A 72,089-nucleotide genomic window follows, 5' to 3' on the forward strand; every position below is an offset into this window, starting at 1 on the left:
CTATCTTTAAATTTACGTATGTATGTATATATTCACTCTATGTTATACGGTTATCTTTCCAAAAAATATAGATTAGTTAATTTCTATCCCAATAATTCTCATAGTATCAACACTATTTAATATAATACTTAAAAATCATATAAAGTTGCTTAGAATTTTTCCATTAACTCTCCACCCCCTCGGTATAGTCACTTCTCTCCTCCTGTGTACCTCAATAGTTTTCAAACTGCCACAGTTCTCCTCCCACCTCCCATTTTTTCACCAGATATTGTTTCAGCTTCCCCCAGTCCGTGTTAAACTGCCCTGGATCAAGGTCTCTCAGTTTTCTTGTCATTTTGTCCATCTCCGCCATGTACAGCAATTTGTAAATCCAGTCCTCAATAGTTGGCACTTCTTGTACTTTCCACTTCTGCGCATACAAAAGTCTGGCTACTGCCGTCATATAAAATATCAATGTCCTATGTTGTGCTGCATTGTCTTCCATTCCCAAGTTCAGTAGCAGGAGTTCTGGGTTCTTATTAACTTGAAATTGTAAAATCTCACTCATTACTCTTATTATTTCCCCCCAGTACTGCCTAGCTACCTCGCAAGTCCACCACATGTGATACATTGATCCCTCATGTTTTTTACATTTCCAGCATTTATTAGACATATTCGAGTTCCCTAGCGCAATCTTCTTTGGCGTCAGATACCAACGGTAGATCATTTTGTAAATATTCTCTTTAATCACCACCAATCACCACCCCCGACAGAAAAGAGGCATAATGAAAACATTAGTGGATCGTGCAAGACGGATATGTGAGCCGCGCTTTCTCAATGAGGAAATTAATCATCTAAACCACGCACTTCAGGCAAATGGCTACTCCAGAAATGAAATCCGAAGAGCAATCAAACCCAGGATGAATCAAACAACCAAGGAAAAACAGTCACCTACAGGAAAAGTGTTTTTGCCATATATCAAAGGAATTACTGATCAGATGGGAAAGCTTATGAAAAAGCATAACCTTCAAGCAGTATTCAGACCCACCCGAAAAATACAACAGATGCTACGATCAGCAAAAGACAGCAGAGACCCCCTCACCTCTGCAGGAGTATACCGTATACCCTGCAGCTGTGGACAAGTTTACATCGGGACCACAAAGCGTAGCATCCAGACAAGAATAAAAGAACATGAATGTCCGGGGATGAGCCTCCCCTCCCTCCTCGCCGCCGCCCCCCCGGCTCCAGGGGCCCCACAACTCACCTAGCCGGGGCAGGCGCGGCGGTGGACGGGCGCGGCCGCGGCAGCCGGCCCGGCGGCCGGGCGAAGCGCTGTCGCGGCGCCGCGGAGGAGGCGGCGGTGGCAGCAACCTGGGCGGGAGGAAGCGCCCCAGGGGAAGCAAACCGGCAGGCTTGGCGGCCGCCGGAGCGGACGCCGCCAGGGCAGACGGCCCCAATGCGGTGGCGGTGACGACGGGAGAGGCGAGGCGGCGCAGCCGCGAGGCCCGCGCTTGCGAGGCCGAGCCTCGCCCGGGGCCGCGAGGCAGCGAGGGGGTGGGAACCGGCCCCGGCGTCGGCCGGCGATAGGCCGGCCCGCCCGCCCACCAGGGAGACGGGGGAAGGGCGCCCAATGGCAGCTGGGAGGCGGGAGGAAGGAGCACCAGGCTTCCCACCCCGGAAAGGCTGGAGGCAGGTGTTGCTGCCGGCATTGGGACAGATAATGAGCCTCACCTGGGGCGCTGGCAATTGGGGAGCGGGGCGGGGCTGCCCCTAGTGAGGGAGGGGATAAAAGGGGTCAGAGGCTCCCTGGCCAGGGAGGAGAAACAGGGAGGCTGTCCTGAGGGAAGGACCATCCCTGGGCCCAGAGGCTGTGCTTACCTGTTGCCAGACACGGTTTAACAGCCCTGGGGCCATCTGAGGCCAATCAAAAGGGAAGCTGAGACCCCTGGAGCCAGCAGACAGGCCGCCTGCCCGGCCTAGGTAGCAGCGGGGCAACCCCCCCCCCCGGACCCGCCGGCTGCGCTGACCGCACCCCCGCCACAACGGACCCGACGGACGCGGCGCCCCCTGCTGACGGAGAAACTCACAACGTGGTGGAGAATGCAGGCCTTCGACCGCTAGTGAAGCGCCTCCCCTACCTACCCACGCCTGCGGGGTGAGCCAGCAGCCGGTCTTTCCTCCGTCCGCCAACGTTTCCGGGACCCACCACCACACCGCCTACACCCACGACCGCTATGGACCAGGGAAGAGGAGGCGGAGGGGCAGCGCCTGCCAACCCCAGTGGCTCGTTTGACTTTTCCCAGTTCGGGCAGTGGATGGCCGAGCAACAGGGGCGCCTGTTGCGCGACATAACCTCGCAGCAGACGGAGCAGCAGGGGCGGATTCTGCAAGACATCGTGGCCCAACAGCGCGACGCCCAGGCAGCCCTCCTCCGGGATGTCTGCCGCACCTTAAGGGATGCCCAAGGCGGCGCCGGAGCCCCGGCTGGCCCGGGGGGCCCGCACAGGGCCGCCCCGTTCCAACTCACCAAGCTGGGGCCAGAGGATGATGTGGACGCATTCCTGAAAACCTTTGAGCGCACCACGGAGTCTGCCCAGTGGCCCCCCGCCCAGTGGGCCTTCATTCTCGGACCCTACCTGACCGGGGCGCGACGGCCGACCCCCAGGGAGGGCCCGGGTAGGGCCCCGTGGACCCCTGGGGGCTGATTCCGCTGCCCTTCCCCCCACCGGGGCCAAACCTAGCAGCAGCGGAATCCCGCCCCGCTGGCCGCGACCACCACCACCCAACGTGAAGGCCCCCGGCAGCCCGGCCCCTGCCAGCACTGCCGACCGAGGGCTCTGCTTTCGCTGCGGACAGCGGGGCCACCTGATGAGGGACTGCCCCCTAATGGAGTGTGATGCAGGGTGGGAGGAAGCCCTACCACTGGCCACCCACGCGGTCCGGCCCCCGCCCCTACTGGTCATCGTTGAAATTGCCGGCCGGCGGCTGTCGGCACTCCTAGATAGCGGCAGTTCCGTCTCAATGATACGGACCAGGCTCTTGCCCGAGGGCCTGCCCGTCGTGCGGCGCACGTCCGTCGCGTGCCTCCACGGACACGCAGAAGAGTACCCGGTGGTGAGAGTTCCGGTGCGATACCAAGGACAGGAGTGGGAGTTGGAGCTCGCCCGAGTGCCCGCGCTCCCCTACCCGGTACTGCTGGGCCGAGATGCGCCAGGCCTGGAGGTACGGTTGCAGACCTCGCCAGCGGAGGCCCTCCCCGCCACCACTGACCCCGAGCCCCGTGCCGGGACCTCGGCATTGCCTGATGATCCCTCGCCACCCTCCTGGGGTGCCGATCCCGCCTTCCGGGAGGCCCAGGCGACTGATGTTACCCTCGAGTCCCTCTGGGACGCCGTGGCGGTAAGTGAGGGGTGCATCCGGGACGGGCGGAGGGCTGGCCGCTACCCCCGAATTGTCAAGGAAATGGGCCTCTGGTACAGGCTGACTGCCAGTTGGGGGGTTGAGACCCGGCAGTTGCTGGTCCCGCAGGCCTTCCGGGCCTCCGTCCTCTCCTACGCCCACGACCACGCCTGGGCCGGCCATCAGGGGGCCAATAATACGTTGGCCCGGGTCCTGGCCCACTTCTTCTGGCCGTCCGTGGCTGCTAACGTCAAGGCCTTCTGCCGCTCCTGCCCAGTGTGCCAGCGAGCCTCCACCCAACCGGCCCCCAAAGCCCCACTGATGCCCCTGCCGCTCGTACAGACCCCCTTCGACCGCCTGGCCATGGACTTCGTGGGACCACTGCCACGTACGGCCCACGGCTGCCGGTTCCTACTGGTCTTGGTTGACTACGCCACCCGCTATCCTGAGGCGATTCCCCTGTGGTCCATGCAGGCGGCCGGCGTCGCTAGAGCACTGATGCGGTTCTTCGCCCACGTGGGGTTGCCCCGGGAAATCCTCACCGACTGTGGGACACCCTTCACGGCCTCCTTGACACGACAGCTCTGCTCAACCCTAGGCATCCGCCAGATCTTTACGTCCATCTATCACCCGCAGACCGACGGCCTGGTGGAGCGCCTCAACCAGACCATCAAAGCCATGTTGCGGAAGCTGGCACGGGACAAGCCAAACCAATGGGACCTTCTGGTCGATCCCCTCCTCTTCGCCCTGCGGGAAACCCCTCAGGCATCCACCGGCTACGCCCCCTTCAAGCTGTTGTACGGCCGGCGGCCACGAGGCATCTTGGGGGTGGTCGAAGAGCAATGGGCGACCCCCCGAGATGACCCCGCAACAGCGGCTCCGGACTACGTGCGGGAGTTGAAGGAACGCCTCCAGCTTGCCCAGGAGACGGCTCAACGCAATCTGGCTGAGGCCCAGGAGGCCCAAAAAGAGCGCTATGACAAGGGAGCCCGGCTACGCACCTTCCAGGAAGGCGACAAGGTCCTGGTCAACCGGCGAGTCTTTGGCCCGCAACAAGTCGGGGACCCCTGGAGGGGCCCCTTTACAATCACTCGGGTGCTGGGCCCTCTGACGTATCTGGTCCAGTGGGGCCCCTCGCGGCGACAAGCCAAGAGGCTGCACGTCAATGACATCAAGGCGTGGCGGGAGCGGGAGCCGCAGGCATGTCAACTCGCCGCCGACCCCCTGGAGCCCGCCGATGGAAACCTGCCCTGGACCCCCCGGGGGGGCCCCCGGAGGCCCCCACGCTAGACCCGGCGCTCCTCCCGGAACAGCGTGAGCAGGTGGAACAGTTGCTGAGGGACTTCCCCCACAGCTTCTCGCGGATCCCGGGATGCACCACGACGGTGACCCACGCCATACCTACCCCGCCGGGGCGGGTGGTCCGGGCACCCTGGCGGCCCTTGCCCCAGAAGCAGTGGGATGAAGTAGACCGCGAGGTAGCTGACATGCTCCAGCTCGGGGTTATCGAGCCCTCCCGCAGCCCATGGAGGAGCCCTGTGGTGCTAGTGCCGAAGCCCGACGGATCCGTCCGCTTCTGCATTGACTTCCGGGAGGTCAACCGCATCGCGCAGTTTGATGCCTACCCCATGCCGCGGGCGGAAACCCTCATCGACCAACTGGGCACCGCCCGATATCTGACAGCCCTGGATCTGACGAAGGGCTATTGGCAAGTGCCCATGGCGGAAGGTGACAAGGAGAAGACAGCCTTCGCCACGCCCCAGGGGCTGTTCCAATTTCGCATGATGCCCTTCGGGCTACACGGGGCGGCCGCCACCTTCCAGCGGCTGGTGGACACGGCATTAGCCCAGTGCCAGGGGTTTACCGCCGCCTACATCGACGATATTCTCGTCTTCAGCCCTGACTGGCCCTCCCACATGCAACACCTTCGCCGGGTTCTGCAAGCCCTGGACGCTGCCGGCCTACGGGCAAACCCGCAGAAGAGCCGGGTGGGCTTCCAGGAGGTCAAATACCTGGGATTCATAGTTGGCCGCGGCGTGCTGAGACCGGTCCCCGAGAAGGTGGCCATGCTGGAGGACTGTCCCCGTCCGACCACCAAGAAGCAGCTCCGACGCTTCCTGGGATTGGTCGGATATTACAGCAAGTTCATCCCGAACTTCGCATCCCGGGCCAGCCCCCTGACAGATCTCCTCCGGAAAGGACTGCCTACCAAGCTCCCCTGGATGGCAACGGCCGATGAGGCCTTCCGGGCGCTCCGGGGGGCCCTGTCCAACGCCCCGGTCCTCCACAATCCCAACTTCAATGAGCCTTTCGTCGTCCACACTGATGCCTCGGACACGGGGCTCGGAGCCGTGCTCTCTCAGGAAATCGACGGGGTGGAGCGGCCAGTCCTCTTCCTAAGTCGCAAGTTGCAGAAGGCCGAGCGGCAGTATGCCACGGTGGAGAAGGAGGCCTTGGCCGTCAAGTGGGCGGTGGGGGCCCTCCAGTATTACCTCACCAATAACCCCTTCACCCTGGTTACGGACCATGCCCCCCTCTTGTGGATGGCGCGGATGAAGGACCACAATGCCCGCATACTTAGATGGTATATGTCGCTCTTACCTTTCAGTTTTGTGACGAGACACCGACCAGGGCACCTGCACCGGAACGCCGACTTCCTGTCAAGAATGCACGAGGAAGACCCACCTGCATCTGGGAGCGAAAGGGGGAGGGCGTGTCCGGGGATGAGCCTCCCCTCCCTCCTCGCCGCCGCCCCCCCGGCTCCAGGGGCCCCACAACTCACCTAGCCGGGGCAGGCGCGGCGGTGGACGGGTGCGGCCGCGGCAGCCGGCCCGGCGGCCGGGCGAAGCGCTGTCGCGGCGCCGCGGAGGAGGCGGCGGTGGCAGCAACCTGGGCGGGAGGAAGCGCCCCGGGGAAAGCAAACCGGCAGGCTGGGCGGCCGCCGGAGCGGACGCCGCCAGGGCAGACGGCCCCAATGCGGTGGCGGCAACGACGGCAGAGGCGAGGCGGCGCAGCCGCGAGGCCCGCGCTTGCGAGGCCGAGTCTCGCCCGGGGCCGCGAGGCAGCGAGGGGGTGGGAACCGGCCCCGGCGTCGGCAGGCGATAGGCCGGCCCGCCCGCCCACCAGGGAGACGGGGGAAGGGCGCCCAATGGCAGCTGGGAGGCGGGAGGAAGGAGCACCAGGCTTCCCACCCCGGAAAGGCTGGAGGCAGGTGTTGCTGCCGGCATTGGGACAGATAATGAGCCTCACCTGGGGCGCTGGCAATTGGGGAGCGGGGCGGGGCTGCCCCTAGCGAGGGAGGGGATAAAAGGGGTCAGAGGCTCCCTGGCCAGGGAGGAGAAACAGGGAGGCTGTCCTGAGGGAAGGACCATCCCTGGGCCCAGAGGCTGTGCTTACCTGTTGCCAGACACGGTTTAACAGCCCTGGGGCCATCTGAGGCCAATCAAAAGGGAAGCTGAGACCCCTGGAGCCAGCAGACAGGCCGCCTGCCCGGCCTAGGTAGCAGCGGGGCAACCCCCCCCGGACCCGCCGGCTGCGCTGACCGCACCCCCGCCACAACGGACCTGACGGACGCGGCGCCCCCTGCTGACGGAGAAACTCACAATGAAAGACACTGCAGACTTGGACAGCCTGAAAAATCAGCAGTGGCTGAACATAGCCTAACTCAAACAGGGCACAGTATCTTATTCCAGGACACCAAAATACTGGACAACACTTCCAACTACTTTGTCAGACTGCACAGGGAAGCCATTGAAATTCACAAGCATAAGCAAAACTTCAACAGGAAAGAAGAAACCTTAAGAATGAACAGAGTATGGGCTCCAGTTCTGAAAAACACCAGGCCAAGAAAACACTCCACACCCGACAATAGCCCTGCAGAGAAGATTAGCACATCAAACACCAATCCATATGCAAAAGAACCTCCTCAGGATACAGTGAAGCCTCCCGCCATTAGCATTCCACACCCTGGGAAACTCTTACAGAATGACTCAGCTCAACCCCACCCCTCCTGAGTCGATACAAATGACCTACATCTTTTCCACACTGTGACACTGAGAGATCTCTGTCTTTTGGTGCTACACCTCTGAAGATGCCAGCCACAGCTGCTGGCGAAACGTCAGGAACTACAATGCCAAGACCACAGCAATACAGCCCGGAAAACCCCCAACAACCATCATTCTCTTTAATATTGGTACATGTCGTGATTTTCAATGTATGTTTCCACAAGTATTCCCACGCCTCCATTGTTATTTCTTTGTTAAAGTTTATAGCCCACTTCACCATTTGCACTTTAACTATCTCATCTTCAGTATACCATTTTAGCAACACTTTGTAAACCTTGGAAATTTCCTTTTGGTCTTCTTGTAAAATTACTTTCTCTAATTCTGAGTCCTCCATCCTTATCCCTCCCTTCGCACAGTCTGAGTAATAAAGATCTCTAACTTGTCTATATTGAAACCAGTCGTAATTTGGAGACAACTCTTGTTGCGTTCTTATTCTTATTTTAGAAGATTCTATTTGAGTTATCTCCTTGTACGTTAAACACTGTTGTTCATTGTCGACCGTTCTTGGATCTATTACTTCATATGGAACCACCCAGGAGGGAATTCCTTCTTGTAGGTATTCTTTATACTTCTTCCAAATTGTAAAGAGGCTTCTCCGAATGTAGTGATGCAGAAACATAGAATCTGCTTTTACTTTGTCATACCATAGGTATGCATGCCATCCAAATAATTTTTTGTATCCCTCTAAGGCCAGCAGTTTGCGATTTTTCAACATGATCCAATCCTTCAACCATACCAAACAGATTGCATCATAATAAAGTCTCAAGTTGGGCAGTTGCATTCCCCCTCTTTCTTTTGCATCCTGTAACACTTTCATTTTCACTCGAGGCTTCCTGCCTGCCCACACAAACTCTGATATTTTCCTCTGCCATTTATCAAATTGCTTGGAGTCCCTAATGATTGGTATCGTCTGTAACAGAAACATAACTCTTGGTAACACGTTCATCTTAATTACTGCAATTCTTCCCAGCCATGACAAGTTCAGTCTATTCCATTTAATCAAATCATGCTCTATTTGAGTCCATAATTTCTCATAATTATTCTTGAATAGATCTATATTTTTTGCAGTCAATTCAATTCCCAAGTACTTCACCTTACTTGTTACCTCACAATCTGTTATTTCCGTTAATAACTGTTGTTTTTGTTTGATCATATTCTTACATAAAATCTTTGATTTCTTTTTGTTTACATAGAAACCTGCCAAGTCTCCAAACTCTTTTATTTTTTCTATTACCTTAGGCATGTTTTCAATTGGATCTTCCACAATTAACATTATATCATCTGCAAACGCTCTGACCTTATAGGAAAAGTCTTTTATCTTTATACCACGGATTGCGTTGTCTTCTCGAATCTGCATCATCAAAATTTCAAGAACCAAAATAAACAACAATGGGGATAGCGGGCAACCTTGTCTTGTACCCTTTCCAATAATCAGTTTTTTAGTCAGCTCGTCATTCACCACAATTGCTGCACTGTGGTCTCTATAAATTTCTCTCACTGCTCTTATGAACCTTTCCCCCATTTGTAGCTGTTCCATGGTGGCAAACATAAAGTCCCAGTTCAAATTGTCAAATGCTTTTTCAGCGTCTACAAAGAAGAAACCAACCTCCTTATCACATCGCCTGTCATAATATTCTATAGCATTTATAACTGTCCTTAGGTTGTCTCTAATTTGTCTATTTGGTAAAAAGCCTGCTTGTTCTTCTCCAATAACTTCGGCTAGCCATCCCTTTATTCTCTCCGCCAATATCTTTGCAAAAATCTTATAGTCATTATTGAGTAAAGAGATAGGTCTGTAGTTTTTGACATTGGTCAAGTCCTGTCCTTCTTTGGGGATCAATGATATATTTGCTTCACTCTTTTTTAGACTTCCAACAGTTTTCCAACCCTTTGTCCCTTTTCCCTTACTCATTTTAAATTCATCTATCTAACAAACATATACTTTCCCTTTGATCTAAGCAATAATTCTTTAACTATTTTTAATACTCTATACCTTATCTTTGAGTCCCTTCTTCCATATTAGACAAACAATTTGTCCCTTTTTAACATAATTTCATAGTTTCCTGGTTTCAAATATTTCTATAAACCATATACCATATAAACCATATAACCCATGCATTTACATAAGTCAACCAATTTAACTTATATTCCGTATATTACTTTATATAACTATCCTCAAAAGTTATCAATCAATTTGATCCATATATTTCTTCAGGTAGGCTTATTCAGTTTAACATATTACACGTTTATACCAGAAACAATATTAATTAGTCGGTCCTTATAGTTAATTATTTTCTATCCATTTTCTATATATTTTTCTATATATAACAATCTAACAAAATAGCTGCTTAGACATTTTCATTTCTCTCTCTACCCTCCGGTAAAGTCACCCCCCTCTACATTTTGTCATATTTCAGTAGTTCTCGAACTGCCACAGTTCTCTTCCCACCTCCCATTTCTTCAGCACATATTGCTTCAGCTTCTCCCAGTCTGTGTTGAACTGTCCTGGGTCCAGATTTCTCAGTTTTCTTGTCATTTTGTCCATTTCGGCCATATACAGCAATTTGTAAGTCCAGTCCTCAATAGTTGGCACTTCTTGTACTTTCCATTTTTGCGCATACAAAAGTCTGGCCGCTGCTGTCATGTAAAATAACAATGTTCTATATTGGGCTGGAATGTTCTCCATTCCCAAGTTCAGTAGCAGGAGTTCTGGGTTCTTATTAATTTGAAATTGTAGAATCTCACTTATCACTTTTATTATTTCTCCCCAGTACTGCCTAGCTACCTCACACGTCCACCACATATGATACAGAGAGCCCTCATGTTTTTTACATTTCCAGCATTTATTAGAAGTGTTCAGATCATGATTGTCCACGGCAAACGAACCAGCGTTCGGAAGAAGGCTGGTTCGGTGCGTTTGGCCGCGGTTTGGGAAGCCAAACAGTCAGGCATCATCAATCAATTCCCCTGGAAACGGAGCCGGGGGAATGGCTGAACTCTTTCTGTGCTCCTTCTGTCACACTGGAAACCCGAATCGAAGCCCAGCTTACCTTGATTGGCAGGTCTTCCTTCCAACCATAGAGCTGCAAAGTGGTTACAAGATGGGAGAAGACACCCGGGGGAGGGAGGGGGGAGGGAGGGGGGAGGGGTTGTTCTGTAGCCATGGGCACTCCAATCTCATCCCCGCAAACCCTGATAGGCAGCTCTGATGGCCAAACACAGACCTCCTGTGTTGCTGTATGGGACCTCAGCTTATAAAAAGCACTGGGCTTCCAGGCTGGGTTTCACTTTCTGCTAGCAGTGGAGTGGGACAGAGCTCTTGCTTGCCACTTGCTAGCCTTTGGGGAAAGAGACAGAGAGTGTTTAATTGAGCTTGGATTTTGGGGATAGGCATCTATCTCCTCTGGATCCAGGGCTGATGTCTGGCTCTGGGGCCAAGCTCAGTGGGCACCTCGGCTGAGGGCTCACAGTAGTATTACTAGTGCCTGATCATAGAATCATAGAATCATAGAGTTTGAAGGGGCCATACAGACCATCTAGTCCAACCCTCTGCCCAGTGCAGGATCAGCCTAAAGCATCTCTGACAAGTATTCATCCATACTCTTCTTGAAAACTGCCAGTGAGGGGGAGCTCACCACCTCCCTAGGCAGCTGATTCCACTTTTGAACTACTCTGACTGTGAAAAAGTTTTTCCTAATATCCAGCCGGTACCTTTGTGCATGTAATTTAAGCCCATTACTTTGGGTCCTACCCTCTGCTGCCAGCTGGAACAGCTCCTTGCCCTCCTCCAAATGACAGCCTTTCAAATATTTAAAGAGAGCAATCATGTCCCCCCTCAACCTCCTCTTCTCCAAACTAAACATTCCCAAGGCCCTCAGCCTTGCCTCGTAGGGCTCAGTCTCCAGACCCCTGATCATTCTCGTCACTCTCCTCTGCACCCTCTCAATTTTTCCACATCCTTTTTGCAGTGAGGCCTCCAGAACTGCACACAATACTCCAGGTGTGGCCTGACCAAGGCAGTATAGAGAGGGGCTATGACCTCCTGCGATTTTGACAATCATGTCAGGCCTCTGGGAGTGGTGGGCTAGGGCTCTAGTCCCTCCCTCCCTCTGGTGCCAGGGCTGCTGCAAGGCCCTGGGGCCAAGCTCAGTGGGCACCTCGGCTGAGGGCTCACAGTATTATTACCAGTGCCTCATCTGGTGGTCAGGCATCTTGGTGTGCTGGACTAGGGCTCTAGCCTCAGCCTCTGGTTCCAGGGCTGCTGCCAGGCCCTGGGGCTAAGCTCAGTAGGCACTACTGTGGAGGGCACACAGAGTCATCTCCTTTCCTGTCCTCCTTAATTCTAGTTTGGTGGCACAATGAGTCTTCCTGTTGTGTAGGCTGCCAAGGGTGGTTGTGGGGTGAAGTGCGATGGCAGTCCTCCTGGTTTAATTGTGGAAAGCAGTATTGGGCGTGGCTTGGGGGCAGCAGAGAGTCCTCTCGCTCCCTCCAATTCACCTGTAGGGGCTGTGGTGGAGGCCAAATAGGTCTTTCTGCAGGGGGGAGAGAATCTCCCTCAACATTTTGAGGAGGGTTTGGCGATGGATCCCTGGAGAAATGGTTTGTGTGTTATGAAATATCCCTCTTGTCCCCATCCCAAACTCTCAGTGGTGTCCCCGCCTGCATTCCACCCCTCACCCCGTCGTCCGCGGCCAGCTCCGCAGTGCAGCCTGTAACCATTCATCCTCCTTCCCGTGGGACAGTTAGTGGTCCATGTTTCAACGCCTCCGTATGGAGGCACTTTCGGGCCCTTCCTAATGACCCCCTGTTAGCTGGGGGGAATGGTTCCCTCAACTCATGTCCTTCCCGCAAAGGCAGAGTGGCCAATGTCAGCTGCTGCTGCTGCTGCTGCTGTCCCATTTCTGTCTCCCCCTCTCAGGAACCACTCTGACCCGTCCAAGCAATGTCTCCTGTCCTGCTCATCCCCTACTTTCCACGAAGGAAGGACGGCGGGTCATGTCAGCCGCTGCTTCACGAGGGACTATCCTGTTACTGCTCTCTCCTTGGTTACACAGCTTGGTTGCGATCGCGCAGCCTATTGTACCGTATAGGGATACAATCGGTCGCACAGCGTGGCAGCTACCCTGTCAACAGGACTGACGGGACCCCTTTCAGCTGGGTGGGAATATGTCCCACAACACCCGTCCTTTCCGTCAAGGCAGGATGGTGGGTCATGTCAGCCCATCACCCACCTACTTTCCGTGAAGGCAGGACAGCGGGTCATGTCAGCCCCTGCTTCAGGGAGGGGCTGCTCCCTTCTTGGTCACGAGGGACAGCTCGGCTGCAATCATGCAGCTGATTGTTTCATATATGGATACAATTGGTTGCACAGCGTGGCGGCTCCCCTGTCCACAGGACTGATGGTGTGGTGCGATGCCATGCCTGTAATGTCCTGGTGTGCAGGGGCAAACCCCCAAAGCACCTGTCTTTGACTGCCCTGACTTGGCACCTGAAGAAGCACCACCCGAGCCTGTCTCCCTCCTCACCCAGTGAAACATCCGTTGGGGGTAGAAAGGGGGTGACCAACTCTTCTGAACGGGGGTCAGTGGGAGGGTAACTTTGCCCTGAGGGTGACGCAGGTGGGAGCAGAGCGCTCCGGCAGGCCGTGCTCACGGAGGTTGTCCCCTTAGGGTCTGAGACAGTGCCGCTTAGAACCTCAAGGCTGATGGCTCAGGAGGTGGGCTTTCACAACTTTGCCGAGACGATTGCCCTGCATGGCTTGCCCCTATCCAGCATGGAATGTGTGTGTTTCCGCAGGCTACTAAAACATTTCACCCCTTGATTCTCCATACCATCACCACGCACCCTTGCCCGTTGAGTCCTGTGGGTATCTCAAATGAGGGCTGGCACATTTGGGTCAGGTTTAGCCAGGTCCAGTCCCACTGCTAACAGGCTTCTGAGATCTTGATAGGCCTTCCTGGCATAGCCAGATCATCATGACACCTCCTTTTTGCAAAGGCAGGAAAATGGGTGATGCTGGACGCAGCCTCCTTTGGGCACTTACGCAACAGCTCAGGAGCTGTTGCACATGTAGTTGAGCCGCATGGTGCCCTTATCCATAGCAAATGCTGAGCCCTCTGAGCAGGGGGGAATGGGTCCCTTGACTCATGTCCTTCCCGCAAAGGCAGGAAGGTGGCATGTCAGCTGCTGCTGCGGCTGTCCTGTTTCTGTCTCCCCCTCTCAGGAACCACTCTGACCTGACCAAGCAATGTCTTGCCCATCCCTTACTTTCCACGAAGGAAGGACGGCGGGTCATGTCAGCCGCTGCTTCATGAGGGACTATCCTGTTACTGCTCCCTCCTTGGTTACACAGCTTGGTTGCGATCGTGCAGCCAATTGTACCATATAGGAATACAGTCGGTTGCACAGCATGGCGGCTCCCCTGTCAATGGGACTGACGGGACCCCTTTCAGCTGGGTGGGAATGGGTTCTGCAACTCCCGTCCTTTCCGTCGAGGCAGGAAACTGGGTGGTGCTGGCCTCCACCGGAGAAATACTCAGGGGGACCCTCCCGGTGAGGCCCTGCGGTTTCTGGGGGATCTTGCCACTTCCCCTCCAAATGACATGCGAACACAACCCATCCATGGATAAAAGGATTGAAAATCAAAAACAGAGAAAGATACAAACGTTACAGAATGTATAAGTAGAATGAACAATACCCTCGAATGTATGTGCACACCTTAGAGAATGTCTGTTAACAGTGAGAGAATGGTATATATTGGGAGAATTGTATGTAGAAAATGATAGAGATAGAAATAGAAAGAGAGGGGACATCCCACCCTCTGGCCCTCGCCGGGAATAAACGCGCGCTCCTGTGAGGCCAGGCGGTTGCAGGGGGATCTTCCCACTTACCCCCCACATGACATGCTTCTCTCCCTCCCATCCTTTCCGGCAAGGCAGGAAGGTGGGTGCTGTTGGCTGCTGCTGCACTGTTCCTCAGTGGGACCCTAGGGTGAGGACTCGCGGTTGCTGGGGGATCTTCCCCCTCCCCCTCTTCATGATGTCAGTCTATGGAAGACAGGATACATTGAAGGTGACTCTCCACCCTTGCAGCAAGAAATCCAAGCTCTCTTGAGTCAATGGGTCTTTATTGAAAGATCACAGGCTTCACCATACATATGTCCATAGGTTACACAGAAGCAATTAAAGGCGTCTGGCTGTACACAGGTCTCTTGTTAAGAATGATGCATTGAGTACATGATACATTATATCAACCCTTCCCCATGTCTCCAACCCCTCCAGTTCTCCCAGCCGAACATAATCAGTAGTGGAACGGGAAAGAGCTGTCCCAAGGCCACTGCAGTGACCCATCCGAGATAAGGGCTTGACCGTCCTGGAATCTGGAAGGCAACAAGGGAGCAGGTGCACGAGGCTATTGCAACATATCTTAAGCTGGGTAACAATATGGAGGGACAGTGGGCAACAATCCTGACCTTTCTGCCCTTCCAAAGGCCCCCCTCACCACCCCGGCCCCGGCTTGTCCGGGTATTGTTCGTGGAAGTTGGCAGTGAGTCGGGGGGCATTGACATGGGAGTGTTCGACCCACTCCCGGTGTCATAGCCCAGTCTGAAAGTGAGGTCTCCTCTGGAGGAGAGGAGCCTCGTGTAGCCAGCCAGGACTCCTCAGGAGAAGAAGAGTTCTGTGTAGCCAGCCCTAGCCCTGACTCAGCAGAAACCAGCAATCATGAGCAGCAGCTGCTGGCTGATCAAGGCTCACAGCTAGCAGCTGAGACACCAGCACCCTCTAGCCCCAATACCACAGGGGAAGCTCAGCCAGGAACTTCCACAGGGGAGGCTCAGTCAGGGACTGCCAGCACCACAGGGGAAGCCCAGCCAGGGGCTTCCACCCCCCCAGGCTCACCCACGCCTAGAGAGCGCTGCAGGCAGCGCCAGAGACTGGAACTGCAGGAGAGACGGCGCAGTGCTCGCCTCCTGAGCCAACGCCAGCTGCTGGAGAGTGATGATGAGTAGCATCAGGATGGAGCCCCAGCAGCTGGCTGAAAATCACGCCTGGCTTTAAAAGCCAGTCAGGAGCAACTGCCAGGCGTGGAAGCAACGTGTCAACTACCTGCAACCACTCCCTGGTACCGTGTGTCTTGCTCTTGCCCGCACCTTGACTTGATACCCTCGTGTTCTGACTTACGGACTGGACTTGGCTTGGCTTTTGGATCCTGGAGGCAACCCTGGCATTAACCTCGTGCTCTGACTATGGACTGGACCTGGCTTGTGACTTTTGAACACCCCTTGGCTTCGTGCTAATACCTGGACTACCAGCTTGGGCGGGCCCAGCCCATGACACCCGGAATGCTTCGTCGAAGTCTCGCCACCTGATTAAGTAATACAGTTTTCTGTTCTTAATGTTGGAGTCCAGAACCTCCTCCACTTTGTATTGGACTTGCTCATCTAGTAGGGTAGGATGTGGAACTCCCTTTTCTGGATGCCATTTGTCCGGGGCAGGGGCTTTTTTCAGGAGGCTGAAGTGGAACATGGAGTGGATTTGGCGTAGGTTTTTTGGGAGTTCTAGTTCCACGCTAACATTGTTGATTACTCTTTTGACTGGGAAGGAGCCAAGGCATTTGAGTCCCATTTTTTTGAATGGTTGGTCGCTTTTAAAGTTCTTGGTAGAGACGTACACCCGGTCCCCAGGTAGTAGTTTCCATTGCTCAGTGCGGTGCCAGTATGCAAACTTTTTGTAATCCTCCTTGGCTTTCTTTAGGGTCTCCTGTATCATCTCCTCTTGGGGTGTCAACCATTCTCCCAGATCCCTGGTTTTTTGGGATTCAGGGTTGATTGTGAAGGGTAAGGCTGTTCCCTCATATCCGTGGACTATTTTGAAGGGTGAGGCTCTGGTTGAGCTGTGGACCGCATTGTTGTATGCGCATTTGGCAAAATGGATAAAGTCTGTCCAGTTATCTTGTTGATAATTGATGTAGTATCGTAAGAATTGCTCCAGCACTTGGTTAGTGCATTCGGTTTGTCCGTCGGTTTGTGGATGATAAGCGGAGCTTATGCCTTGTTCAATGCCCACAACTTGGAGGAGCTCCCACCAGAAGCTGGCAACAAATTGTACGCCCCAATCCAAGATTACCTTTAGGGGAAAAGAGTGTAGTCTTACTATATGCTTCCTGAACAGCTTAGCCACTTTTTTGGCGGTGGGGATAGTATTACAAGGTATAAAATGGGCTTGTTTGGAGAATAGGTCAACTACTACTAGGATACACATGTATCCTTTTGAGAGTGGTAGGTCGGTGATAAAGTCCATTGAGATTACGGTCCGTGGTCTGGGCTGGGTCTCCAGCAGTTGGAGGAGTCCTGGGGGTTTCCCCCTCCTGGGTTTTCCCATGACATATACTGGGCAGGAAGTAATGTATTCGGAGATGTCTTGTCTCATTTTGGGCCACCAGAATTGCCATTGTACTAACTGGAGGGTTTTTAAGTAGCCGAAATGGCCAGCTAATTTGGAGTCATGGCATTGTTGTAGGATTTCTCTCTGTAAGCTGTGTGGTATGTAGAGCTTATTGCCTCGATACCATTCACCTGTCTTCGTTTGGGTTAGCTCGCCTTTGGGAGTACTTCCCCCCTCCTTGTCCAACTCAGCTTTCACTTTCTCCCCCCACTCTGAGAGCTCGGGTTTCTGGCTGCTTTGCATTTTTGCTGCTTTGCTGCGTGTCATCAATCCTCCTCCTAGTTGGGTGCGTGAGAACACTGTGTCAATGATCTCCTCCCTTTGACTGTCATGCTGAGGCATGCGTGAGAGGGTGTCCACTAGGAAGTTAGCCAGCCCCAGGAGGTATTTTAGTTGCAACTCGAATTTGGAGAAGAATTCTGCCCACCGTAATTGTTTGGCATTTAACTTTCTTGGGGCGCGTAGGGCTTCTAGGTTCTTATGGTCTGTCTAGACCTCAAATGGGTTTCTAGCCCCCTCCAACCATTGCAGCCACGTAGGGAGGGTGAGTTTGACCGCAAATGCTTCCTTCTCCCATACATTCCAGTTGCGTTCGGTGTCGGAAAATTTTTTGGACAGATAGGTGCAGGGGCGTAGGTTCCCTTCCTCAACAGGCTGTAGTAAAACTCCGCTGACTGCCATATCACTCACGTCTACTTGCACTATGAATTTACGGTTCTCGTCTGGGTGCTGTAGCACAGGTTCCGAGACAAACCTTTGTTTTAGGTTTTCAAATGCTTGTTGGCAGTCCTTCGTCCAGTGTAACCTTGCGCTAGGTTTTTTCTCTGGTAGTCCTTTACCCTTGGTCTTTAGTAAATCTGTTAAGGGTAGGGCGAGTTGAGCAAAGTTATTTATGAACAGTCTATAAAAGTTGGCAAACCCTTGGAAGGATTGTAATTGCCTTCTGGCTCGGGGTGCCGCTCACCCGCTTATCACCTGAATTTTGGCAGGGTCCATTTTTAGTCACTGATGGGAAATGCGGTACCCTAAAAAGTCCAGTTCCTCTTTATGGAACTCACATTTTGACAGTTTCACCAGCAGCTTGTGTTTCAGTAAGGCAGTTAACACTTTCCTGACCAACTCCACATGTGCTTTTTTATCCACTGTATAGATAAGCATGTTGTCTAGGTAAACCACCCCCCTCTTGTACAGGTATTCATACAGTACTTCATTTATGAGGTTCATATACACACCTGGAGCCCCTTCCAGGCCAAATGGCATGACCAGGTATTCGAATTGTCCCAATGGGGTATTGAACACGATTTCCCACTCGTCCCCCCTCGTATCCGCACCCAGAACGTGTTGGACATTGATATAGCATTTATTCCCCTGAAATCTGTGCATAGGCACAGGCCCCCATCTTTCTTTTTAACTAACAAGACTGGCACCACATGGGGGGAGCTGGCTGGGTGGATAAAACCACGTTCCAAGTTTTTGTCAATAAACTTCTTTCGCTCCTGTCTTTCTGCTGGGCTTATGGAGTATAGTTTGACTTTCAGTAGCTTTTCCCTGGGGACTAGTTTGATAGCACAGTCAGTGTTTCAGTGAAGAGGGAGTTCATTGGCTTCCTTGTCATAAAACGCTAAGCGGAGGTCTCGATACTCGAGGGGGATGGACCCCTCCTCCTCCTCTGTGAGCAAAACAGCCTCCAGCGGGGAGGGGGCCTCCTTCCCCCATACTTTTGCCCAGGCATGCGCTGTGCAGTTGTCCCATTTAAATACGATCATCCCCGTGGACCATTTAATGTAGGGGTCATGATCCCAGAGCCAGCGACTCCCCAATACCAAGGGCATTTTGCTACATTGCTGAATATATATACTCGGGCTTCCCGAGCATCCTGAGTCTATTAGGGCTTGCAGTCGCACATAAGTTCCCCTTTTTGGGTTCACTAGTATCACAGGCATGAATAGTATGGCCCCACTTTCCCTCACCTGGGGTGGGGTAGACTCCTTCACGACCTGCCATCGGGGCCGTCTTATGGCAGGTCTGTCCCATTTCCCGGCAGTAGGTACTGTCAGACTGTGGCTTGCTAAAAATTGTAATCCAGACTACCTCTTGCAATGAGACATGAGTCCATTGGTTTCAAAAGATTTACTGAATATAAACAACCATTATAGACCACAATCCAAGATGCTAGGATCTTGGCTGATACAGAAGTATTGTTACGAATGACAGGCAAAAGCAAAGGTACAGAATAGCAGTTCCCTGTAGGCCCCATCCTCCCCCACAGTTCTCAAAACAAACGGCCCGAGGGTGAGAAAGTGAAAGCTTTCCAAGGCTGGAAAAGTTGTAGACATAACATTCTTCTTCTCTCTGTGAAGTTCCAGTGAACTGCTTGCCACCTGCAACAGAAGCACTTACAATACTGACAAGATTAAAATGAAGTCTCTTTGGTTAGAAGATACATAAAACATAGTCAGAACCTGACATTCTGCCCCCTCTAAAACGTTCCTCCCCCAGGTTTGAGAGGGTACAAAGTATGAAATGCTTTTAACAATCTAGGAGCATGAACATGAACAGATTCCACCCACTCATCATGCCCAGAGTCAAAGTCTTTCCACCTGATGAGGTAAAACAGCTTATTATGTTTGACTTTAGAGTCCAAAATTTCTTGTACTTCATAATGGATTTGATCATCAATCAAGGTAGGTATGGGAGGTGCATGGGTGTGCCATTGATTTGCTGGAGGGACCTTTTTCAGCAGACTGATGTGGAAGGTGGGATGTACGTGGCGTAAATTCTTTGGCAAATTGAGGGCTACAGTAACTTTGTTGATTACTTTGCGAACAGGGAAAGGTCCCAGAAATTTTAATGCTAATTTACGGCTTGTTTGTGCTACTCTTAAATTCTTGGTGGATAAATATACAAGATCTTCTGGATGCAATTCCCATTCGGCCACACAGCGTACTTTTATAATCCTGCTTGGCTTTGTCAAGATGTTTTTGAATAAGAGTCCATTGTTGCGCTGCTTCCCCCCACCATTCGGAGACATCTTTAAGAGCTGTTGGAGGGGAAAGAGCTTCAAAAGGAAAGGGTTTAAAATCATAGCCATAAACTACTTTGAAGGGTGTTTCTCCAGTAGAAACATGCACACTGTTGTTGTAGGAAAATTCTGCTAAAAGCAACAAATCGATCCAATTATCTTGTTGAAAATTGATGTAGCATCGGAGGAATTGTTCTAATAGTTCATTAGCTTTTTCCGATTGCCCGTCGGTTTGCGGATGATGAGCGGAGCTTAAGCCTTGTTCAACGCCCATAAGTTGGAGAAGCTCCCGCCAGAAGTTGGCAACAAACTGTCCGCCGCGGTCGGATATCACCTTCGATGGAAAAGAATGTAGTTTTACAATATGTTTCAGAAAAATGTCTGCTAATCTTTTTGCTGACGGTATAGTGGTAAACGGAATGAAGTGGGCTTGCTTTGAAAATAAATCCACTACGACCAATATACAGGTGTGGTTTCTGGAGGGGGGCAGATCTGTGATGAAGTCCATAGAAATGATTTCCCATGGTCTGCGTGGGGTTTCCAGGGGTTGTAAAAGTCCGGGGGGCTTGCCCTTCCGTGTCTTGGCACTGAGGCAAATGGGGCAGGAGGCTACATATTGAGAGACATCTTTGCGCAAGCCCGGCCACCAAAATTGTCCTTGTACTAAATGGAGAGTTTTTAAATATCCGTAATGGCCTGCAGTTGGGGCATCATGACATCGTTGTAATACTTCTTTTCTTAAACTAGCTGGTACGTAGAATCGATCACCCCAAAGCCACTCCCCTTGTACAGATTGATTTAGTTTCTCTTTGGGTACATTTCCCCCCTCCTTTTCCACTTCGCTTTTCAGTTTTTGTTTCCACCCCTGATCTGACTGAGGAGGTTGCGTTGCACAACTGTGCGTCGTAACCACACCTCCTAGTTGCATAGGCGAAAATACAGTGTCCACTGTCTCCTCCCTCTGGCTTCTGAGTTGGGGCATGCGCGATAGTGCGTCTGCGAGGAAATTCGTCTTACCGGGCAAGAATTTGAGGGTGAAATTGAATTTTGAAAAGTATTCTGCCCATCATAACTGTTTGGCATTTAGCCTCCGGGGGCTACACAAAGCTTCTAAGTTTTTGTGATCAGTCCAAACTTCGAAAGGATGGCAGGCTCCTTCTAGCCAATGCCTCCAAGAGGAGAGAGCTGCTTTAACTGCAAAAGCTTCCTTTTCCCAAACATTCCAATTTCTTTCTGATTCAGAAAATTTTCGAGATAGATAAGCACCAGGTTTAAGACTATTATCCTCTCCCCGTTGGAGAAGAACGCCCCCAATCGCCGCATCGCTGGCGTCTACCTGTACTATGAATGGGCGATTTTCATCAGGGTGTTGCAGCACTGGTTCAGATATGAATTGCTGCTTTAAGAGATCAAAAGCTAATTGGCATTGTGGTGTCCAGATTAATTTAGCGCTTGGCTTGTTCCCCTTTGTTTTTTTGTTTTTAGTAGTTCTGTAAGGGGAAGAGATATTTGGGCAAAGTCTTGTATAAATTCTCTGTAAAAATTTGCAAACCCCAGAAATGATTGCAGTTCTTTACGATTTGTGGGGGTTTGCCATTCTTGAACTGCTTTAACTTTGCCTGGGTCCATTTTCAGCCCATCTTTTGAAATGCAGTAGCCTAAATAACTGAGTTCAGTTTTGTGAAATTCACATTTAGACAATTTGATGGGCAACTTGTTGCACATTAGAGTAGTTAGTACTTGTTGAACTAAATGTACATGTTCTTCCGTTTCCGAATAAATTAATACATCATCCAAGTAAACGACTACTCCTTTATATAAAAATTCATGCAATACTTCATTGATCATGGACATGAAAACCGAAGGTGCCCCGGCCAGGCCAAAAGGCATGACTAAATATTCATACTGTCCCAAGGGCATATTGAACACGGTTTTCCATTCATTCCCCTCTCTTATACGAACGTGGAAGTAAGCATCTTTTAAGTCCAATTTCGTAAAGATCTTACCTTGTGCCACGACGTTGAGTAGATCTCTGATGAGAGGTATGGGATAGGCATTTGTGGAGGAGACTGCATTAAGTCCTCTGAAGTCAGTGCATAGTCTTAATCCTCCATCCTTTTTTTTAACAAACAGCACTGGAGCGGCATGAGGACTATTTGCTGGCCAGATAAATCCTCTTTCTAGATTAGTGTCAATAAATTTGCGGAGCTCCTCTCTTTCTATAGGGCTCATTGGGTATAACCTGCCTTTGGGCAAGGTGGCTCCGGGGATGATTTCAACTGCACAATCTGTCCTCCGATGGGGAGGTAAAGTGTTAGCCTCTTCTTCAGTGAAGGCTTGCAGATAAGCTCGATATTCTTTGGGTATTTGATTGATTTCTTCCTGGGTTAGAAGTGCTTGTTCCATGAGGGTAGGATTGTTACCCCAATTTTGGTTCCAATGATGATTTTTGCAGCTATCGTGTTTAAAAATAATGCTTCCAGCTGGCCAATCGATGTCTGGGTTGTGGTCCCACAACCACCTGCTCCCCAAAATCAAGGGGTATTTAGCTGTAGAGCTAATCACAAATGATCTCATCTCCCAATGTTGTCCCATTCCAGTGATCATAGGTATTGTTTCTGTGGTAACTGCGTTCATGTTAGTACCATCCATTTGTTCAAAAATAACCGGAATCTCTAGTTCTTTCATTGAGAGTCCTAGTCCATTTACTAGAGCAGGTGCAATAATCTCTGGAGCATCCAGAATCAATGAGGGCTTGCACACGAATATGAGTCTTTCTTTCAGGATTGACTAATGTGACAGGCATGAATAATATGGACCCTCGAGGTCTCTCCACTATGGGAACGGGCTGCTTTTTGATCTGCCGTTTGGGTCCATTTACGACAGATCCATTTCGTTTCCCAAACTGGGGCTCTCTGGTCCTTCTTCTCCGATTAGAGCGGTTGAATCAAGTTCCATGATTTCTTCAAGCTCTAATCCTTTCTCAGGAGGGTTTCTTCGGGAAGAACCTCGCCCTCTCGCAGTTTGTGGAGCTGGCGTTGGGCGGTACGGCGGGGAAAGGGTGGTAGAGGCTGGACGCCGTGGTTGGAACATTGTGGACATTGTGCTGCATAGTGACCGCTTTGGCCACAATGTAGGCACAGTCCTTGTTGCCATCTAGCTTCTCTCGCTCCCCTGGCTGCGTATGCTGCTCCCCTTCCTCCTCTCACAATTATTGAAGTCCGTCGATGCCCTGTCGCTTGCTGTTGCTCCAAAAACCGTACTTCCTGCATTCGGTTTTCCACTTCACATGCTAATTGAATCCAACCCAAGAGTGCGGGGGGATTATCCTGCATAAGGGCCCGATCCAGCAGTTTGGGATTCATGCCTTGTTTAAACAAAATTATTTTTGTCGATTCCTCACACCTTGGGCATTTTGCGGCCAGCTGTCGGACTTTAGTAACATAGTCTCTGGCCGACATATTTCCTTGCCTAATGGTTTGTAATTCCGTTTGGGCTCTACCCTCTTCCAATGGGTCTACATATTGAGCTCGGAGGGCTGCTACCAATCCTTGTAGGGAATCTAATTCTGGGCCCCCCAATTCATATAACGTTACATACCATTCTGCCGCTTTTCCTTGCAACCGAGATCCCAGGTGTTTGATTTGACTGGCCTCGTCTTCGAACAAATGTCCCCAACGATTAAAAAATTGAAGCGCTTGTACTAAAACAAATCCCAATTTCGCGGGATCCCCGTCGAACGTAGCTTCCAGCTTCACCCATCCCATCGGTAGCTCTTGAGGTCTGGCAACCGGTGATGGTAGCGGGTAGTACTGTAAAGGCGCTGGTCTCTGTTCCGGCCATACATCGGGTCGTCGCAGAATGGGTTGCATTGGGGGTTGTTGGGGTCTAGGTTGTGGGGGCCCCTGCGGTCTCAGGAGAGGAAGACCCTGTGGCCTCGGTGGCGGGCCTTGCTGTCTTGGAGCCGGAGGACCCTGTGGAAGTAGAGGGGGGCCCTGCGGTCTTAGAGCTGGGGGACCTTGCGGTGCTGGACCCCGTGGGAGAGGTTGAAGAGGCAGCTGCTCTTGCGGCGGTGGGAGTCCCGGAGGAAGCTCTTGTGGCTGTACAGGTTGTTCTTCTGGGAGGATTGGTGGCTCCTGTGGCTGGAGAAGAGGTTGTTCCAGCGGTCCTTCCCCTCCGTCGTCTCCTGGGGGCCCTGGCTGGGCACCTTGTCTGTCGTCTCCCGGGGGCCCCTCCGGTACCTCGTCTTGAGGTTGGTCAGGTGGTGGCACTGGTTCTTGCTGATCATCCGCCGGCAAGAGTGGCAGTTGCCCCTCCTGAGGGGGAACCTGACCTGGTGCTGGACGTAATCCAGGTAGAACCCTCTGAAGGGCTGCTACCCCTCGACCAATCGAAACTGTAGGGCGTTCCCCAACTTCTCGCAGGGGCTCCTCTCCTGGGCCTCCTACAACCAACACCGACAGCAAGTGTACTGCGTGTGCTAAACTCTCCTCCATGCTGCTGATTCTGTCTTCCAATCTTTGTACATGTCTTGATGCCGAGGTATTGACATCCTCCTCTGGTAATTCCTGGGGCACTTCAGTTGGAAATTGTGTAGTATCCATATATTCTTCAGAGGAGGCGGCTGCCCGGGGCCAAGGTCGAATCCCTCCCATTCCGGTGGCCCCGGTACTTTCTCCTTCCTCCGATATGCCGGCCAGGATTCCTTTCACTAGTCCCGTTATTGCCGAGATTCCAGCATCCACCGTTAAAGTTCGGCTCTGTAACTGTTGCCAACTGTGATCGCTCAATTTCCGCTGCCCCATCCGCCGTCGCCCTTGGTCAAGCTCCCCAGTCCCTCCGGACATCCTGGGTATGCACTCTGTCAGGTGCGAGGGTATACAATGTTGCATGGCTTGACTCCGTTCCCTCCCCCCCGAACGGGTTGATTAGTGGGTTCCAGTCCTTCCGTGTTGGAGACATAATGATCAAACAAAGGCTCCCTGTTGGACGTGGCCTTGGTATCCATCTCCTCCAGCCTAGGCTTTGGAACAGGTGTGATTCATAACAAAATGTCAGACTGTGGCTTGCTAAAAGTTGTAATCCAGACTACCTCTTGCAATGAGACATGAGTCCATTGGTTTCAAAAGATTTACTGAATATAAACAACCATTATAGTCCACAATCCAAGATGCTAGGATCTTGGCTGATACAGAAGTATTGTTACGAATGACAGGCAAAAGCAAAGGTACAGAATAGCAGTTCCCTGTAGGCCCCATCCTCCCCCACAGTTCTCAAAACAAACGGCCCGAGGGTGAGAAAGTGAAAGCTTCCCAAGGCTGGAAAAGTTGTAGACATAACATTCTTCTTCTCTCTGTGAAGTTCCAGTGAACTGCTTGCCACCTGCAACAGAGGCACTTACAATACTGACAAGATTAAAATGGAGTCTCTTTGGTTAGAAGATACATAAAACATAGTCAGAACCTGACAGGTACATCTCTTCCTCCTGGCTGAGGTCTTCCCCTTACCTGGGTGTTCCACCACATCCAAGCCAGTTTCTGGCCTCCCCTGCTTGGGTGGTAGCTTGCTCTTGGCCTTCGGGGCTTGCGGGGCAGGTGGGAGACGTTGGCTTTGTCTGGCGGACATTGGTTTGAGGGGGCATTGTGCAGCAAAATGCCTGATGCCCCCACATTGAAGGCGCAGCCCTTGCCTCCAGCAGGTGTCTCGCATCTCCCCACCGGGTCCGGGGCTGCCGGACGGGGGTGCTCGGCTGCAGCTATATACGGGGGGGGGGGGTCTCCTCGCTCTCGTAAGCTGGTGTTGCTTCACCAATCTGACTACCTGCGTCCTGTTTTTGACCTTGCATGCCAGTTGGATCCATCCCAAGAGGGTTGATGGGTCATCTTGCATCAGGGCCCAATCTAACAGGTCCATATTCATACCATTCCAAAATAGTTCTATCTTAACTTCTTCATGATAGTCTGGGCACTTGGTGTCGAGTTGGTGGAACTTGGCGGTGTAGTCCCTCACGGGCCGGGATACCTGCCAGATGTCTCGGAGTTTGGTCTGGGCCCTCTCCCCTTCCATCGGGTCCTCATATTGGGCTCTTAAGGCACTGGTGAATGCTTGTAAATCGTACAGCTCGGGGGCTCTCATGTCATGAAGGGTCACATGCCATTCTGCTGCTGCTCCCCCGTTTGGAGCCCAGATGGGTAACGTGGCTTTGCTCTTATGTGAACAGATGGCCCCATTCATTGAAGAATTCCAGTGCTTGCACAATGAAGTATCCCAGTTTCCTGGGGTCCTCATCAAAGGTGGCTTCCAGTTTAATCCAGCCTAATGGCAGCTCCATTCCCCTCACTCTCGCGTCCGGGTACCCCCTGCCTGGTAAGGGGGGGCATGGGTTGCCCCCAGTCTGCCCTTGGGGTGGGGGCATGACGGCATGGTGGTCCCTTAGCCCGTGCGGCAGCACCCTCCCCCCTGGGGGAGTTGTTATCCTCTGGGTGGCCCTCTCAGCACTGGGGGTGGAGCTAAGGGCTGTGCACTCCTGTGTGCATCCCTCGGGAGAGCGGGGTACTATCTAGCCCCACTTGCCATGGTGGGCTCATTCTGGGGGGTCACCTGTCAGTCTCTCGGCCACCCTGGGGAGGGGGCAGGGCTGGGTGGCAGCCTGGGTAGTGGTCCCTGTCTGGGTCCCGCTGCTTTCCTCAAGCCAACCGACACTGGCGCCAGTGGGTATTGGTAGGTTTGGGCGCCGCTCGCAGCTGGAGGGACGGTTGCGGGGGGCAGCAGTGGTGGTGGCGGCTCCTCTTCCTGGGGTGGCTGCGGGAGGAGTTCAGGATGGGTGAGCACAGGGGTCAAACCGGCTGGGTCATCATAAGTCCCATTAGGTGCACTGCCTGTGCCAACTTTCCCCTGGGCCTCCAACATGGCGTATCGTGCCTGTTTGCCCTGGCCGGCCCTGCGCTCCTCCTCCCCTCGGCCTGTCCATCACACAGTTTGGAGGGCTTCATGGTGGAGTTCTTCTTCCCAGGCGCGTTGCATCTGCCACGCCCAGTCCCACTCCTCCTGTGAGAAATTGGGCTTGGTGGGAGCCCCTGAGTCCTGCATCGTACCTGCCCCGATGGGCGTTGCAGAGGCATCATGACACTCACTCGAGCTGGAGGAGCGAGACTCCTGGGACCCCTCACTAGCATACTTCATGATCCTGTGGATTTGTACATCCGGCAGCACTGGTTGTGCTGCATCCAGGAGGGCCAGAGGGGGGTGCATGGGAGCGCTGGGCCCCCCTCACCCTCCATGGGTGTTGCGTGGTATAATCCAGGGTCCCCGATCTGACAAACTCGTGAGGTGCTAGGGTGTGTTGGACGCCATGAGTGCTGTCTACCCAGCCCTGCGTTAGGCCGGTCACTGCTATCAGGATGTAGCGCATCACTTGGACCTGTTCCATGAGGGCATCCAAATGGTCCCCCCTTGCTGCTCTGCACCCTCAGTTTGCTCAGGCACCCCCTGCCCTGGGAGTACCCGTTCCCACTGCTGGAGCTCCTGTGGTGGTTCCTGGCTCGGGCCGGTCAGGGGTTGGAAAGGGGGCTCCAGGCCTCCAGCAGCCAAGCTCTCGCATGGGCCAGGTGCCTCCTCCAGATCTCCAGTCCACCTCTGGCTATCACTGGGCCCTCCGCTTCCATGGAGAGTTGGAACGTCTCCCAAGTGTAATCCACCCCAGCCTCTCAACCCGGCTGGGTCTCCAGTATGGCCAATAATTGGGGGTCCAGACCACTGCTGAGCCCCGTTCCCGTGGAGTAGCATGCAAATGAAGTCCCGTGGCACTGCTCCTTCCCCTCCTTCACCCGAGAGGCCCATTGTCTCGGGGTGGGCAAGGTGGACCACGACAGGTAGGTGGCCCCACTCCAGGGAATTGCCCCCATCTTTGCAGAAGTTCACCCAGCCATCGGTCCCTGTTCCAGGGGCCAGACCGGTTGGAGGGAAAGGTCCTCTGCATCCATCCCTCCCAGGTTGAGCAGCTCAGTCAACGAAAAGACGGTAACCATCTTTCCGCGGTACGAGTTCGGAGGTAAAGGTGATTCTTAACAATATATCAATCTATGGAAGACAGGATACGCTGAAGGTGACTCCCCACCCTTGAAGCAAGAATTCCAAGCTCTATGTATTGTCGAAGGCTTTCACGGCCGGAGAACGATGGTTGTTGTGGGTTTTCCGGGCTGTATTGCCGTGGTCTTGGCATTGTAGTTCCTGACGTTTCACCAGCAGCTGTGGCTGGCATCTTCAGAGGTGTAGCACCAAAAGACAGAGATCTCTCAGTGTCACAGTGTGGAAAAGATGTAGGTCATTTGTATCTACTCAGGAGGGGTGGGGTTGAGCTGAGTCATCCTGTAAGAGTTTCCCAGGGTGTGGAATGCTAATGGCGGGAGGCTTCACTGTATCCTGAGGAGGTTCTTTTGCATATGGATTGGTACTTGATGTGCTAATCTTCTCTGCAGGGCTATTGTCGGGTGTAGAGTGTTTTGTTAGCCTGGTGTTTTTCAGAACTGGAAACCATGCTCTGTTCATTCTTAAGGTTTCTTCTTTCCTGTTGAAGTTTTGCTTATGCTTGTGAATTTCAATGGCTTCCCTGTGCAGTCTGACAAAGTAGTTGGAAGTGTTGTCCAGTATTTTGGTGTCCTGGAATAAGATACTGTGCCCTGTTTGAGTTAGGCTATGTTCAGCCACTGCTGATTTTTCAGGTTTTCCAAGTCTGCAGTGTCTTTCATTTTCTTTTATTCTTGTCTGGATGCTACGCTTTGTGGTCCCGATGTAAACTTGTCCACAGCTGCAGGGTATACGGTATACTCCTGCAGAGGTGAGGGGGTCTCTACTGTCTTTTGCTGATCGTAGCATCTGTTGTATTTTTCGGGTGGGTCTGAATACTGCTTGAAGGTTATGCTTTTTCATAAGCTTTCCCATCTGATCAGTAATTCCTTTGATATATGGCAAAAACACTTTTCCTATAGGAGACTGTTTTTCCTTGGTTGTTTGATTCATCCTGGGTTTGATTGCTCTTCGGATTTCATTTCTGGAGTAGCCATTTGCCTGAAGTGCGTGGTTTAGATGATTAATTTCCTCATTGAGAAAGTGCGGCTCACATATCCGTCTTGCATGATCCACGAATGTTTTCATTATGCCTCTTTTCTGTCGGGGGTGGTGATTGGAGTTTTTGTGTAAGTACCGATCAGTGTGAGTTGGTTTCCTGTAGACCTTGTGACCTAACTGAAAGTTTGCTTTGCGGATGACCAAGGTATCCAGGAATGGGAGTTTTCCCTCGATTTCTTTCTCCATTGTGAATTGTATGTTCAGGTGGATGTTGTTGAGATGATTCAAAAACCCCATCAATTCTTCCTCCCCATGGCTCCAAATGATAAATATATCATCCACAAACCGAAACCATACACTAGGTTTGTGGGGTGCTGATTCTAGAGCTGTTTTTTCAAAATGTTCCATGTAGAAGTTTGCTATAACTGGGCTGAGTGGGCTCCCCATGGCCACCCCATCCATCTGTTCATAGAATTCATTGTCCCATTGGAAGTAACTGGTTGTCAGACAATGGTGGAATAAGGCTGTTACATCCTCTGGGAAAATCTGATTAATAAGTGCAATAGTGTCTTTTACTGGAACCTTGGTAAACAGGGATACAACATCAAAACTGACAAGTATGTCTTGTGGATTGAGTTTCAGAGAACTGATTTTGTTGATGAAATCTGCTGAATCTTTGATGTAAGACGAGGTTTTCCCGATGTGGTCCTGCAGGAGGTCTGCCAGATGTCTAGCTAATTCATATGTCGGTGAACCAATGGCACTCACAATGGGTCGGAGTGGGACTGAATCCTTATGTATTTTGGGGAGTCCATATAGTCTAGGTGGCTGTGCTTCAGTCTTGCATAGTTTTCTGTGCGTGTCGGGATGTAGTGAGGAATTTTTGATCAGCGCATTTGTTAGCCTGGTGATTTTGCAAGTGGGATCTCGTTTTAGTTTTTTGTAGGTGGAGGGGTCCAGGAGTTCCTTAATCTTCTTTTTGTATTCCTCTGTTTTCATGATCACTGTAGCATTGCCTTTATCAACTAGTAGAATGATGATGTCTGGATCTGCATTGAGGGTCTTGATGGCATTTCTCTCCTTGCGTGTTATATTGCTGGTGGGAAGCATTGCCTTTCGTAGAATCCTGGCTGTCTCTCCTCTTATTTCCTCAGCTTCCTCTTCAGGTAGATGACGAATGGCAGCTTCTACATTTGCAATGATGTCTTCCACAGGAATTCTGGTGGGGGTGACTGCAAAGTTTCCTCCCTTTGCCAAGATGGAGGTTTCTTCTGGTGAGAGTTGACGATCTGTCAGATTGATGACAATGCGTGCATTGTCGAGCATTGGGCTTGTCTGTCTTTTTTCCTTTAGTTTGTTAAACTTCTGCTTCTGTCTGGATGTGTGGTTGGTAAAAACTTGTTCCATCTTCCTGTAGGTGAGATTATTGACCTTGTCCCAATCCTGTCTGACAACCAGAACATACAATTCACAATGGAGAAAGAAATCGAGGGAAAACTCCCATTCCTGGATACCTTGGTCATCCGCAAAGCAAACTTTCAGTTAGGTCACAAGGTCTACAGGAAACCAACTCACACTGATCGGTACTTACACAAAAACTCCAATCACCACCCCCGACAGAAAAGAGGCATAATGAAAACATTCGTGGATCGTGCAAGACGGATATGTGAGCCGCACTTTCTCAATGAGGAAATTAATCATCTAAACCACGCACTTCAGGCAAATGGCTACTCCAGAAATGAAATCCGAAGAGCAATCAAACCCAGGATGAATCAAACAACCAAGGAAAAACAGTCTCCTACAGGAAAAGTGTTTTTGCCATATATCAAAGGAATTACTGATCAGATGGGAAAGCTTATGAAAAAGCATAACCTTCAAGCAGTATTCAGACCCACCCGAAAAATACAACAGATGCTACGATCAGCAAAAGACAGTAGAGACCCCCTCACCTCTGCAGGAGTATACCGTATACCCTGCAGCTGTGGACAAGTTTACATCGGGACCACAAAGCATAGCATCCAGACAAGAATAAAAGAACATGAAAGACACTGCAGACTTGGACAACCTGAAAAATCAGCAGTGGCTGAACATAGCCTAACTCAAACAGGGCACAGTATCTTATTCCAGGACACCAAAATACTGGACAACACTTCCAACTACTTTGTCAGACTGCACAGGGAAGCCATTGAAATTCACAAGCATAAGCAAAACTTCAACAGGAAAGAAGAAACCTTAAGAATGAACAGAGCATGGGCTCCAGTTCTGAAAAACACAAGGCCAACAAAACACTCCACACCCGACAATAGCCCTGCAGAGAAGATTAGCACATCAAGCACCAATCCATATGCAAAAGGACCTCCTCAGGATACAGTGAAGCCTCCCGCCATTAGCATTCCACACCCTGGGAAACTCTTACAGGATGACTCAGCTCAACCCCACCCCTCCTGAGTAGATACAAATGACCTACATCTTTTCCACACTGTGACACTGAGAGATCTCTGTCTTTTGGTGCTACACCTCTGAAGATGCCAGCCACAGCTGCTGGTGAAACGTCAGGAACTACAATGCCAAGACCACGGTAATACAGCCCAGAAAACCCACAACAACCATAATTCCAAGCTCTCTTGAGTCAATGGGTCTTTATTGGGAGATCACAGGCTTCGCCATACATATGTCCATAGGTTACACAGAAGCAATTAAAGGCGTCTGGCTGTACACAGGTCTCTTGTTAAGAATGACACATTGAGTTCATGATACATTATGTCAACCCTTCCCCATGTCTCCCACCCCTCCAGTTCTCTCAGCCAAACATAATCAGTAGTGGAATGGGAAAGAGCTGTCCCAAGGCCACTGCAGTGACCCATCCGAGATAAGAGCTCAACTGTCGTGGAATCTGGAAAGCAACAAGGAAACAGATGCACGAGGCTATTGCAACATATCTTAAGCTGGGTAACAATATGGAGGGACAGTGGGCAACAATCTTGTGACAGGTCCTCTCCCTCCCATCCTTTCCGGCAAGGCAGGAAGGTGGGTCCTGTCGGCTGCTGCCACACTGTCCTTCAGTGGGACCCTCGGGTGAGGACTCGTGGTTGCTGGGGGATCTTCCCCCTCCCCCTCATGATGACAGGTCCTCTCCCTCCCATCCTTTCCGGCAAGGCAGGAAGGTGGGTCCTGTCGGCTGCTGCCACACTGTTCCTCTGTGGGACCCTCGGGTGAGAACCCATGGTTGCGGGAGGATCAGGCCCCCATCTGAATAACATGTCCTCTACCTCCCATGCCAGGAATACCAGCACGCTCCTCTTTGGCCTGGCAGGTGGGCACATAGAGTGCTGCTGGTGAGCAGCCAGACCCCCTCCTCCTAAAGGGGAGATGGCCCATCATCGCCTCCCTGTGCTCACCAGTCCCAGAGGCTGCCAGCAGTACCCACCTTCCAACCTGCGCCAGGAATACCAGCACACTCCTCTTTGGCCTGTTGCGTGCTGCTGGTGAGCAGCCAGACCCCCTGCCCCCTAAAGTTGAGGTGGCTCATCACCACCACCCCATGCCCAGCAGGCCCGGTGGCTGCTGGCAGTACCCACCGTCCGGCCTGCACCGGGAATACCAGTGCACTCCTCTTTGGCCTGGTGGGCAGGCACATGGGGGGTGCTGCCAGTGAGTGGCCAGACCCCCCGTCCCCTAAAGGGGAGTTGGCTCATTGCTGCCTCCCCATGCCTGCCAGGCCTGGCAGCCACCATCATCAACTACCTTCCGGCCTGCGCCGGGAATACCAGCATCCTCCTCTTTGGCCTGGTGGGCAGGCACCTGGGGGGTGCCTCCGGTGAGTGGCCAGACCCATGCCCCCTAAAGGGGAGGTGGCTCATCACCACCTCCCCATGCCCGCCAGACGCCATCATCATCCACCTTCTGTACACTGAGCCATCGTCAACCAGTGGCTCTAATTGTATTGGGTGGGAGTTTCCTGGGGGCCTTGGATTGGAGAGGGTATAACTCCAAGATCCCTTTTCCAATCTTGTCCAAACTTGGGTGATGGCAGTAGAAGAGCCTTCCTGGGAATATGGGCTCTCTAAGTGCAACGGGGGCTGTTCTGAGCCCCACAAACCGCTAACCGGTTCGGCAACGGAAAATGTTCATTGTGGTTCACGACCTCGGGATCGTTGGCGGCACCGAACCATGAACTGCAGATTCCTTAATTTTTTTTCGGTTCATGCCCATGTCTACTTATGACTCTGTTTTTCATATGTCACACTTTGCACTTTAACACTTATGTAATTGTATTGTGGTCTAAATGGAAGAATTTGACTAATGAATAGGTATTTGTTAGTATAAGTATGTACTTGACAATTGATTTAAAGGATTCTTTAATGTTAACATTATTTTGCATATCTGCATGAGTGAGCTAGTTATAGTTGGAATTTCCTACATGTTTTTTGTTGTTGTTGTTTATAAACTTTTTATTAAACGAAAAAAATTACAACATACAAACTTGAACATGTACAACAAACAAACAATCAATTCAATGCATGGAATTTTGTTACAGAAGGAGAGTCAGCACATGTCAACAAAGCTATATACATTGTGGAACTTTATAGTGTAAAACCCTTTGACATAGTTATTGTTTGAAGGATTTTTGATTTCGGCTGAATGTTATGTTTTTCAACATATTCAAAAAACGGGAACCATTTCTCCACAAAATTAGAGCTCACCGGAAACTTCTCTGCTACATAGAGATCGTTGTGTGTTTTTACCACAATGAAATAATTCCACACTTTTTCCAATCATGCTTCAATTAAGGGAGCTGAGTTTTTCTTCCAAACCAAAGCTATCTCATTCTTTGCTACTACAAGAAAAGTTGCAATCAGATCTCTTCTAATTTTAGGTATAGGTAAATCACCCCACTGATTCAAGAAGATAATCTTGGGGTCTAACGGGATTATATACTCTGTTATTACTCTGATTTCTTCAAGCACTTTACCCCAATAATTTTTAATAAGTGCACATTCCCACCAACAGTGGGCGAACGTTCCTACCTCTCCACATTTCTTCCAGCACTGTGGGGAAGCCAATGGGTATATATGTGATATTCTCTTAGGGGTAAGATACCACCTGTGCACAATCTTGAAAGATTGTAACTTAGTTGAAATAACATTTGATTTGAAAATGTCTGATGTCCAATTTTTTTTCCAGGTTTCCAAGGATTGGTCTACCTTACTGTCTTTGGTCCAGCTGGATTGACATGAAATCTGTTTTTTGTTCACCGTGGTTAGAAGGATAGAATAAAGTATCCATATCATACCCTTTTTTTGCGTTGTATAGGAGCGTAGCACCATTTCAAATTCTGTCAATGGTTCTTTCATAATTGACTTCAGACTAGGGATGTGCGTTTCGGCATTCAGAATGCCGAAAGAATGCCGAAATAAAAGTGTTTTGGCTTCTTTCGGGGAATGCCGAAACGTTTCGGGGAATGCCGAAACGTTTCGGGTAGCCGAAAGAAAAAAGCCGAAACGTTTCGGGATTCTTTCGGCTTTCTTTCGGCTTTTCAATGGGAAAATGCCTCCGTCTTCCAGGACGTCTGGGGGAGGCATTTTCACACCGAATAAGCCCAAAATTGGTGGGGACCTTCCTCTAACCCTTCTCTAACAACCACCCAAGTTTCAGACAGATTGAACTTTGGGGGGCCATGTTATGGCCCCCCAAAGCAGGTCCCCCATCCTCCCATAAGAAAGCGAAGGAGCAGCATATTGTTAGCATGCTGCTGCTAATCTTTCTTCATTATTTCCTATGGGGAAAAAATGAAGAAGCAGGCTTCCTTTGCCAGGGGTGGCATTTTGCATGCAAAATGCCCCCAAGCCCTCAGGGGCCCTTCTCCCACCCCTCCTCCCACCCCCACAACACAACTCACTTAACATCAGAGAATCACAAAACACGATTCCTGTCAAAAACACTTTATTTCTTGAACAGCTTTAGGTTACACAGCAGGGGGGAACACCAAAGGGCATGGCAGCACTATCTTACACAAAAATAACACAACTCACTTAACATCAGAGAATCACAAAAGCACAATTCCTGTCAAAAACACTTTATTTCTTGAACAGCTTTAGGCTACACAGCAGGGGGGGGAACACCAAAGGGCATGGAAGCAGTATCTTACACAAAAATAACACAACTCACTTCACATTAAAGAATCACCCCAAAAAATTGCTGTCAAAAGCACTTTATTTCTGTAACTGCTTTAGGTTACACAGTAGGAAGGCACCACAGAGCAGGAAAGCAGTATACTACACAAAAATAACACAACTCACTTCACATCAGAGAATCACACAAACACAATTGCTGTCAAAAACAGTGAAGTGGGTTGTATCATTTTTTGTAGTACATTGCTATCATGCCCTGTTGTGCCCTCCTACTGTGTAACCTAAAGCTGTTCAAGAAATAAAGTGTTTTTGCCAGGAATTGTGTTTTTGTGATTCTCTGATGTTAAGTGAGTTGTGTTATTTTTGTGTAAGATAGTGCTGCCATGCCCTTTGGTGTTCCCCCCTGCTGTGTAACCTAAAGCTGTTCAAGAAATAAAGTGTTTTTGCCAGGAATTGTGTTTTTGTGATTCTCTGATGTTAAGTGAGTTGTGTTATTTTTGTGTAAGATAGTGCTGCCATGCCCTTTGGTGTTCCCCCCTGCTGTGTAACCTAAAGCTGTTCAAGAAATAAAGTGTTTTTGACAGGAATCGTGTTTTGTGATTCTCTGATGTTAAGTGAGTTTTGTTTTAATTTTTCTGTGTGGGGGACTGCTGGTGTAATGTGTCATAATGCTTTGCCTACTTGTACTTTGGAAGGGAGAAAATAATTTTTTTAAAACTTTATTTTGTGTTGTTCTTGTTTTATTCTTTGTTGTGCAGTTGGTTCCCATCATAGGGAACAATGGGGCTGGCTGGCCAGCCATCTCTGTAGGTGGTGGGGGAATTTGAGGGAGGGTGTCTGTGGTTCAGGTGCTCTTTCACAGGGACCAGCTGGCACTCAGAAGTGTGCCCACCATTGTGGCACCCCTGGGCTCTGCAGAATTGCCCAGGGAAAGAGTTTAGAAGTTCCCAGCATAGGGAACAAAGGGAGAGGGCTGGCCTTTGCCAGCCTGTTCCTGTGGTTATGGGTGTGGGGCAGGTGGGGGTGGATTTGGGTCTGTGAGGGGCTAATGTGGGGATTTGGGTCTGTGTGTGGCAGCTGGGGGGGAATTGGGTTTGTGTGGGGCTGTAAGGGGTGGACTTTAGGGGCTGAGAGGACCTACTTGGGGAGGCCATGAAATGGCCCCCCCAAGTGGGAGCAGTCTGAGCCTTGGTGGGGGGTGGGAGGAAGGGTGGGAGAAGGGCCCCAGAGGGCTGGGGGGCATTTTGCATGCAAAATGCCACCCCTGGCAAGACAAGCCTCTCCCAGCTGTCAGTGGTAGAGATGAGAGCAGAGCACCTACTTGGGGAGGCCATGAAATGCCCCCCCAAGTGGGAGCAGGCTGAGCCTTGGTGGGGGGTGGGAGGAGGGGTGGGATAAGTGCCCCAGAGGGCTGGGGGGCATTTTGCATGCAAAATGCCACCCCTGGCAACACAAGCCTCCCCCAGCTGTCAGCGGTAGAGATTAGAGCACCTACTTGGGGAGGCCATGAAATGGCCCCCCCAAGTGGGAGCAGGCTGAGCCTTGGTGGGGGGTGGGAGGAGGGGTGGGAGAAGGGCCCCTGAGGGCTTGGGGGCATTTTGCATGCAAAATGCCACCCCTGGCAAAGGAAGCCTGCCTCTTCATTTTTTCCCCATAGGAAATAATGAAGAAAGATTAGCAGCAGCATGCTAACAATATGCTGCTCCTTCGCTTTCTTATGGGAGGATGGGGGGACCTGCTTTGGGGGGCCATAACATGGCCCCCCAAAGTTCAATCTGTCTGAAACTTGGGTGGTTGTTAGAGAAGGGTTAGAGGAAGGTCCCCACCAATTTTGGGCTTATTCGGTGGGAAAATGCCTCCTCCAGGCGTCCTGGAAGACGGAGGCATTTTCCCTTAGAAAAAAGCTGAAAGAATGCCGAAATAATGCCGAAAGAATCCCGAAAGCCGAAAGCCGAAAGAGATTCTTGTTTCGGCTTTCGGCTTTAACGATAGAGAATCTTCTTTTGGCTTTCTTCTTTCGGCTATAGCCGAAAATTTTTGGCTTGCACACCCCTACTTCAGACCTATTTGTTCTGACATGCTTTTAACCTGTAGATATCTGAACCATAACAGTTTTTGTTTCACTTTACGTTCTAGTTCTAGTTTTCCCAGCAGACCCGCGGGTGACACTAAGTCAATTAATCTTGTCAAGTTGGCTTGTCGAAAAATGTTTTGGAAAACTGGATCTTTACCTGGAGAAAACCAGGTTTGATTTATGAAGGAAGAGAATCTGGATATGTCTGGAACCAGTTTATTTTTATGTTTATCCCATGAGTTCAGTATTGCTAATAAAAACCTATTTTTATGAATGCTATTGGGCCTGTTTGTTTGCTTATTCCACATTAGATCGTTAATAGTGTATGTGTCTATAAGCGTCTTGAAGAGAGTGACCCGGCCTGCTGTATTATTTACGGAGATAAGTTGAAGTAAATTGAGAAGCCTGATTGCTGTTTGGTATAGGTTGAGATCTGGGAAATTAAAACCACCATCTCTGGATTTCCGAAGTAGTGTGGAGAATGGGATCCTGGGGTGTTTATTTTGCCATAGAAAGTTATTAATTAATGTCTGCCTGATTAGAGTTATGGGAATTACCACTGGGATTGCCCTAAAAATGAAGAGAAATTTGGGTAAAATGAATGCTTTTATTAGTTGGTATCTGTCAAACCAGCTAAGTTGTAATTTGTTCCAATTAGAGATCTCAATCTTGATCTGTTTTTCTATCCTTTGGTGGTTTAATTTAATAAGGTCATTTAAATTGGAGGAAATATTAATGCCAAGATATGTTAGATATTTTGATGCCCATTGGAATTTGTACTGTGTGCCAATTTGATCTTCTAAATTTTTAGCTATATTTATGGGGAGAATTTGAGATTTTGATTGATTAACCCTCAGGCCAGAGATATTACCAAATTCCGATAATAAGGGATGGAGATGTTTCAAAGAATTTACTGGATGTGATAGATAAATAAGCCCGCAAAGAGCGATAATTTAAGGGAGTCATTTTTAATGGGAATACCATGAATGTCCATGTTTTCCCTTAATGCTATTGCAAGTGGTTCTAAGGCAATTGCAAAAAGTATGGGCGATAGTGGGCAACCCTGTCTGGTACCTCTATTTATTACAATTTTTCTTTTTTTTTTTTGAAAATTTTTTATTGGGTTAGAATCCATTATTTCCACATTTACATTCAATTTTCCCCAATTTTTTCATCTCTAACCCCCTCCCTTTCCCCCCCCTTTTTGTTGACTTCCAACAGCTTTCCAACCCTTTGTCCCCTTTCCCTTACTTTTATTAGCTTCCTCTATCTAAAACAAATATATATTCTCCATTATTCTAAGCAGTACATCCTTAACTATTTTTAACATTATATGCCCAAACTGTAAGCCTTTGTTTCCATCTTAGATAAACAATTTATCCCAATTTTTCAATTTCAGGTATTTCTATATATCATAAACCATATAGATCATACATTCGTTTATATCAAACAATTTGACTTATTCTCTATATATATTACTCATTCTATCTTTTTATAATAGTTCTATATATCTCTCCTCACGTAGTCAATCAATTTGACCCATCTATATCTTCAGACATTCAGTTTGGTACAAAACTTGTCAGAAAGAAAAAGAAAATATTGTTAGTTAATCGCTCCTTATATTTAGTCCTTATAATTAATTATTTTCTCTATGTTCTGTTTGTTAACCTATATATATCTATATATATGTCAATCTATTAATCTGACTGCTTATTAATTCACATTTATCTCTTCTCCCCCCGGTAAAGTCTCCCCCCTCTACTTCAATACTTCAGTAGTTCTCAAACTGCCACAGTTTTCCTCCCACCTCCCATTTCTTCTCCAGGTATTGTTTCAGCTTCTCCCAGTCTGTGTTGAACTGCCCTGAGTCCAGATCTCTCAATTTTCTTGTCATCTTGTCCATTTCAGCCATATACAGCAATTTGTAAGTCCAATCTTCAATAGTTGGCACTTCTTGTACTTTCCATTTTTGCGCATACAAAAGTCTAGCTGCTGCTGTCATATAAAATATCAACGTCCTGTGTTGGGCTGGAATTCCCTCCATTCCCAAGTTCAGTAGCAGGAGTTCTGGGTTCTTATTAATTTGAAATTGTAAAATTTCACTCATTTCTCTTATTATTTCCCCCCAGTACTGCCTGGCTACCTCACACAACCACCACATATGATAGAGGGAGCCCTCATGCTTCTTACATTTCCAGCATTTATTAGAAGTATTCGAATTCCCTAGCGCAATCTTCTTTGGTGTCATGTACCAACGATAGATCATTTTATAAACGTTCTCTTTGATATTAATACATGTCGTTGTCTTCATTGTAGTTTTCCACAAGTATCCCCATGCCTCCATTGTTATTTCTTTATTAAAGTTTATAGCCCATTTCACCATTTGTGTTTTAACTATCTCATCCTCGGTATACCACTTCAACAGTACTTGGTATACCTTGGATATTCTTTTCTTATCTTCTTTAAGAAGGGTCTGCTCTAGTTCCGAATTCTCTATTCGTATACCTCCCTTTACAGAGTCCGAATTATATAAGTCTCTGATCTGTCTATACTGGAACCAATCGTAGTTAGGTGATAGTTCCTCTTGTGTCTTTATTCTAAGTTTGGATGCTTCAGTTTTAGTTATTTCTTTATACGTTAAACATTGTTGTTCATTATCAACAGCTCTCGGATCTATCACCTCATATGGAACCACCCACAAAGGGGTTCCTTCTTGTAGATAAATTCTGTACTTCTTCCAGATTATGTATAGACTTCTCCGAACAAAGTGATGCAGGAACATCGAGTTGACCTTTACTTTGTCATGCCATAAATATGCGTGCCATCCAAATATTTTTTTATATCCCTCTAGGGCTAATAGTTTCTTGTTCTTTAATGTCATCCATTCTTTCAACCAAACTAGGCAGATTGCATCATGATAAAGTCTCAGATTGGGCAGTTGCATTCCGCCTCTTTCCTTTGCATCTTGTAAAACTTTCACTTTCACTCGAGGCTTCTTGCCTGCCCAAACAAAATCTGATATTTTCCTCTGCCATTTTTCAAATTGTTTAGAGTCTCTGATGATTGGTATTGTCTGTAGCAAAAACATTACTCTTGGTAACACATTCATCTTAACTGCTGCAATCCTGCCCAACCATGACAAATTCAATCTATTCCATTTAATCAAGTCTCTCTCTATCTGAGTCCATAGTTTTTCATAATTGTTTTTGAATAGATCTATGTTCTTTGCAGTTAATTCGACTCCCAAATATTTCACTTTACTTGTTACTTCACAATCCGTTGTTTCCATTAACAATTGTTGTTTCTGCTTAGTCATATTTTTGCATAATATCTTTGACTTCTTTTTGTTAATGAAGAAACCTGCCAAGTCTCCAAACTCCTTGATCTTATCTATCACTCTTGGCATGTTCTCCAATGGGTCCTCTACAATTAACATTATGTCATCCGCAAATGCTCTGACTTCCTGTTTGGGATCCATGGAGGTCTAACGCAGCTCCATTTGCGGAGCTGACCGGACTGCCGTTTTAACCGGCCGGCGGGGTGAAAATAGCCCGCGGCCGACTGCTCTCAGGCGGGGAGCAGGCAAAGAACGCTCAAGACCCTAGGGTGAGCTAGATCTCGGACGAGGGGGGGCTTTACACAACGAGTCTCCCCCCGATCCTTGAGGTCCCACCTTGCGACGGGTCGGCTATAATCTCTGCGGCAGTTTTGGGGCCAATTCGGCTGGCATAAGACCTACATACCCAAGCATCGATTGGGGGAAGAAGCTGAGAGGAGAACTTAAAATCGAAACAGCGATTACAACCCGAGAAAAGTGAAGAGAAGGTAAAGATCATTATCTTCTGAGACGGGACAGATTGATAAAAACAGAGAGGAAAAAAAGTAGATTTTTAAACTGCAACAGACTAGTGAAAAGGAGGGGAAGACTCGGCAGGAATCGAATTTAAAAAGAGACTAAGTTTAAAGAAGTTATTAAAGAAATGGGACTATTGTTTTGAATACCTGTGGCTTTGGAGCTGTGAGAAAAAGACACCATCGCGAGATCTGCTGTGGGAAGACGGGAGACAGGAAGTGCGTAATAACAATAGAGTGGCTGGAGAGAAGCGGCCCTTGCTGGAGGGCAGGAAGTAGGGAATCGCCATTTTTGAAAGGGGAAGGGTCGCGGCTTCAGCGGAAGAGGAAGTAGGCCATCTTGGATTACAAAATCATAGAGAAACCATAGAGAAAAGACGCCCGACATTTTGGACTCTTTAAAACTTAATTTCTATAAGAAGACCGGGACATTTAAAATAGAAAAACGTTAAATTTTATGCCACGGAGTTAAGGAAGAGAGCGGATTCGTGGGAGCGAGCTAAAGCAAGCCCCACGATGTCAAAAAAAGAGTGGCAATCGGCAATAGAAAACCTGGATAAAAACCTGGACAAAAAACTTTTAGATATGATTAAAGAACTTAAGGACACGAAATTGGAGCTGATAAAAGAGGTTAAAGAGGTTACACAGACAGTAATATCGGAGCTGTCAGAAGTGAAAAAAGGTATGGAAACAATACGAAATGAATTACAAGGAACGCAGCAGAGAGTTAAAACAGTAGAAGACGCGATGGAGAATTTAGCAGACACGCAACAAACAGAGATGAGATTGGTGAAGGGGAGAATGTCAGTTGCAGAAACTAAACATATGGAGAAGCAGCTACGTTTTCGTGGCTTGCCAGAAGTGGAAGGAAAGTCAGCGCAAGAACAGATGACTGAGGTGTTGGCTGAGTACCTGGGGAAGGAGGAGGAGGAAGTTGTGGCTATCCTAGATGTGGCATACCGTGTGAATTCGAGAATAGCAACCCAGAGGAAACTACCAAGAGATGTGATTGTGCAGTTTACAACACGAAATATGAAAGAGAGGATTGTGACAAAACAGTTTCAAGATCCATTGGAGACTGATGGCAAGACGATTATTATAATGAAGGAACTGCCCAGATCAGTGTTACTGGACCGGAAAAAATATAAAGTGCTAATTCAGATTTTGAAGGACATGAAAATCAGGTACAGATGGGAGTTACCGGAAGGAGTGTCCTTTGAGTTTGGAGGGGCCAAAAAACGCATCAGATCTGAGCGAGAGATGGAGCGATTTATTAAGGACAATGAAAAAGACTTACCAACAAGATCATGAGTATGGAGTGTAAAGTATTATCTTGGAATGTAAATGGACTAAACTCACCGAATAAGAGGAAAAATACTTTTCACTGGCTACTAAAACAAAAATGTGACATTGTTTGTTTGCAAGAGACCTATATCAGAAAGCAGGATGTAAAATATTTAAAATCTGGAAAATTGGGCAAAGAATATGTAGCGGCCTCCAACAAGAAAAAAAGAGGAGTGGTGTTGTACATAAAAGAGGAGCTACAGTCAAAATTTGTTATGAGAGATGTGGAAGCTAGATTTGTAGCAGTGGAATGTATTTGGAATTTAAAGAGAGTGTTGGTAGTCGGACTTTATGCACCTAACGGTGCAAAAGAAAGCTTCTTTGAGGATTTAAGGAAGCATTTAGACGATCTTGCATACGACCAGATAATTCTTGCTGGAGACTTCAATGGAGTGACAGACTTGGAACTAGACAAAAAGACTACAACGGCACAAAAGAAAAGAGGACTATTACCAAAGCTTTTTTTTTAGTTGATTCAACAAGAGACTCTTGAAGATGTATGGAGGAGAGAATATCCTAAAAGCAGACAGTTTACCTTTTATTCTGCAAGGCATTCTACATTATCAAGAATTGATATGATCTGGGCCTCAAAAGACTTAGCATTATGGACTAAGGAGGTAGAAATAATGCCTATGGTAGGCTCAGATCACAACCCAATTATGTGGAAATTTGGAAAAAAGAGAAAAAGGAAAGCATGGAGAATAAATGAGGACTTGTTACAGGAAAGAGAGAATATGGAAATACTGAGAAGAGAGACAAAGTTTTTTATACAATACAACGTGAATAAAGAAGTACCAACCAATAAAGTTTGGGATGCTTACAAGGCGGTTGTAAGGGGCATACTAATGGACTTAAATGGTAGAGCAAGAAAGAAGAAAGAGGAGAAAAGACAAGAGATTGAGGAGAAAATAAAAGCCAAAGAAATACAGCTAAAAAAGAGACCAGGGAAAAAGAAGGTATACCAGGAAATTAAAATACTTCAAGAACAGCTAACAGCAATGAGCAATAAAGAATTGGAGTGGAATCTCAAAAGACTGAATCAAAAAGCGTTTGAGGGTGCTAATAAACCTGGGAAGTACCTGGCATGGCAATTGAAGAAGAAAAGGGAAAAGAAGATAATAAATAAAATTTGCGAAGATAACAAAACGTATTTGGAGCAGGCTACCATTAGTAGAGCCTTTTATAAATTTTACGCTAAGCTGTATAATAAAAAAGAAGTAAACAAAGAATCAATAGCGTCATATTTGGAGAAAACCAAACTTCCAGAAATCTCGGAAGCTTGGAGAAATAAGTTGAATAGTGAAGTAACTGACGAGGAAATAAGTAAGGCAATACAATCTGCAAATCTAGGAAAGGCGCCAGGGCCAGATGGACTTACGGCTAAATTCTATAAGACAATGGCTAATGAACTGGCACCATTCCTAAAAGAGGTGATGAATGGGGTTTTAAGGGATCAAAGGATTCCAGAAACTTGGAGTGAAGCGAATATATCATTGATCCCAAAAGAGGGCCAAGACCTGACTAATGTGAAAAATTATAGACCTATATCGCTACTCAACAATGACTACAAAATTTTTGCGAAGATATTGGCGGAGAGATTGAAGGGGTGGCTCTCGGAAGTCATAGAGGAGGAACAAGCAGGCTTTTTGCCAGACAGACAAATAAGAGACAACTTAAGGACAGTGATCAATGCTATTGAATATTATGACAAGCGTTGTGACAAAGAGGTTGGTTTCTTCTTTGTTGACGCTGAAAAAGCGTTTGACAATTTAAACTGGGACTTTATGTTTGCCACTATGGAAAAGCTACAATTGGGAGAAAGATTCATCAGAGCAATTAAGGAAATTTATAGAGACCAGACTGCAGCAATTGTGGTGAATGATGAATTGACCAAGAAATTGACGATAAGTAAAGGAACAAGACAAGGTTGCCCGTTATCTCCATTGTTGTTCATTTTAGTATTGGAGATTCTGATGATACAAATACGTCAAGATGATGAAATTCGTGGAATAAAAATAAAGGACTATTCATTTATTACAATTTTTCTGATTGTAACCCATTAATTTTGATGTTGGCCGAGGTGTGTGAGTATATAGCCCCTACAGCATTCAAAATTTTTTCCCCAAATCCAAAAAATTGGAGGGTACTACTCAAGTAATTTTTCTCCACAGAGTCAAAAGCTTTTTGAATGTCTAAAGACAAAAATAAGGCTTCAATTTTGTTGTTTTTGCAATGTTCTATCAAAGACAGAGTTTTGTAGATATTATCTGTGATTTCTCTTTTTGGGATAAAACCTGCCTGGTTGGGGTGGATATAATTGCTTATGAATGAGTTTAGACGCCGGACTAGAATGGATGTGAATACTTTATAATCATGGTTGAGTAGTGATATCGGTCTATATGATTCTGCATTTAATGGGTCTTTCCCTTGTTTATGTATTACGATAATGTCAGCCATGTTCCAAGTAGGGGGCATTTTACATTCATTCAAAACTACATTGCATGCATTGGTTAAGTGTTGAGCTAAAAGAACCGCATATTTTTTATAGAACTCTGATGGATAACCATCCGGTCCCGTAGCTTTGTTATTTTTTGCCAAGTTGATTGCTTCTAATGTTTCCTGCAAAGAGACAGGTTTGTCTAAGAGAGTCCTATGGCAACTTTCTATTTTTTTGACATTTTTGAGGGATTGTAAGAACTCCATGATTTTAGATTGATTAGGGTTCGTTGATGAGTACAAGTTCGTGTAAAATTCCCTAAAATTTTTTAGAATTGATTTGGAATCGTGAAATTTAACCTTGTTTACATCTTGAAGAAGATGGATATCATTCTGAGTGTTCCTCTGCTTTATTCTTTTCGATAGGGTCCTTAAAGCTTTTGGAGTATTAAACCAGTATCTTTGCTTGGTCTTAATTAAACTTCTATGTACTTTATTTGTTTCTAGCGTCTCCAAGATTTTACGTTGAGCCGTTAGAGCCATGTATGTCTTTTTATTTCCTGTTAGTTTATGTTTCTCCTCCAATATTTTAATGGACTCTTCTAATTCCTTCCTTTTCCTCATGTTTTCTTTATTTATTTTTGATGACAAAGCTATAATATGACCTCTAGCCACAGTCTTGATCGTGTCCCAAAGAGTGCTAGCCCCTATTTCTTCTGACATATTCTCATCTATGGCCCTTTTTAATATTTTACCTATTTCTTCAGATGACTGTTGGTTATAAATCAAATGCTTAGGCAGACACCATTGTTTAGAGCCTTGTGTCAGACTGTGGCTAGATAAGGCACTCTCTGCAATGTTCCCTTTAGAAGCAAGAATAAGTCCAATGTCTGGCAAAGGAAGCTTTATTGCAGAAAAGGTCCATTATAGTCCACTGTCCTGAATAGGAGACTCAGGATGGTACATGATCATTGTTACCAATGAAGAGCAAGCATAGGATACAGAGTAACAATACCCATCTGGAACAGCCTCCCCCCACAGTTCTCAAAACAACATCTTTCAGTCCTGGGAAGCTGCTCTCCTCCAAGGCCAATGCTTGGTGGAACGGTGTTAGACAAAACAGTCTCCTCTGGTGGGAATGCTGCCTGGGAACTGGTGCACCTGAGGAGAAAACACTTAAACACTAAAAGCATTAGAAAATGGAGTCAGTACAGTTTAGATATATACTGGACCTGACATTTCTGCCCCTCTTAAAATAGATCCCCCCCTGGTTTATATGGGTAGCGAGTATGAAAAGCTTTGGTTAATCTAGGAGCATGAACATGTGCAGAGTTCACCCATTCATCGTAACCAGAATCAAAGTCCTTCCATCTAATGAGGTAAAAAAGCTGATTCCGCTTGAGTTTAGAGTCCAAAATTTGTTGTACCTCATAGTGTATTTGGTCGTCAATTAAAGTTGGAATGGGTGGAGCTTTGATGTGCCATTTGTTGTCGGTGGGAGCTTTCTTTAAAAGGCTGACATGGAATGTATCATGCACATGGCGCAGGTTCTTGGGCAAAGTTACAGCAACAGTCACTTTATTTATTACCTTGCGCACAGGAAAAGGTCCTAAGAATTTCAGAGCGAGTTTGCGGCTTGTCTGAGCTAGCTTTAGGTTTTTTGTGGAAATATACACATGATCTCCTGGTTGTAATTCCCATTCGGCCACACGATGGCGATCTGCGTATTTTTTGTAATCCAGTTTGGCTTTTTCAAGGTGTCTCTTAATAATAGTCCACTGCTGCACCGCCTCCCCCCACCATGAGGATACATCTGGCAATGTAGAGGAATGGAGAGGGGGGGCGTCCAATGGGAAGGGATTGAAGTGAGTCCCGTATACAATTTTGAATGGGGCTTCTCCCGTTGAAGCGTGTACACTGTTGTTATAGGAGAATTCGGCTAGAGGGAGAAGGTCCACCCAGTTATCTTGTTGAAAATTGATGTAGCAACGAAGGAACTGTTCTAATATTTGGTTTGTTTTTTCGGATTGCCCGTCGGTTTGTGGGTGGTGGCTTGAACTGATGCCTTGTTCAATATTCAACATTTTCAAAAGCTCCCGCCAGAAGTTGGCAACGAACTGTCCGCCGCGATCCGAAATCACCTTGGACGGAAAAGAATGTAATTTTACGATGTGTTTTAGAAACAGATCCGCTAGTTTTCGAGCGGAGGGTATAGCAGTACAGGGGATAAAATGAGCTTGTTTGGAGAACAGATCTACCACAACTAAAATACAATTATGTCCTTTTGAACTAGGTAGATCAGTGATAAAGTCCATGGAGATTACTTCCCAGGGCCTGTTCGGCGTTTCCAATGGTTGCAGGAGACCCGGAGGTTTCCCTTTTCTGGTTTTTGCGCTGAGACAAACAGGGCAGGAACTAACGTATTGGGAAATGTCTTTGCGCATGCCCGGCCACCAGAATTGTCGTTGAACTAGGTGTAAAGTTTTCAGGTACCCATAATGTCCAGCAGTGGGAGCATCATGACAGCGCTGCAAGACTTCCAGCTTAAGGCTGTCTGGGACATAAAACTTGCTCCCAGCTAGCCAATCCCCCTGTGGGGATTGGGTTAGTTTGTTTCGCGGAGCTTTATCCCCCTCCTTCTCCACTTCAGTTTTAAGTTTCGATTTCCATTCTTGGTTGGCCGGGAGGGGCTGCTTAGCACGGCTGCGAGTAGTCACCACGCCCCCAAGTTGCGTAGGCGAGAAGACCGTGTCGACAGTCTCCGCCCGTTTGCTCTTATGTTGGGGCATGCGCGACAGGGCGTCCGCCAAAAAGTTAGTTTTGCCCGGGAGATAATTGAGGGTGAAGTTGAATTTGGAAAAGAATTCCGCCCACCGCAATTGCTTGGCATTCAGTCTGCGTGGGCTTCGGAGGGCCTCCAAGTTTTTATGATCTGTCCAGACCTCGAAAGGGTATCTCGCCCCCTCCAGCCAATGTCTCCAGTTAGTAAGGGCTGCTTTCACTGCAAAGGCCTCCTTCTCCCACACATTCCAATTCCTTTCCGCCTCCGAGAACTTTCTAGACAAGAATGCACAAGGCCGCAGTTTCCCATCCTCCCCCTTCTGTAGCAAAACCCCCCCTATCGCCGTATCGCTGGCGTCGACCTGTACTATGAAGGGGGACTGTTCGTTGGGGTGGGAGAGGACGGGTTCCGTTACAAATTGCTTTTTAAGGCATTCGAAGGCCGTTTGGCAATCGGGGGTCCATTGTAGTTTAGAAGAGGGTTTTTTGGCTTGGTCCCCTTTATCTTTGGTTTTCAGCAATTCTGTTAAGGGGAGTGTGATTTGGGCGAAATTTGCTATGAAGTCTCTATAGAAGTTGGCAAAACCCAGGAAGGATTGCAGTTCTTTGCGGGTGGTGGGTGTTTGCCAATCCTGGATCGCCTGTATTTTGGCTGGATCCATTTTCAACCCCTCTTGGGAGATACAATACCCAAGGTAAGTGAGTTCGGTTTTATGGAATTCACATTTGGACAATTTGATGGGCAGTTTATTCTTCATCAAGGTGGCTAGGACCTTTTGTACCATTTGAACATGTTCTTCCTCGGTGTCCGAATAAATTAAAACATCATCAAGGTACACCACCACCCCTTTGTACAGAAATTCATGTAGAACTTCGTTTATCATGGACATGAATACAGACGGGGCTCCCGTCAATCCAAAAGGCATAACTAAGTATTCATATTGTCCGAGGGGCGTATTAAACGCGGTTTTCCACTCATCCCCTGCCTTGATACGAACGTGGAAGTAAGCATCCTTTAGATCTAATTTCGTAAAGATCTTACCTTGGGCCACGACGTTGAGAAGGTCTCGGATGAGCGGTATAGGATAGGCGTTGTTGGTGGATACTGCATTCAGTCCTCGGAAATCCGTGCACAGTCTGAGTCCCCCATCCTTCTTTTTCACGAAGAGAACTGGAGCGGCGTGGGGGCTAGAGGCTGGGCGGATGAACCCTCGTTGGAGGTTGGTGTCGATGAATTTCCGGAGCTCTTCGCGTTCATGGAGACTCATGGGATAGAGTCGTCCTTTGGGCAGTGAGGCTCCGGGTAAAATTTCCACCGCACAGTCCGTTCGTCGGTGCGGGGGTAGAGTATCAGCTTCCTCCTCAGAGAAAGCATTTAGAAAAGGCCAGTACGGTTCTGGTATTTGGTTGACTTCTTCTTGGGTGAGGAGGGCCTTTTCTTTATAAGTTGGATCTTCGCCCCAGTTTTGATTCCAACGGTGATTTTTACAGTTGGCATGACTGAAGGTAATACATCCTTGAGCCCAGTCTATGTATGGATTGTGATCACATAGCCATTTGCTGCCTAGAATTAACGGGTACTTGGCAGTAGAGCTGATGACAAAGGACCTCTTTTCCCAATGTTGTCCCATGCCTGTGATCACCGGGATGGTTTCAGTAGTGACCGGATTCATGTTGGTACCATCCATTTGTTCAAAAATTACTGGATTTTGTAAATCCCGAGTTGGTAAGACCAGTCCATTGACTAGAGCTGGGGCTATGATGTCTCTCGAGCAGCCCGAGTCAATAAGAGCTTGCACCCGAATGTGCATTTTTCTCTCTGGGTTGATTAGAGTCACTGGCATGAATAAAATGGACCCAGGTGGCCGGTTCCATGCAGGGACGGGCTTGGGGCGGATCTGTCGTTTGGGCCCTTTTACGACAGATCCATCTCGTTTCCCGACTGGGGACTTTCTGGATTGACTTCTGCAGATGGGGAAGCGGGATCGTATTCCATAACTTCTTCCGCTTCCAGCCCTCTCTCTGAGGCTGGCCTTTGGGAAGCGCCGCGGCCTCTGTTCGCTCGTGGAGCTGGAGTCGGGCGTTGGAGCGTAGGGAACGGAGCAAGGGTTGGACGCCGTAATTGAAGCGGAGGTCTTTGCACAGGCCGGTAGGGGCATTGCGCTGCAAAGTGACCAGCCTGTCCGCATTGCAAACACAGCCCTTGTTGCCATCTAGCATCTCTCGCTCCACGGGTGGCGTAGCCAGCTCCCCGTGCTCCCTTCTGTAAGGTCAATGGTCTTCTTTGTCCCGTTTGTTGTTGTTGCTCAACCAAACGGACTTCTAAAATGCGATTCTCCACTTCGCAAACAAGTTGAATCCAACCTAACAGCGTAGGGGGATTGTCTTGCATGAGGGCTCTGTCCAAAAGTCTCGGATTAAGTCCTTGTTTGAACAGAATAATTTTTGTGGACTCCTCACACCTGGGGCACTTGGCTGCTAATTGCCGGAATTTTGAGACATAGTCTCTGGCTGACATGCTGCCTTGTTTGATGGCTTGCAATTCTGTTCGGGCCCGGGTTTCCTCTAAGGGGTCTTCATATTGTGCTCGGATGGCATCCACTAACCCCTGGAGAGTATCGAGTTCTGGGGCCCCAACATTGTACAGTCCTACATACCAATCTGCTGCCTTGCCCTGTAAACGAGATCCAAGATGTTCAATTTGGCTAGCCTCACTGCCAAAAAGGTGCCCCCACCGGTTGAAAAACTGTACCACTTGTACCAAGAAAAATCCCAGTTTGGAGGGATCCCCATCGAAGGTGGCTTCCAACTTCACCCAGCCCATCGGGAGTTCTTGTCTCGGAGCAGGCGCTGGGTAGAAGTCCATCGGCAGTCTTAATTGCTCCTGGGGCGCGGGAGGAGGTAACTGGAGTCTCGGTCGGGGCAACGGCGGCGGCTGTACTGGCGGCGGTTGAACCGGCGGTGCCGGCGGAGGTTGCCGTGGTGGAGCTGCCGGGGGTGGTCTCGGTTGGGCCGGAGGCTGTAGTGGCGGGCGAGTAGGTGGCGGCAGTCTTGGCCTGGCTGGTAACACAGGAGGCGTTGGCGGCAGCTGTCGAGGTGGAGGCAGCTGGTGTGGTTGAGTGGAGATCGGCCGCGGAGGAGGGGGTTGGAGGTGCCGTAGAGGTGCAGGCCTTCCCGGTTGATTCGGAGGTGGTAAGACGGGCTGGTCCTGGGGCTGCTGCAACGGTATGAGCCGCGGTCGAAGTGAGAGGGGCCGCAGCGGCGAGGGTCGAACGGGTGGAAGGCCGCGCGGGCTTGCCCCTCCAGGCGTTGTTATTCTGGGAAGCATCGGCTGGCCTCGTGGCGCTGGTAGACCGTCTCCCGAAGGTTGCCCAACGGGAACAATTTCTCGCGGTTGACCAGGGGCTCCCCCCCCGGCTGGAGCCGCGGGTGCTCCCGCTTGGTCCGGCCGGACCGTTATAGGAGAAGTATGGGGGGGTATCACCGGTGTATCACTTGGCTTTTCCTCCCCTTCCGTAGGCCTCTCAACGGGGGTCTCGTCTGGCGGCACATCCCCTCCCGTGATAGGAGGTTCGATGGGAGTCTCACCGGGTGGCACAACCGGGTTATCCCTTCTCGGTGGAATTTCCCGCTGTGTGGGAAGTTCCTTGGGTTGTTCTCCCGATTCGCCAGGATAGGTGCCCCCCTCGCCGGTAGGTGACGACCGCTGCTGAACTTCCTCCATCGGATAGGAGATGACACTTTGGAGGGTAGCTATCTGTATCGCCATCTCTTCAGGAGACAGTCTTTCTCCTGCTCCCATTGAGGAAATTAAATGAATGGCGTGAGCCAAACTTTCTTCCATATCCATCAGCTTAGCTTCTAACTGTTGCATTCGACTTGGCCCCGGTTGTTCGCTCAGGGAACCTTCATTCGTTGTACTCACCGGGGAGAAAGGGCCCCAAGGAGGAGGGTCCCCTTGGACTATTCGCGACCTTGCGGCTAGAATTCCCTTGGCCATACCCGTCACGGCCGAGATGCTGGTATCTACCGCATAGGTGCGACCTTGTATCTGCTCCCAACTTTGTTCAGGGACTTCCGTTGGCTCTTTCCACGGAGCAAGTTCGGAATAATCCCAACTCAGGGCGCCGCGGCGAGACGTGTCCCCCTCCATCTGCTCAAACGTCCTGTTCCAATATCGCCATGGTTGGCTGCTATCTAGCTCCGGGACGGTTTCTAGGCTTCGTCGCCCGTCCATCGAGACTCGTGGATGGAGTCCACCTGCCCGGCGCTCCCTGGTTTCTCGGGGTCTGGCTCCCCACTCCGACGGGGTGGGTACCGAGATCAAGGGGAGAGCGGTTGCTTTCGGCCTTGCCCCGAGGTCGCCTTCGGTCTCGTTCCGAGTACTGAGGTCGATGAGAGGCAGGGTGGAAGTGGAAACTCCGGTTCCGTTCCCGGTTGCTCCCAGCTCCTGGGAGTCTTGGGCTTGCACAGGTTGATTGTCGGGAGACGCATACGGATCAAACAAAGGATCCCTGTCCGGGACAACCTTGGGTTCCGCTGGGCCCGACTCAGACATGATTGGTAACAAAATGTCAGACTGTGGCTAGATAAGGCACTCTCTGCAATGTTCCCTTTAGAAGCAAGAATAAGTCCAATGTCTGGCAAAGGAAGCTTTATTGCAGAAAAGGTCCATTATAGTCCACTGTCCTGAATAGGAGACTCAGGATGGTACATGATCATTGTTACCAATGAAGAGCAAGCATAGGATACAGAGTAACAATACCCATCTGGAACAGCCTCCCCCCACAGTTCTCAAAACAACATCTTTCAGTCCTGGGAAGCTGCTCTCCTCCAAGGCCAATGCTTGGTGGAACGGTGTTAGACAAAACAGTCTCCTCTGGTGGGAATGCTGCCTGGGAACTGGTGCACCTGAGGAGAAAACACTTAAACACTAAAAGCATTAGAAAATGGAGTCAGTACAGTTTAGATATATACTGGACCTGACACCTTGAATATGTGGTTCTGCTGTTATTAACACATTGACCCAAGAATGATCAGAGCATGTGCTTGAACCAATATCTGAATCAGTCACTTGATCAATCACTGAATTAGAGATCAATATGAAATCAATTCGAGTGTATGTGTTGTGTCTTTGGGAATAGTACGTATAATCTCTTTCCCCTTTGTGTAGTTGTCTCCATATATCAGTAATTTTATGCTTCATTATTATGGGAAACAGTTTGGTTTTACTATGTTTCTGAGTGGAACTTTTCCCAAAATTTGATTTGTCCCACTTATAATCCATTATGTGGTTTAGGTCCCCCCCCCCCGAATGAGATGACCTTCCTGAAATTTTCCCAATTTATCTAAAGTTTCTTCTATGAAGTTCAGTTGTTGACTATTGGGGGCATATATAGATGCCAAGGTATAAGGTTGATTCCCCAGTAAACCTTTCACAAAAATGTATCTTCCTTTAGGGTCTTTAAGAGTTTTTTTGTGTTGGAAAGGAAGACCTTTGGCCAGTATTATTGCTAGCCCCCTTGACTTAGAGTTACCTGCTGCACAATATTGGGATTGAATCCAGCTTGTTTTTAGTAAGCATGGAACATCGTTTCTAGCATGAGTTTTTTGTAGAAAGATTATTTGAGAGTTAGTCTTAGCTAACATTGATATCACTCTTTGTCTTTTAATAGGGTTTCCCAAACCTCTTACATTCAGAGTAGTTGCTTTAAATTTGGAAGCCATATTATACTAATTAAATTTCTACTGTTGCACTAAAATATCGTTTCAGAATTCCTGTAATATTATCAGCAGCGATGAGCTTACAATATATTACTTTATATAATTTTACAAGTTTACATGCTATCAATATACATGCAGCCAAACCTTGAATCTTGTCCTTAGATAAATACCTTATTGATCAACCTTGCTTGCTTCTGTATTTTTTCCTTCTTTTTTATTTCCCACAGTTTCAAAAACGATGTTATCCTTGCTTGTGTTTTACGTTCCTTTGGGATTTTACTACCTCCTGCACTAAACTATCCTGTACAACACTCCCCCCTTCTTTCCCTTAGTATAAAACTTCCAATAAGAATGAATACAAGCCTCAAACGTCCCCCCTCCCCTCCCCACTCCCTTACCCCTAGAATATCAAGTAACTTTATGAATTTCCCAATCAACTTTAACACTTCTAACCACTTTTTAAACTAATATATTTTTTCCTCAAAATTGTTTCAAACATGCTTAATTTTCTATAACTTGTAAATAACAAATGACTTCTTATTAGTTTATCTTTTCTTTAAACATGCAAAATTCTGCACCTCTTCCCTTTCTTCTCCAAACACTTTGAACCTTGTTTCAACAATGAATTCCCCCCTATAAACCAACACCCCCTCCCCCTCTCCCCAAACTATCTAACAGCCCTATAAACACTCTCTATCCCCCAACCCCCCAATTTGTCTAATAACTCTGTAAATATTCTTATATATAAGTATATTCTAACTAGTTATCACCTGATATCAACAATTCCAGCTCAATATAGAACTTTCAGACTAGAGCGATCAATACCCACTCTAGTCTTGGACAGCCCAGCTTCCAAATGAAAAGTTCTACAAATAAGGAGCTATGCCGAGGTCACCCTTCTCCCACCCCCCAAATCCCCATTTGGCATTTATTAAAGATATTTAGTACACAACGAAAACTACTTGTTACTGAGATATCAATCCTGTCTTCCAAGGCACCTTAAGCATGTCTTATGGGAATTTTACTTCCCTTCTGCGGAGAAAGTGTAAGTCCGTTGATTTCCTCTTCTGGTTCTGTTTGCTTGTCTCCATAGGGATCTCCACCCTGATGTTGTTGAGAAGTTCTGTTCCATTTTCCAAGTTAGTAGCAATATGATGCTTCCCATTCTGTATTACTAATATTTTCACGTGGTGTAGCCATTTATATCTAACGTTGGCTTTCCTCAGTGTCTCTGTGATAGGCTTTAGTTCTTTCCGTATCAGTAAGGCTTCTCTTGGCAAGTCATTGAATATTTGCACAGGGGATCCATTAAATAAAAATGATCCAGTTATTTTAACCTTTTCGATTATCTTCATCCTTATTCTTTGGTTAGGAATTTCTATAATTATGTCCCTTGGTACTGATTTATTTCTATATTGCTTGATTGTTCCAACTCGATATGCTTTGGTGATTAGGGGGGCTATACCCTCCTCTAATTCAATTTGCTTTGCAAGCCAGCTTGTAATCACAGATGTTAAGTCCTCCTTTTGTGTAAAAAGCTCATCAATTCCTCTTAGTTTAAGGTGATTTTGTCTGACATTGATTTCAAGATTAATTAGTCTCTCTTGTTGGGTCTCGATGGTTTCTTGCAGCGTTTTTATTTCACTTTGTGCAGCAGAGCTCATATCCAAGGCTCTGTCTGCTTTCTGATTTGCTGACTGCAGATCGAATTTTATTTCAGCAAGTTGTGAAGTTAATGGGGCAATTAATTTAGACATTTGGTCTAGAATGTCAGTTTTCAGTTTTGCAAGCTGTGGATCCAGTATAATTTCAGAATTATTTACCTTTTCAGTCCCATTTGTAAAGCTTCCATCAGCCATTTTGACCTGCTCCGTTTTTCCTTCTTCGCTTAGTAGTGTCTCTTTTGATGCCGAAAAGAATGATTGTAAGTTTTTCACTGCTCTAGAATCGTTTTTTTCTTTTTAGCACTTGAATTTCTCATACTCTATTGTTTAAAAGATCCGTTGTGTCACTTTTAATGGGGATTCAGGGGATGGGAGGATCGGAGATCTCTCAGCACGCGTCCATCCCGCAGGCAGCGACGCCACGCCCCCCGGAATTTCCTACATGTTTTTCATCAAAAATAATGTGGCAGATTTTCAAACATCCCCTTTGAAATTCTTTGAGGGATACTTTTTTAAAATGGTAATGATCTGACCATCTTGATAGCTGTGCATTTCTTACTGGGTTTGACAAAAGTATTGGAGGTTTAGTGGTCACAAAACTATATTAACTTTCTATGCTTGTAGATCTCTCACCAGCCTTGGAATGTCATATTCATCAGGTTTTGGTGGCTCAGTTGTGAAGTTAATGGGGCAATTAATTTAGACATTTGGTCTAGAATGTCAGTTTTCAGTTTTGCAAGCTGTGGATCCAGTATAATTTCAGAATTATTTACCTTTTCAGTCCCATTTGTAAAGCTTCCATCAGCCATTTTGACCTGCTCCGTTTTTCCTTCTTCGCTTAGTAGTGTCTCTTTTGATGCCGAAAAGAATGATTGTATGTTTTTCACTGCTCTAGAATCGTTTTTCTTCTTTTTAGCACTTGAATTTCTCATACTCTATTGTTTAAAAGATCCGTTGTGTCACTTTTAATGGGGATTCAGGGGATGGGAGGATCGGAGATCTCTCAGCACGCGTCCATCCCGCAGGCAGCGATGCCACGCCCCCCGGAATTTCCTACATGTTTTTCATCAAAAATAATGTGGCAGATTTTCAAACATCCCCTTTGAAATTCTTTGAGGGATACTTTTTTAAAATGGTAATGATCTGACCATCTTGATAGCTGTGCATTTCTTACTGGGTTTGACAAAAGTATTGGAGGTTTAGTGGTCACAAAACTATATTAACTTTCTATGCTTGTAGATCTCTCACCAGCCTTGGAATGTCATATTCATCAGGTTTTGGTGGCTCAGATACAGAAAAAAGGTTGGAGGCAGCTTGTACTTTGAACTGAAAAACAGAGTTTTAGGGAGCAATCCTAAACTGATTTATTCAGAAGCAGGTTTCATATTATTCAATGGGACTTAATCCCAAGAAAATGTTCTTAGGACTTCAGAAGCAGATACTGGTGCAGTCTTAGAGTTGGCTCAAGTAGTAGCTCTTTTGAAGAAATTGTATAAAACTAGGAGCCGTGCAATCTGCTTATAGGATTGTATTTGCCCCCACTATGTTCTGCATTTATATTTGTTAATTAAGCAAATATTTCAAGAATAAGATAAGTCTTCCAAAGGAAACAAAACAACTCTCTGTAGCATTGATGCTAGAATATCTCCCCATAACATTAAAAGTAGTGGAAAGTACTTCTGTGCAACTAGTATGAATGCACACATTCATAAAACATTACATACAATCTGCACAAAGCAATCTTTCATGCATGATTGTGCATACCTTTCTTGTTTTTGTTTGTTAGAGGGAGAAATTTAGATGGTGATAGCTTTGGAAACAGCTCTAAACAGCAAATTAATTGGCACTGTTATTACACAACAAAAGTCCAAGAATGTGTATGTAAGTGTACAAACTTGCATGTGAACATGTCATATATGATGGCTTTATGCAGATTCCTAAAGAAAAATCTCCCAATATTTTTTTTAAAACCCTGTGTGTGCAGTTATGCACTTTTCTACATGGAAATGATCTGATGTCCATGCCAAAATTTTGTCATGTGCCTTTGAGTGTACCTATGCAGTGAAGCAACAAAAGATATAACTCCAATGCCTCCAAATTTCTCCCTATCTGAATTTCACCCCAGGCATTAGTTGGTGACTGAGCTCGTTTCCAAAAAGGCATTAGGAAGCCCCCATTATTCCATTTTCCATTTCCAATTTTTGCAGAGAGCACTGTTAATGTGTGGTTCATCACAGCTTCCATTTCCTTTGATTCATGTGCCTTTCTTTCTCCTCTACATTACTGTTGTACATGCATGCATTCATAAAACACTGCAAAAAAAGAAAATGTTGCTGTTATGTTCAGTTGTATCAAATGTCTTTTAATCTGTGCAAAAAAGGTGCATGCGTTCATAAAATATGCGCACAATAAAATACCACCCACGAAAGTGATACATTCAGATTAAAGACACACGTTTCCCAAGCCATTTGCAGCATTAACTGTATTTCTTTATTTGCTTCTAATGTGTTTTAAGTTACAAACAATGCAAAGTGGTATAAAAGAAATTTGCTTAATACCTACTTTCTCTGTTCTTTGCAAAGACAAACGGATGTGAGATTAATATTCCAGAGCATTCTTTCCAGGCGGACAATTTTTATGTATATTTCAGCAACTTAAAACCAAGCTAAGTAGCACAGTGTAACTGTTCAAAAATACGTCTGCCCCTCCTTTTTACTGCTCTTGCATAAAATACAATCACCCAGTTAAGAACATGAAACTTCTTTTTTTAAAAAAATAAAAAATATATTTTTTATGTTTTATTACAACAATACAACATAAAATACAAATATAACGAGGGAAGGGGAACAAGGAGGAAGACATACCAATTAATACACTTTTTACAAGCTTGTCAGATTCGTTACTTAGTCGATAATTCTTTTGTATTACCCTTATCTTTACTAAATATGTAAATTCAATCTTTATACGCATGTATTACTTCTCCCTGCTTCAGCATAATATTTATTGCCTACCATAGAATTCTAATTTTCATATTCACAGATCACTAACTTTGACTTCTCTTTCACATACAGAAAGTCTATGAAAGGTTTCCAGCTCTTTGTAATCTTGGCTGTTGTTCTATCTCTTAACAACCCCATTAATTTTGCCATTTTCGCAATCTCCAACATCTTAACTAACCACTCATCTATTGTTGGAAGCTTATCCGATTTCCAATATTGTGTATAAACTATTCTTGCTGCTGTTGTCATATATCTAATTAGAATTCCAAATTCACTTCCTAGTGAAGTTTCCATTAAACTCACTAGGCATGTCTCTGGCTTTAGTTGTAGATTAATCTTAAATACTTTTTGTATTGTTAAATGTATTTGTTTCCCATACTTTTTAGCAACAGGACAGGTCTCCCACATATGATAGAAGGAACTCTCGTTCTTTTGACATTTCCAACATTTAGCTGAGACCCCTTTAAACATTTTAGCTAATTTTCCTGGAGTTATATACCATCTATACATCATTTTATAGAAATTCTCTTTCAAATTATAACACCGTGTAAATTTCAATCCATATTTCCACATTTTCTCCCATTGTTCCATATGGATGGCATATCCAAAATTTTTAGCCAATTTAACCATACAGTTCTTCACCTGTTCTTCCAATTCTATTTTTAATATGAATTTATACATTTTGGATATTAGATGGTCCTCATTTGTTCATAGTTCTTTTTCAAATATACTCATCATTTCCTCCATACCATACAATTTAAGGCCAACTTTAAATCATTCTGATAATTGCATATATGCAAACCATTGGGAATCAAAACCTTTTTCTTTTAATTCTTCTCTTGTACATATTCTTACCTCTCATTGTGAGAGTTTACACAAATCGTAATAAGTTAACCACTTATCTTTGTGTAGTATTTCTCTTCTAAATAAAGCTTCATGTGGTGAGATCCATAACTCTGCTCTCTTGAGCATGATGGTCCCCCAGTAAACAGGCTGAATGCTTCTGAGGCGAAATGCAATGTTTTCTGCATGCAGGTCATACTTTAATAAACTTATGCTCAACAAAAAAAATCCCCACAATGTAAAGAAAAGCAAGGGCCATTATGTTGACAGATTCCCAGGTTTCCATTGCAGAGGTAATAAGAATTACCTGCAGCTGTCCAATTTAAAACATATTAATTCAAAGGTTAGTTCTGGGCATGACATTTTGGTGTGTTTTAATCTCAGGTGTACATCAACACCTATCTTGAGGTGATAAATTGGAGGAAGACAGATGATTCTAAAAATCAAGCAAGCTGTGTGTGTGTGTGTGTGTGTGTGTGTGTGTGTGTGTGTGGTACTGGCAGTAAAATCTTTAATGGCATTATACTCTTCTAAGCAGTGGGACTAGAAGGGTATAATTCTGTTTAGGATTGCATTATGAGGTGTAAAGAATTAGTGGTGCGACGGGAAGGCACCTCCAATGGTTCATGGCTGGTGGGTCATTGAGCAAAGGTGTTGCATGTCTGCTTCCTTAGAGATGAGGATACCAGATGGCATCCCATGCAGAGGCCTCAGTGGGAGAGGAGGGGGTTGAATCTTCACCCTTATCTATCTCTTCCCATTAGGACTCTCTCTTGATGCTCATGTCCTCTTCTCTGAGCTAGCTTTCTGCAGAGAGTTGTAGCCCCAACCGAGTCCTCCTTTGCACTGGGCTGGAGAAGCTTAAATAGCTCCTCAAAGTTCCTGCAAGTCCTTTCTCCTTCCTCTGGTTCATGGGGAACCAGCCAATTCAAGGTGCTGCCTCGTCTTCACTCCATGGAAAAGTCTTGGAAATAGTCTGTGCCCTCTTGTGGTCAATGTGCTCTGGCCTCTGCCCCGGCCTGACCCCATCAGGCCACCATCAGGCAGTAGAGGCAAGGCTTTGATTTCTTGCCTATTAGAACAACAAAGGGCACCTTGGAAACCGCACTGAAATACAACAAAGAGATTCCGTGGGAACAACCACGTCCTTAAAGTGCACCATGCAATATGTTCCAACACCTTTAATCTTAATTCTAAAGGTTCCCTAATATGACAATGCTTAACTTCTAAAGTGCACAGTGCAATACCAAAAGGTTGCAATCAAAAAAATCATAGTTATCAATACATTCACGTACCAACTTGTTAATGAAATTAAGTTAACATCAAAGAATCTCAACAGTAATAGAAAGTCCACACCAATTTCTCTTTATCCTCTTTTATGTTTTTCTTTGTTGACAAAGGAGACTTGGGATAATTAAAGTTCCTATATTGTGTTTCTTTACAATCTTTCCCAGACGGGTTCCCAGCTGCCGGAGAGGGTGCCATCGGGATTCCCAAGCCTCCGGACAGGGAGAATTCACAGCTGTCCAGAACCCCTCAACAGGAAGGCAGCACTTCTCCTGTTTCGAACCAGTTTTCTCAAGAGTGTTCTCCAAGCAGTTATCTCCCTAAAATAACAACATTGCTTTTCAATATAAAATCCTTAGGTTAAACAGAAATGGCGTCTCACTCATATTGCATACTTACAGCTCCAAGAACACAAGCAACCTATTACTTCTCTTACTCCGAATGGAAACCCAGATACCATTCATATGGAACACACTACTCCATTCTAATTTATAAAAAAACACTGAAAAAACCAGGGGGAGGGAATGAGAATTTGCATAAAACGTTAAAGTTACCTATACATCAAAGTCCCCCAAAGTGACATTTGTAATTAACCACTTACCAACATATACATTTATACAATTTGAGTCTGTTACAGATGACAACAGAAATTACAAATAGCAAAAAGAACGTTACAAGAATGTGAGAGATCCTGGCTCAACCTATCCCTTGCTTCAATGTAATCCTGTTGCAAAGTGGCATTTCTCCTGAGTTGAAGAAATTGCCCGAATGGTAGATTACGCTTAAGGTGTAAGGGATGAAATGATTCAAATTGTAAATAGGAGTCCCTGTCTGTTTTCTTGCAAAACAGACGTATACTAATTGTATTCTGTGTATTCCTCTTTTTTTTTTTTGTATTCCTGTATTTCTGTGTATTCCTGTGACTACATCCAGGTAATTTATACTGTCCCTGCTCTATTGTCATATGTACTGTATATTGGGATTGGTCGAATTAAGCCACTGGCCAAAAGACTTTCTATTACTGTTGAGATTCTTTGATGTTAACTTAATTTCATTGACAAGTTGGTACGTGAATGAATTGATAACTGTGATTTTTTAATTGCAACCTTGTGATATTGCACTGTGCACTTTAGAAGTTAAGCATTGTCATATTAGTGAACCTTTAGAATTAAGATTAAAGGTGTTGGAACATGTTGATTTCTTGCCTACCTGGGCTTGAAGCCAAAGTGTTGCCAGCTCGCCACCCCCTTCTGCTGCCCTGAGGAAGACTGGTCATGCAGGTGTACCAACCTCTGGCTTTGCCTCTGGAGCTGTAGGCAAGCTTGATGCCCGCCTGTCATCTCCACTGAGGGGAAACTGCCCTGTCCTCCTGCTCCATTTTTGCAGTGATTGCAAGACTGACATTGAAGCCCCCATATGACTCTGGCTCTTGACATGAGCCTCCAATTCCAATTACATCCCCCATTCTCAGGTCTCTCTTCAGAGGCTGTTCTTGCCTTGATGTTGCAATAAGTGACTCAACATGCCTTGGACATTGGGGGTGCTGCATGTCCCTCTGTGTATATGTGTTACTTTCTTGATAAGTAGGCTGCTTCTCTTTGGTTGCTTCTGCACTTGAACTTACTGCGATGTTTCTCTGAATTCAGTTTGAATGCAATTCGATTAGGCTTTTCAGCAATTCTGCACGTCATTTTATTTGAATGTGCACTGGGTTTTGCTTTCTGCACTATAGTTCAAACCTCTGTACTAATTCACAGTAAATGAGGGAATGTGGCTATGCATCAGAAAGAGCATCAGTCAGAAATATATGAGGGTTACTAGGTACTGCAGATCAGCCATCAGAGAAGCCAAAGCTCAGTACGAGCTGGGTCTGGCCAGGGGGGCTCGCTACAATAAGAGAAACTTCTACAGATATGTGAGAAGCAAACGCAAGGTAAAAGAGGCAATTGGTCCACTGTTGGGAGTAGATAAACTCTGATGCAGGACAGAGTTTAATGACATACAGGCTTAATGACTTTTTTGCCTCTGTTTTCTCCCTGAAGAACTCGAGCCCATCTAGAGATGGTAGTAGACATGACACAACACCTGGGGGGCTAGTTGACATTGGCAGAGAGGTAGTGGAGAGGCATCTGGCTGCAATGGATAAATACAAATGCCTTGGGTCAAATGGTGTGCACCCAAGAGTGCTCAAAGAACATTCTAAAGAACTTGCAGAGCCTCTGTATGGCTCTTGCAGAGCCATCTTCAAGGCCTCCTGGAGGACTGGGAATGTGCCACAAGATAGGAGAAGAGCAAATGTTATCCCAATCTTTAAAAAAGGGAAGAAGGATGACCCAGGAAATTACAGGCCGGTCAGTCTGACTTCTGTTCCTGGGAAGATACTAGAGCAGATTTTAAAGGGATCGATCTGTAAGGATCTGTGTCAGCTTGTGGCTAGATAAGGCTCTTCCTACAGGTTCCCTTTCAAAAGCAAACAAGAGTCCATTGATTGAATAAGGAAACTTTACTGCAGAAAAGGTCCATTATAGTCCACTGTCCTGAATAGAAGACTCAGGATGGTACACAGTCATTGTTACCAATGAAGGGCAAAGCATGAGGTACAGAGTAACAGTTCCCATCTGCATCAGCCTCCCCCCACAGTTCTCAAAACAACATCTTTCAGTCTTGGGAAGCTGCTCTCCGTCAAGGCCAATGCTTGGTGGAACGGTGTTAGACAAAACAGTCTCCTCCGGTGGGAAAGCTGCCTGGGAACTGGTGCACCTGCGGGGAAAGCACTTAGACACTAGAAGCGTTAGAAAATGGAGTCAGTACAGTTTAAACATACACTGGACCTGACATTCTGCCCCCCTTAAAATAGATCCCCCCCTGGTTTATATGGGTAACGAGTATGGAAAGCTTTGGTTAATCTAGGAGCATGAACATGTACAGAGTTCACCCACTCATCGTATCCAGAATCAAAGTCCTTCCACCTAATGAGGTAAAAAAGCTGATTCCGTTTGAGTTTAGAGTCCAAAATTTGTTACACTTCATAGTGTATTTGGTCGTCTATCAAAGTTGGAATGGGTGGAGCTTTGATGTGCCACTTGTCGTCGGTGGGAGCTCTTTTAAGGAGACTGACATGAAATGTATCATGAACATGGCGCAAGTTCTTGGGTAAATTTATAGCAACAGTCACTTTATTGATTACTTTGCGCACAGGGAAAGGCCCAAGGAACTTTAACGCTAGTTTGCGGCTTGCCTGAGCTAATTTCAGGTTTTTGGTGGAAATATAAACATGATCTCCAGGTTGTAAATCCCATTCGGCCGCACGATGGCGATCTGCGTACTTTTTGTAATCCAGTTTGGCCTTTTCGAGGTGTTTTTTAATGAGAGTCCATTGCTGCGTGGCCTCCCCCCACCAGGAAGATACATCAGGCGAACTAGAGGAATGGAGAGGGGGAGTGTCCAACGGGAAGGGATTGAAGTGAGCTCCATATACAATTTTGAAAGGGGCCTCCCCAGTGGAAGCATGCACACTGTTGTTGTATGAGAACTCAGCTAAAGGAAGAAGGTCCACCCAATTATCTTGTTGGAAATTAATGTAGCAACGAAGGAACTGCTCTAAAATCTGATTAGTTTTTTCGGATTGTCCGTCGGTTTGTGGGTGGTGGCTTGAGCTGATTCCTTGCTCAATATTCAACATTCGCAAAAGCTCCCGCCAGAAGTTGGCAACGAACTGTCCGCCGCGATCCGAAATCACCTTGGACGGAAAAGAATGTAATTTTACGATGTGTTTCAAGAATAAATCCGCCAGTTTCCGAGCGGTGGGTATAGCAGTACACGGAATATAATGAGCTTGTTTGGAGAACAGATCTACCACGACTAAAATGCAATTATGTCCTTTCGAAAGGGGTAAATCAGTGATAAAGTCCATAGATATTATTTCCCACGGTCTGTTAGGCGTTTCCAATGGTTGTAGGAGGCCTGGAGGTTTCCCTTTTCGGGTTTTGGCGCTGAGGCAAATGGGGCAGGAGCTAACGTATTGGGAAATGTCTTTGCGCATGCCCGGCCACCAGAATTGCCGTTGTATTAGATGCAACGTTTTCAGATACCCATAATGACCAGCAGTGGGGGCATCGTGACATCGTTGTAATACCTCCCGTCGGAGGCTGTCCGGGACATAAAATTTGCTTCCCGCTAGCCAATCCCCCTGTGGGGATTGAGCCAGTTTGCTTTTAGGCGCCTTATCCCCCTCCTTTTCCACCTCAGCTTTAAGTTTCGATTTCCACTCCTGGTTATGCGGGAGGGGTTGGCTTGCGCGGCTGCGGGTAGTCACCACGCCTCCCAATTGCGTAGGTGAGAAGACCGTGTCTACAGTCTCCTCCCGTTTGCTCTTGTGTTGGGGCATGCGCGATAGGGCGTCTGCAAGAAAGTTAGTCTTGCCCGGGAGGTAATTTAAAGTGAAATTGAATTTGGAAAAGAATTCTGCCCATCGTAATTGTTTGGCATTCAGTCTGCGAGGGCTTCGAAGGGCCTCCAGATTTTTATGATCTGTCCAGACCTCGAAGGGATATCGCGCCCCCTCCAGCCAATGTCTCCAGTTAGTGAGGGCTGCTTTTACTGCAAAAGCTTCCTTCTCCCACACATTCCAATTCCTTTCTGCTTCTGAAAATTTCCTTGACAGGAATGCACAAGGCCGTAGTTTCCCATCCTCCCCCTTCTGCAATAATACCCCTCCTATCGCAGCATCGCTGGCGTCGACTTGTACTATGAAAGGGTAATTTTCGTTGGGGTGGCAGAGGATGGGTTCTGTTACAAATTGCTCTTTCAGGCATTCGAAAGCAGTTTGGCAATTGGATGTCCATTGTATCTTGGAGGAGGGTTTTTTAGCCTGGTCCCCTTTATTTTTAGTCCTTAACAATTCGGTTAAGGGGAGCGTGATTTGGGCAAAGTTTGCTATAAAGTCTCTATAGAAGTTGGCAAAACCCAGGAAGGACTGCAGTTCTTTGCGGGTGGCGGGAGTTTGCCATTCTTGGATCGCTTGTATTTTGGCTGGATCCATTTTTAACCCCTCCTGGGAGATACAGTATCCAAGGTAAGTGAGTTCAGTTTTGTGGAATTCACATTTGGACAACTTAATGGGTAGTTTATTATTCATCAAAGTGGACAGGACTTTTTGCACCATTTGGATGTGTTCCTCCTCCGAGTCCGAATAAATTAATACATCATCAAGGTACACTACTACACCTTTATAGAGGAATTCGTGTAGAACTTCATTTATCATGGACATGAATACAGACGGGGCTCCCGCCAATCCAAAGGGCATAACTAAATATTCATACTGTCCGAGGGGTGTATTAAATGCGGTTTTCCACTCATCCCCTGCCCTGATACGGACGTGGAAGTAAGCATCTTTTAAGTCTAATTTTGTAAAGATCTTACCTTGGGCCACGACGTTGAGCAGATCTCGGATGAGCGGGATGGGATAGGCGTTGTTGGTGGACACAGCATTAAGTCCTCTGAAGTCCGTGCACAGCCGAAGTCCCCCATCTTTTTTCTTCACGAAGAGTACCGGAGCTGCATGGGGGCTATTGGCTGGGCGGATGAACCCTCTTTGAAGATTGGTGTCGATGAATTTTCGGAGCTCCTCTCGTTCATGGAGACTCATGGGATAGAGTCGTCCTTTGGGCAATGAGGCTCCAGGTACAATCTCCACCGCACAGTCAGTTCGTCGGTGCGGGGGTAAAGTATCAGCTTCTTCTTCGGAGAAAGCATTCAGAAAGGGCCAGTACGGTTCGGGTATTTGGTTTATTTCTTCTTGGGTGAGAAGAGCCTTCTCGGTGTGAGTTGGATCACTACCCCAGTTTTGGTTCCAGCGATGGTTTTTACAGTTGGCGTGACTGAAAGTGACGCATCCTTCTGCCCAATTTATGTAGGGATTGTGATCACATAGCCACTTACTGCCTAGAATTAACGGGTATTTGGCCGTGGAGCTGATGACAAAAGACCTTTTCTCCCAGTGTTGGCCCATGCCGGTGATTACTGGAATGGTTTCGGTGGTAACAGGGTTCATATTGGTGCCATCCATTTGTTCAAAAATTACTGGATTTTGCAATTCACGAGTTGGTAGAACTAGTCCGTTGACTAGGGCTGGGGCGATGATGTCTCTCGAGCAGCCCGAGTCGATGAGGGCTTGCACTCGGATGTGCATCTTCCTATCCGGGTTAAGTAAAGTCACTGGCATGAATAAGATGGTTCCGCGCAGGGACGGGCTTGGGGTGGATCTGTCGTTTGGGCCCTTTTACGACAGATCCATCTCGTTTCCCGACTGGGGGCTTTCTGGATTTACCTCTGCGTTTGGGGAAGCGGGGTCGTATTCCATAACTTCTTCCGCTTCCAGCCCTCTTTCTGAGGCGGGCCTTTGGGAAGTGCCGCGGCCTCTGTTCGCTCGTGGCGCGGGAATCGGGCGTTGGAGAGTAGGAAATGGAGCAAGGGTTGGACGCCGTAGTTGAAGCGGAGGTCTTTGCACAGGCCGGTAGGGGCATTGTGCTGCAAAGTGACCGGCTTGTCCGCATTGCAAACACAGCCCTTGTTGCCATCTAGCATCTCTCGCTCCACGAGTGGCGTATCCAGCTCCCCGTCCTCCCTTCTGTAAGGTCAAGGGTCTTCTTTGTCCCGTTTGTTGTTGTTGTTCAACCAAACGGACTTCCAAAATGCGATTTTCGACTTCGCATGCAAGTTGGATCCAATCTAACAACGTAGGAGGATTGTCCTGCATAAGGGCTCTGTCCAGAAGTCTCGGGTTTAGCCCTTGCTTGAACAGGATGATTTTGGTGGACTCCTCACACCTAGGGCATTTGGCAGCTAATTGTCGGAATTTCATAATATAGTCCCTTGCCGACATGCTGCCTTGTTTAATGGCTTGCAATTCTGTTCGGGCCCTGGTTTCCTCTAAGGGGTCTTCGTATTGTGCTCGAATAGCATCCACCAACCCCTGGAGAGTATTGAGTTCCGGGGCCCCGATATTGTATAGACCTACATACCAGTCCGCTGCTTTGCCTTGTAAGCGGGAGCCAAGATGCTCAATTTGACTGGCCTCGCTGCCGAAGAGGTGTCCCCACCGGTTGAAGAATTGCACGACTTGCACTAGGAAAAATCCCAGTTTGGAGGGATCCCCATCAAAAGTGGCTTCCAGTTTCACCCAGCCCATCGGGAGGTCTTGTCTCGGAGCCGGTGCTGGGTAGAAGTCCGTCGGAAGCATCAATGGCACTTGAGGGACGAGGGGAAGTGGTTGGGGACCCGGTTGTGGTAGCGGCGCTGGTTGCGCTGGCGGCGGCATCACCGGCTGAGCTGGCAGTGGTGGCCTCGGCTGGGCTGGCGGTGGTGGCCTCGGCTGGGCCGGTGGCTGTAGCCGTGGCCGGGCAGGCTGCTGCAACCTTGGTCGGGCTGGTGGTGGCAATACCGGAGGTGCCGGCAGTAGCGGTTGAGGTGGAGGTGGCCGGTGCGGTTGAGTAATGACCGGCCGCTGAGGGGCGGGTTGGTGGGGTCGTAGTGGTGTGGGCCCCACCGGTTGGTTCGGAGGTGGTAATACGGGTTGATCAAGTGGCAAACGTATCGGTTGCTGCAAAGGGGTTAGTTGCGGTCGAAGCGGAAGGGGCCGCAGCGGCGAAGGCCTGATGGGTGGTGGGCCGCGCGGGCTTGCCCCTCCCGGCGTCGTGACTCTGGGAAGCAGAGGCTGGTCTTGTGGTGCCGGTAGACCGTCCCTCGGGGTTTGCTGAATGGGGACCACTTCTAGCGGTTGTTGCGGCAATTCCTCCCCAGGAGGAGCCGGAGGCTCTTCCGTCTGATCCGGCCGAACCGTTATTGGAGAAGCAGGAGGGGGTATCACCGTCATCTCGGTTGGACGGGTTGGCCCTTCTTCCCCTTCTCTAGGCACCTCAGCTGGAGTCTCCTCGGGAGGTGGATCCCCGTCCGATTTAGGGGGTTCCGTTGGAGTCTCTCCGGGTACCTCAGCTGGAGTATCCCCGCTAGGCGGAATTTCATCTAATCTAGGGAGTTCCGCGGGCGGTTCTCCCGGTTCTCCAGGGTAGGATTCCTCCTCTCCCGAAGGCAGCGGCTGCTGCGGGGCGTCCTCCACTGGATAGGACATAACGCTTTGGAGGGTGGCTATTTGTACAGCCATTTCTTCAGGTGATAGTCTCTCTCCTGCCCCCATCGCTGAGATTAGGTGAATGGCATGAGCCAAACTTTCCTCCATATCGATCAGCCTAGCTTCCAACTGTTGCATTCGGCTTGGACCCGGTTGCCCCATCACAGAACCTCCCTCGGTTGTACTCACCGGGGAAAACGGCCCCCAAGGCAGAGGATCTCCTTGATCGACTCGCGATCTCGCTGCTAGAATTCCTTTGGCTAGACCCGTCACTGCCGAGATGCCGGAATCTACAGCATGGGTGCGACTTTGCATCTGCACCCAACTTAGTTCAGGAACTTCCGTTGGCTCTTTCCATGGGGCAAGTTCCGAATAATCCCAACTCAGGGCGCCGCGGCGGGATGTGTTCCCGTCCGTCTGTTCGGTCGTCCTGTTCCAAAACAGCCATGGTTGGCTGCTATCCAGCTCAGGGACAGTCTCTAGGCTTCGGCGCCCGTCCATCGAAACTCTTGGATGTAGTCCTCCGGCCCGGCGCTCTTGCGTTTCTCGGGGTCTGGCTCCCCACTCCGACGGGGTGGGTAACGAGATCAAGGGGAGAGCGGCAGCCATCGGCCTTGTCCCCTCACTGCCGAGATCGATGAGAGGCGGTGTAGAAGTCGAAGCTCCGGCCCCGGCTGGCACCGGTTCCTGAGATTCTTGGGGTTGCGCTGTTTGACTGTCGGGGGACGCATACGGATCAAACAAAGGATCCCTGTCCGGGACTACCTTGGATTCCGCTGGGCCCGACTCAGGCATGATTGGTAACAAAATGTCAGCTTGTGGCTAGATAAGGCTCTTCCTACAGGTTCCCTTTCAAAAGCAAACAAGAGTCCATTGATTGAATAAGGAAACTTTACTGCAGAAAAGGTCCATTATAGTCCACTGTCCTGAATAGAAGACTCAGGATGGTACACAGTCATTGTTACCAATGAAGGGCAAAGCATGAGGTACAGAGTAACAGTTCCCATCTGCATCAGCCTCCCCCCACAGTTCTCAAAACAACATCTTTCAGTCTTGGGAAGCTGCTCTCCGTCAAGGCCAATGCTTGGTGGAACGGTGTTAGACAAAACAGTCTCCTCCGGTGGGAAAGCTGCCTGGGAACTGGTGCACCTGCGGGGAAAGCACTTAGACACTAGAAGCGTTAGAAAATGGAGTCAGTACAGTTTAAACATACACTGGACCTGACAATCTGAAGGACTGCTTAGTGATCCGGGGAAGTGAGCCTGGTTTCCTTCTTTGATCGAGTGATGAGCTTACTGGATCGTGGGAACTGTTGACGTGATTTACCTGGATTTCAGCAAAGCTTTTGATAAGGTTCCCTATGAGATTCTAATGAGTAAACTGGAAGACTGTGGACTAGACTATAGGACAGTTCGGTGGATAGGGAACTGGTTAGAGGACCGCACCCAAAGAGGGGTGGTAAATGGCATTTCATCAGATTGGAGGTGTCTAGTGGGGTGCCGCAGGGCTCAATTTGGGGCCTGGTACTTTTCAATATTTTTATCAATGATCTTGATGAACGGGTGAATGGGCTACTTATTATATTTGCTGATGATACCAAATTGGGAGGAGTGGCAAAGATCTTTCTTTCTACTCCAAGATGTTGCCATGAAAGGAATCTACCTCAATAAACTGCAAGTTCTATCTTTTCTACAATTTGATTGCCTGAAGATGAATTACTGCATGTTGAGGAAAACACTTCTAACTAGGTAACTCTGCTACCAAATGAAAAATAACTATTTCTAATAGGTATCACCATAATTCTCTTGATTCTATATTTTCATACCAGTTTCTGTTCCCTTCCTTTGGTCTGCTTAAATTCAAATTCAAACTCTATCCCTCCCCCTCAGTAACTGCCCCTAAATCTCCAGAAATTTCCTTACAGCAAGTTGCTAACCTTGCCTCTAAGTACACTGTACTTGCAATCGCAATGCTGTTCCATCAGGGGACCTGTCCCCGGATGGGATAAACTATTCTTTTTATTTGAGAAAAATGCAAATTCCAAACACATATCACTGATTTAAAAACTATATATAATATGATCACAATATTTTATTTATTTATTTATTTATGTCTTTTATAGTCCACCTTTCTCACTGGAACACAAGGCAAATAACACAGTGTGAGATCATAGAAGCATAGAATCATAGAGTTGGAAGGGGCCATACAGACCATCTAGTCCAACCCCCTGCCCAGTGCAGGATCAGCCTAAAGCATCTCTGACAAGTATTCATCCAGTCTCTTCTTGAAAACTGCCAGTGAAGGGGAGCTCACCACCTCCCTAGGCAGCTCATTCCACTTTTGAAATACTCTGACCGTGAAAAAGTTTTTCCTAATATCCAGTCGGTACCTTTGTGCATGTAGTTTTAGCCCATTGCTTCGTGTCCTACCCTCTGGTGCCAACTGGAACAGCTCTCTGCCCTCCTCCAAATGACAGCCTTTCAAATATTTAAAGAGAGCAATCATGTCCCCCCTCAACCTCCTCTTCTCCAAACTAAACATTCCCAAGGCCCTCAGCCTTTCCTCGTAGGGCTCAGTCTCCAGACCCCTGATCATTCTTGTCGCTCTCCTCTGCACCCTCTCCATTTTGGCCACATCCTTTTTGAAGTGAGGCCTCCAGAACTGCACACAATACTCCAGGTGTGGCCTGACCAAGGCAGTATAGAGAGGGGCTATGACCTCCTGCGATTTCGACGCTATGGCCCCTTTGATACAACCCAAGATTGAATTAGCCTTTTTTGCCACCGCATCACACTGACTGCTCATATTCAGTTTACAGTCCACTCTTACCCCAAGATCCCTTTCACATATACTACTGCCCAGAAGTGTATCCCCCATCCAGTATTTGTGCTTCTCATTTTTGTGGCCCAGATGGAATACTGTGCACTTGTCTTTGTTGAATTGCATCCTATTCACAGCCCACTTCTCCAGAGTATTCAGGTCTTGTTGAATTTTAATTCTATCTTCTTGGGTGTTTGCTACCCCTCCCAATTTGGTATCATCAGCAAATTTAATGAGCAGCCCTTCCACTCCTTCATCCAGATCGTTGATAAAAATATTGAAAAGTACCGGGCCCAAAACCGAGCCCTGCGGCACCCCACTGGACACCTCCATCCAATCTGATGAAACGCCATTTACCACCACTCTTTGAGTGCGGTCCTCCAACCAGTTCCCTATCCACCGAACTGTCCTATAGTCTACTCCACAGTCTTCCAGTTTGCCCATCAGAATGTCATGGGGGACCTTATCAAAAGCTTTACTGATCAGTACAGTCAATTTCAAGGACATTTCCGTAAACAATGCCATAGCGTAAGCAAACAAGTTTACAAAGACATAGTATTAGCAAGAATCCAATACAGAGTTGAACAAATGCTGAAACAAAACATAAGCAATTCTGGGACTGACATTAGACAACGTGAAGCACAGGTAGCTCATAGGAGCACATATTTAAAACAACAGATAGTACAGAAGTCTCTAAGTCTATGGTCCCTAACTCATTAGTGAAGCATCTGATATCTTCAGATCATCACAATATTAGCCCGTCAGTAGACTCTCAATATAGGTCACTGTGGAGTACCAGCATACTAAACTCTTTTGAATCTCCTTAGACTATAAATAGTGAGCTTTCCCATTCTAAATATTTCCTATACTTTCATCAGCCATTCCTTTTTTCCAGGAAAATTCTAGATTCCCAGAAGCGTGTATATACAATTTTAGTTGCAGTCAACAAATTTTATTTTCCTGATGTGATGGCTGTTGTGGGTTTTCCAGGCTGTATTGCCGTGGTCTTGGCATTGTAGTTCCTGACGTTTCG

The sequence above is a fragment of the Eublepharis macularius genome, chromosome 17, assembly GCF_028583425.1.
Source record: "Eublepharis macularius isolate TG4126 chromosome 17, MPM_Emac_v1.0, whole genome shotgun sequence".
Lineage (NCBI taxonomy): Eukaryota > Metazoa > Chordata > Lepidosauria > Squamata > Eublepharidae > Eublepharis > Eublepharis macularius.